Genomic DNA, 72,089 nt, shown 5'->3' on the forward strand with positions numbered 1-72,089 from the left:
CTCAAGAGGTTGATGAAAAGGATGAGACACAGTTGTCAATCACTGAGGTAGTGGTTAGGTCAACAAGTCAGGAGGATGAGCAGAGTGAGGAAGTGGAAGAGGAGGTGGTGGACGATGAAGTCACTGACCCAACCTGGGAAGGTGGAAAGCCAAGTGAGGACAGCAGTACAGAGGGGGAGGGATCTGCTGCACTGCAACAGGCTAGAAGAGGCAGTGGGGTGTCAAAAGGGAGAAGGCGGGCCACACCAAACAGGCCCGCAACTGTTCCCCGGAGCACACCCTTGTGGAAATCTTCCTTGCCAAGGGGTAGGTGTTCCGCAGTCTGACGCTTTTTTGAGGAAAGTGCAGACGACAAAAGAATTGTAATTTGCAACCTGTGCCATACAAAAATGAGCAGGGGCGTGAACACTAGCAACCTTACCACCACCAGCATGATCCGCCACATGGCATCAAAGCACCGTAATAGGTGGGCCGAACGCCTGGGTCCACAATCTGTGTCTGTGGGTCATACCACTGCCTCCTCTTCCCCTGTGTTACATGCTGGCCAAGCCCCTGTCAAAGGTGCATGCCCGGATGCCTCCCGCCCTGCACCTGGACCTTTGCAAGCACCATCAGCGTCCACATCCACTTCCGTGTCCCAGCGCAGCGTACAAATGTCCTTACCCCAGGCAATTGAACGCAAGCCCAAATACCCAGCCACCCACCCACAGGCCATAGCACTAAATGCGCAGCTTTCCAAATTACTGGCCCTGGAAAGTTGCCATTTAGGCTTGTGGACACTGAGGCTTTCCGCAGCCTCATGTCGGCGGCCATTCCGCTTTACACAGTCCCAAGCTGCCACTATTTTTTAAGGTGTGCCGTGCCCGCCTTACACCAACATGTGTAACATCCCACGTGCCGTGACCAATGCAGTTACTGGGAAGGTCCACTTAACCACGGACACATGGATAAGTGCATTTGGCCATGGACGCTACATTTCCCTGCAGGCACACTGGGTGAATGTTGTGGAGGCCGGGAGCGAGTCGCACCCTGGGATGGCACAGGTGCTACCGACACCAAGGATTCCGCCAGCACCTATGTTAGTGGCTCCAACCCCCACTTCTCCTACTTCTCCACTTCCACCTCCGAATTATCCGCGTGCAACACCAGTCAACGCTGCAGCAGCACTTGAAATTGCCAGCTCACCTCCGACGTTCCACATGTTGCCCAGGCTTTGTGAGCAGCAGAGGGCAGTAGTTAAATACCAGCTGCAACATGGTTGTCGCCTTTCCAGTCAGCTTCCGCTATTCACAAGCGAGGAGTTGGCATGGATGTCTGACCTCTGTGAGGTTTTAAGAAACTTTGAGGAATCAACACAGATGGTGAGCGGCGATAACGCTATTATCAGCGTAACCATTCCACTTCTGTGTCTACTCAAACGCTCGCAGCTCACAATTAAGGACGACGCTTTGCATGTGGAAGAGGTGGAAATGGGGGAAGACATTACACAGGGTGATAGCCAGACCACCCTCAGTTCGGCTTCTGATCGCGAATTGGACGATGAAGAGGAGGAGAAGGAGTAGCAGGAGATGGTTGCCTCCGTTACAGAGGGGAGTACCCATGGAAGTTTAATTTCATCTGTTCAGCGTGGGTGGGTAGAAGAGGAGGAGGAGGATGAGGAGATAGAGAGTGAGCCTCCTGATGGCGACAGCGAAAGTCTTGCCTGTCCGCCTTTCCAGCGACCCACGCGTTATACGCATTTTAGACATTACGGATTAGTGGTTGTTCACTCTTCTCGACCCCTGCTACAAAGAGAACTTCTCATCTCTCATTCCTCTGGTGGAGAGGACTAGCAAAATGGTGCAATACCAGAAGATCCTTGCTGAAAAATTGCTCCAAAAATTTTCATCTGGCAACGCTGGTGGCAGAGTCCGTACTTCCTTGGTCAACCAAGGAGGGGAGACAAGGGGAACACACAGCAGTTCCAACAGAGGCAGGGCAACAATCTCCAAAGCCTGGGACAGTTTCATGACACCCCGCAAGCACCCTCACCCTGATGCACGGCCTAGTCTCAAAAGGAGGGAAAAATTTTGGAAGATGGTGAAGGAGTACATAGCAGACCGTGTCACCGTCCTCAATGATCCCTCAGTGCCTTACAACTACTGGGTGTCCAAGCTAGACACGTGGCACGAACTGGCGCTCTACGCCTTGGAGGCCCTGCCACCAGCGTTTTGTCTGAGCGGGTATTTAGTGCTGCTGGTGGCATTATAACAAATAAGCGTATCCGCCTGTGAACTGAAAATGCTGGATTGGATTGACCATGACTTCTCGATTCCACCATAGGAAAGCTGAAGGCACTTTAAATGTGTTGTTTATAATTTACTGAATACACTGTATTCCCATGCACCCCTTCCACCACAAACAATGGTATATCGTTGAATCTTCCTTTTCTCATCCTCCACCCCCTCCTCTTCCATCATATCAACATGCTTATTCGTCGCATATAATGCCCTCGCATATATGCCCTACGGATATAATGTTTTACAGGGTCAGCTCAGCTGCAGGCTCTCGCATATACTTTTTTAGAGGGTCAGCTCACCAGCAGGCCCTCGCATATAATGTTTTACAGGGTCAGCTCACCAGCAGGCCCGCACCTAAAATCTTTTACAGGGTCAATTCACCAACAGGCCCTCGCATATATGTTTTACATGGTCAGCTCACCAGCAGGCCCTCGCATATAATGTTTTACAGGGTCAGCTTACCAGCAGGGCCGCAACTAAAATCTTTTTCAGGGTCAGCTCACCAGCAAGCCTTTGCATATGTTTTACAGGGTCAGCTTACCAGCAGTCCCTCGCATATAATATTTTACAGGGTCAGATCACCAGCAGGCCCTCGTATATAATATTTTACAGGGTCAGCTCACCAGCAGGCTCGCACCTAAAATCTTTTACATGGTCAGCTCACCAGCAGGCCCTCCCATATAATGTTTTACAGGGTCAGCTCACCAGCAGGGCCGCAACTAAAATCTTTTACAGGGTCAGATCACCAGCAGGCCCGCGTCTAAAATCTTTTACAGGGTCATCTCACCAGCAGGCCCTCGCATATAATGTTTTACAGGGTCAGCTCACCAGCAGGCCCGCACCTAAAATCTTTTACAGGGTCAGCTCACCAGCAGGCCCTCGCCTACAATCTTTTACAGGGTCAGCTCACCTGCAGGCCCACGTATATAATGTTTTACAGGGTCAACTAACTAGTTATCATGGAGGAGTCTAGTTCGGTATTGGAATTAACCAGACAAATCACTCCACCAACTGAGAACGTCCATGCACCACCACCCACAGGATCGAGAAAGAGCTATCAATCTGTCAATCCTTTCCGTGTTCGAGCCGGGTAAGGTTTCCCGTGTTGAGTCAAATTAAGCCGCAGGCTCCACTCCTTGTGGTGCCCTTCCGTCAATTCCTTTAAGTTTCAGCTTTGCAACCATACTCCCCCCGGAAGCTGCTCGGTGGATCATAGGAATAACACAGCCAGATCGCCGCTCGTCATCGTTTATGGTCGGAACTACGGCGGTATCTGATCGTCTTCGAATCTCCAAATTTCATTTTTGATAAATGAAATCATTCTTGGCAAATGCTTTCGCTTTGGTTCATCTTGCACCGGTCCAAGAATTTCACCTCTAGTAGCGCAATACGACCGTCCCTCTTAATTATGGCCCCAGTTCCAAAAAAACAACAATAGAACCGTAGTCCTATTCCATTATTCCTAGCTGAAGTATTCAGGCGACCTGGCCTGCTTTGAACACCGTAAATTTTTTCAATGGTCAGCTAAGCAGCAGGCACTCTCCCATAATTTTTTAAATGGTCAGCTCAGCAGCAGGCCCTCAACCATAATGTTTTAGAGAGTCAGCTCAGCAGCAGGCCCTCACATATAATTTTTGGGAGGGTCAGATCACCTGCACGCCCTCGCATATAATTTTTTAGAGGGTCAGCTCACCAGCAGGCCCTCACCTACAATCTTTTACAGGGTTAGCTCACCTGCAGGCCCTCACCTACAATCTTTTACAGGGTCAGCTCAGCTGCAGGCTCTCGCATATAATGTTTTAGAGGGTCAGCTCACCTGCAGGCCCTCACCTAAAATCTTTTAGAGGGTCAGCTCACCTGCAGCACCTCACCTAATTATACCTAATAGGCTATTTGCGCGCATGCTGCCTTGCTTGGAAGTGGTAGCCGTAGCTGTTTCTCAGGCTCCCCTTCCGGAATCAAACTCTGATTCCTTGTTACCCGTAGTCACTGTGGTTGGCGCTGAAAATAACATCGAAAGTTGATAGGGCGGACAGCCAAATGGATCGTCGCCGTCACGGGGACGTGCGATCGGGCCCAGGTTATCTAGAGTCACCAAAGCGGCCGCAGGCCCTCGCCCATAATGTTTTAAATGGTCAGATCAGCAGTCCCTTGCTCCAAATGTTTTTGAGTGTCACCAGCAGGCCATCAATCATAATTTTTCAAGGTTGTGTATGATGCCCTTCTTTTATGTGTAACAAAGGGTGTATTGTAGTGCAGGTTCCTTGTAATTTTTAGCAGCCCTTTCACTTAGTGCATAGGCTTTATGAGTGTAGGAGTCCCACTAGCTGAACAATTTTATCACAATGTGAATGAGGCCCTCCTTTATGTGATATACAGGTTGTATCGGAGAGCCTCTTCCTTGTAATTTTTGGCAGCCCTTGCACTTTATATACAAGAAAATATACAGGAAAGAATGTTTCCTAACAATTTTTCCTCTAAAATCGATTTTATCTTTGGTTTTGTGCGTATTATTGTCAGTCTGTAAAAGTGGCGTACTACTCAGACAACATCGTTCCCAGCAGCGACCTGGGAGTCCAAGATGCATCCAAACATTCTCCCCATGCTGATCCCGTACCATTTCGGTGGTGTTTCCATCAATTTCTTACCTTTTCCTATTAACTAGGCACCCTCCACTCTTCAGAACAGGGGATGCCTGGTTTAATGCTCAGGTTCTCCCACTGACATCCATTATACTCGGGTGCTCGGTAGAGCACCCGAGCATCCCGATGCGTTCGGCCCAATTCCCCGAGCAGCCGAGCACTATGGTGCTCGATCAACACTAGTACAGAGTCAAGACTTAATACACATAGACATTCCATCTGACCTGATGCTGTGCAGACATAATTTCACAGTGCAGGGCGGCAAGAAAGGCCTAGCTGCAGAGTGGAGGAGCTGTCCAGAGCTGGAGATGTGATTTGTTTTTTTTTTTTTTTTTTGTCTGATCTGAGGCCTGCATAGATCTGAGTGGGGGAAGTCCGACCTGAGGTCTGCAGGGATCTGAGTGGGTGGGTCTGATCTGAGGTCTGCAGGGATCTGGGGGTATGATCTGAGGTCTGCAGGGATCTGGGAGTCTGATCTGAGGTCTGCAGGGATCTGAGTGGAGGGTCTGATCTGAGGTCTGCAGGGATATGGGGGGTTTAATCTGAGGTCTGCAGGATCTGTGTGGAAGGGGGGTCTGATCTGAGGTCTGCAGGGATCTGAGTAAGGGAATCTGATCTGATGTCTGCAGGGATCTGAGGTCAGGGATCTGTGGGAGGGATGGCACATGAATTTTGGGGTCTGATTTGAGGTCTGCCGGTATCTGAGTGAAGGAAAATACATGAGTTTTGGGGTCTGATCTGAGGTCTGCAGGGATCTGAGTGGGGGGGAGGCACATGAATATTAGGGTCTGATCTAAGTGGGGGAAACATGAATATTGGGTTCCTGAGATGAGGTCTATAGGGATCTGAGGGAAGGGGGATTAAGGGACCATTTGAATTTTGGGGTCTGAGCCTGGGGTCTGTTTGAATTTGTGGTCTGCATAAACTTTAGGGTGTGGGCTGGGGTTTGATGCCTAAAGTTTGCTTCAGGGCCTATATTTTCTAGTTCTCTAGCTGCGTCCTTTGGCTCTTCTATTTTGGCAATACAGTATTTTGGGTCATTGGCAGCACTATCAGTACAGTTATATAGGCACACGGGGCAGCAACACGCACAGTATTGGAAGAAGCTAGAGGATTGCAGTGTTAAAGGGGTAGCTAACTCCTGGGCCCTAATATAAAATCTGTAACAATCCCCATCTACCATGTGCCATTTATTAATCCTGGTGTCTTATATAACAGGGGGGGCTGCACACCCCTGGCCAAAGATGTCTTCACATGATGATCCCGACCAAATGGAGAATAAAAGGAAAGTGAACAACTGAAATCACTGGATTTACATTTGGTATACCCATGACTGCTTCTTATAAAATGTGTTTAAATCTCTTTAATATAAAGTAGAGTCACTTTAAATTGATTCGGGGTGGGGGTGTGGGGGGGTACTATCGCAATTTGTCTGCTCTGCCTAGGGCACCAAAATACCTTGTCCCAGCCCTGCTCATTAGTACAGCTTTAGAGCACAGGGGGCCAGGCACCAAGGAGCCATGAATATGCTTTTAACTCCCCGCAGGTGCCAGAGCTACCTATGTCCTCATCGCATACAGCATCAGGATGTAGTGCTGCGATGGCAACCATCCTGCCCCAAGTGTCTCATTTTTTGAAAACTAAAATATGGTCACTCTAATTTATGATAAAATAATTGCTTTATCTGTATTATATCCTGTATAATCCCTTGTACAGGCAACTATCTGGTTAACCTTTGTTTACCATTCAGGTTGTCAGTGTGATGGATGTAGGTCCGTGCCCTGTTTAGTTAGCTAGTCTAGTCTGAGGAGAGCTGCAGAACAGACATATGTGATAGAAGCTCTCAGACAAGGCCTCATTCCAGAGAACTGCTGTCTCTGAGACTTCAATTTATCAAAGAAGAGCTCTAACACTAAAGTACAGGGTGGGCCATTTATATGGATACACCTTAATAAAATGGGAATGGTTGGTGATATTAACTTCCTGTTTGTGGCACATTAGTGTATGTGAGGGGGGAAACTTTTCAAGATGGGTGGTGACCATGGCGGCTATTTTGAAGTCGGCCATTTTGAATCCAACTTTTGTTTTTTAAATAGGTAGAGGGTCATGTGACACATCAAACTTATTAGGAATTTCACAAGAAAAACAATGGTGTGCTTGGTTTTAACGTAGCTTTATTTTTTCATGAGTTATTTACAAGTTTCTGACCACTTATAAAATGTGTTCAATGTGCTGCCCATTGTGTTGGATTGTCAATGCAACCCTCTTCTCCCACTCTTCACACACTGATAGCAACACCGCAGGAGAAATGCTAGCACAGGCTTCCAGTATCCGTAGTTTCAGGTGCTGCACATCTCGTATCTTCACAGCATAGACAATTGCCTTCAGATGACCCCAAAGATAAAAGTCTAAGGGGGTCAGATCGGGAGACCTTGAGGGCCATTTAATTGGCCCACGACGACCAATCCACTTTCCAGGAAACTGTTCATCATGGAATGCTCGGACCTGACACCCATAATGTGGTGGTGCACCATCTTGCTGGAAAAACTCAGGGAACGTGCCAGCTTCAGTGCATAAAGAGGGAAACACATCATCATGTAGCAATTTTGCATATCCAGTGACTCCCTTAGACTTTTATCTTTGGGGTCATCTGAAGGCAATTGTCTATGCTGTGAAGATACGAGATGTGCAGCACCTGAAGCTATGGATACTGGAAGCCTGTGCTAGCATTTCTCCTGCGGTGTTGCTATCAGTGTGTGAAGAGTGGAAGAAGAGGGTTGCATTGACAATCCAACACAATGGACAGCACATTGAACACATTTTATAAGTGGTCAGAAACTTGTAAATAACTCATGAAAGAATAAAGTTACGTTAAAACCAAGCACACCATTGTTTTTCTTGTGAAATTCCCAATAAGTTTGATGTGTCACATGACTCTCTTCCTATTGAAAAAACTAAAGTTGGATTCAAAATGGCCGACATTAAAATGGCCGCCATGGTCACCACCCATCTTGAAAAGTTTCCCCCCTCACAAACAGGAAGTTAATATCACCAAACATTCCCATTTTATTAAGGTGTATCCATATAAATGGCCCACCCTGTAGTTCTGAAAGAAAGAGTGCAGACATCTTGAGAAGGTCTAGAACCTGCAAGGTTGTGCAAGATAACACCAACACGCACAGTAAGCATACCTCCCAACTGTCCCAGATCCAGTAAGACAGTCCCGGATTTCACTGGCTGCCCTGCGGTCCCAGAACAGCTGAGGAATGTCCCGCTGTCAGCGTTCTGTAAGGGTGAAGCACGGAGCTATTCGCTGTAAATACACATCTAGTCCTATACTGTTGCGCTGCTGTGAAGGAGGATCACAGGACAATACCCATCTGACACCGCTCCTCCTATACAGACCAGCAGCGTGATGTGTGACAATACATTGTGCTTCTGTTGTGGAGCAGCGTCACCTGAGCTGTGATGATCATCGGAGGAACTAGGTCAGTATTTACTGTTTTATTTTTTTTACCTCCTGTGAAGAGGGCACATAACTGGGCAAAACTACTATGAGGGGGCACATATCTGGACATAACTACAGTGAGGAGGCACATCTCAACCAGCCACCCTGCCACAGTATGCCCAATAATAGTACCAGCCAGCATGCTCATATACAGTGGGGAAAATAAGTATTTGATACACTGGTGATTTTGCATGTTTTTCCACCTACAAAGAATGGAGAGGTCTGTCATTTTTATCATAGGTACACTTCAACTGAAAAGAAAAATCCAGCACTTTCAATGTTGATTTCAAGCCGTAACTTCTTTATTCCAGTGGATACAAATATTACAGCCGTTCACATCACATGCGGTAAAAACACGCGGTCTTGTGTCAGTCGACGTTTTTATTCATGACTTCATGAAAAGTGAAAGTGCTAAGTTTGAAAAGCGTCGACTGACACAAGACCGCGTGTTTTTACTGCATGTAATGTGAACGGCTGTAATATTTGTATCCACCGGAATAAAGAAGTTACGGCTTGAAATCAACATTGAAAGTGCTGGATTTTTCATTTCTTCTGGTATATGCTACATATAAGGTCTCACCTTACAATCCGTGCACAGGAGGAGCCCGATGGCTGATCATTTGCAAAGCAGGTGAGCTGGGTCCTCTCTCTTTCGTACACTTCAACTGTGAGACACAGAATCTAAAAACAATCCAGAAAATCACATTGTAGGATTTTATAATAATTTATTTGCATTTTATTGCATGAAATAAGTATTTGATCACCCACCAACCTGCATGAATTCTGGCTCTCACAGACCTGTTAGTTTTTCTTTAAGAAACCCTCCTACTCGGCACTCCTTATCTGTATTAATTGCACGTCAATCACACTCCAACCTCTCCATCATGGCCAAGACCAAAGAGCTGTCTAAGGATACAAGGGACAAAATTGTAGACATGCACAAGACTGGGATGGGCTACAGGACAATAGGCAAGCAGCTTTGTGAGAAGGCAACAACTGTTGGCGCAATTATTAGAAGATCTTTCTCGGTCTGAGGGCTCCATGCAAGATCTCACCTCGTGTGGTAAGGATGTGTCACCGCCAGCTCTCTGAGAAGCTCTGGCAGACGTTCTTCTGTACCTCTTGCATGATGTTCTTTGTTTTGGTTTCACTTTGTCATCTCTTTTCCTTCTCCCAGCTGTCATCTATTTACATTGATTGCCTCCCTTTATATTCCCTCCCATACTGCCTCCCTTTGCGGTTTATACTACTTCCTGGATTGTGTTCACTGCTAGAGGCTGCAACTGCTGGTTCCTCAGATAAGTCTTTTTCCTTTATTTGTGTTTCCGTGCTGGCTTGATTCTAGGTGACCCTGACTCCCTCCATATTAAGTGCAGGGAGCCGGTGGTCGTGTCCCCTCACTATTATAGGGTTTTCAGGTGTCACACAGTCTAGGCACGAGGGCATGCAATCATCTATCATAAAGATCTTTGCATGGGCATAGCAGTCAGGGAGAGCTCTAGGGGTTTTATAGAACTCACCCATATGTTCCTTAGTTTGGGATCAAGTCAGTCGGATGTTTATTTAAAACTTCCGGTTTTCTGCAACACCATCCGTGACAGGATGATTCTGGGAAAGGTCAGGATTTAGCCCAGGGTAGGACCTTGTCAATGCCCTGAAAAGAGCTGGGACCACAGTAACAAACTACACCGTCATGGATTAAAATCCTGAAGGGCACGCAAGGTCCCCCTGTTCACGCCAGCACATGTCCAGGCCCATTTGAAGTTCGCCAATGATCATCTGGATGATCCAGAGGAAGCATGGGAAAAGGTCACGTGGTCAGATGAGACCAAAATAGACCTTTTTGATATCAACTCCACTCGCCGTGTTTGGAGGAAGAAGAAGGATGAGTACAACTCCAAGAACACCGTCCCAACCGTGAAGCATGCGGGTGGAAACTGCACCGTATTGAAGGGAGGATAAATGGGGCCATGTATCACGAGATTTCAGCCAACGACCTCCTTCCCTCAGTAAACTTGAAAGATCTGGAGAAGATCTGTATGAAAGAGCGGACCAAAATCCCTGCTGCAGTGTGTGCAAACTTGGTCAAGAACTACTGGTGCAGTGTCCTGAAACATACTGTGATTGTGTTTCATGTAAATTGTGCTTGTATATAGGTTCCACTAAAGTTGCATAGGGAGGGGGAGGTTCGAACAAGCCCCCCAGGGCTGACTACGCCCTGCACACAGTACAGAGGAGAAGTAGAAGGAGGTCAAGTGTGTGTGTGATGTCTGAGGACAAAGGTGCACCTCAGCAGCTATCTTGGAGAGTTACAAAAACTCCAAAGTTAGTTCCATGTACCAGCCCATAGAAGGGAAAGATTACAGAAGAACCAGGCAACTCAGAGAGGGAGTGAAAATATTGGAAAAGGAAGGTAACTGTTGTTTATCAGGCTCTAGTCTCCTTTGCATTAGGTAGAGAGATTCTAATCTACAAGCTGCCCACCATAACCAAGGACATAAAAAAGGCCATCTGTCAGCGATATTTGTGGTCACGTGTTTCTTCCTACTACCCGGCCAGGCCGCCTCTCATTCATCCTGTATTAGTTTGTCACGTGACCCATGACGTAGCAGTCACGTGGAGCAGGAATCCCGGTCCGGGGGGGGGGACGCTCGCAGGAGGACGATGCGAGCATCCTCCTCTCCAAGGAAATGAGTCACGTGATCGCAGAAACAGCGATCACGTGACCTGAAGATTAAACCAGCACGATAATTTTTTTTAATTTTTTTTATAATGGAATGGTTGTGTTTTTCAAATATAGCACAACACAGTAGATTTGTATAAACACCCCTTATCCTCTTCCCCATATGTTTTTTTACTTTTAATGTGTTTTAAGCTTGAACCCCAATATGCTAATGGAGGAGGCTGCAACTCCCATTGGGCTGATCAGGTGTCCCTTTTTGGCGGTTTTTAAGATATAAATCAATAATAAATCAGGCTGGCTCACAGTATTTTTGCATACACAAAATTTATTATCCCAATAAAAATATCATTAAAATGTTAAAATGTTGAAACATAACCTTATTCCATATCAGCATATATACATATAGATAAATATAATGTGGAGCTCACGCATACATCTATATAACTGGAGTACTCCAATAAATGTGACCTCTTTGCTTTTAAATGTTATCAAAAAAATTGACTACTAAAAATAATCGTATAGCTTTGTGCGATTTTACCAGTAGTTGGAACCTAGATGGTTCGAAGAAATGTCCTTGTTGCGATTTTAAATGATGCAAAATTCGCGCTCAAACAGCGCTTCCAGATGGTGGATACCTCGCTTTCGGCCCATGCTGGTTCACTGCCGCCTCGTTCGCAGTGATCCCTCGTGTCGATCTATGTGGCGTCCCAGGGATTCGCTGATCAAAATAGGATATGCAGGTCACTGTTGTGTGACGTAACCAGTATAGCAGAATCCGATTGGTTTAATCGATATAACGGAATTCAATGTGACCCAGCTTTCTGTGCGTTTCTTCCAATACTGCAAAAAGGACTTTGCGATTATTTTATCAAATTTATTTTATCGAGGGTGGTGAGTCCAATACTGGCACTAAGGGACATCAGGTCAAAATACCACCACAGTCGATCTGTCTATGTCGGCATGTTCTATGCATCGTATTGATTCTGCTGCATGAATTGAACCCTATACCAATCGAACTCTGCTTCATCGGCTTCCGTTATATCGATTAAACCAATCGGATTCTGCTATACTGGTTACGTCACACAACAGTGAACTGCGTATCCTATTTTGATCAGCGAATCCTTTCCCAGATAGGTGAAAATTGATAACATTTGACAGCAAAGAGGTCACATTTATTGGAGTACTCCAGTTATATAGATGTATGCGTGAGCTCCGCATTATATTTATCTATATGTATATATGCTGATATGGAATAAGGTTATGTTTCAACATTTTAACATTTTATTGATATTTTTATTGGGATAATAAATTTTGTGTATGCAAAAATACTGTGAGCCAGCCTGATTTATTATTGATTTATTTCTCCTTGATCAGCTGGTAACTGATAGGCTGGGCTCCAGTACCGTATTTTTTGCCCCATAAGACGCACTTTTTCTCCCCCCAAAATGGGGGGAAAATGCCCCTGGGTCTTATGGGGCGAATGCTTGCAGTTTTACATCGCAAGCTGCGATATACGAGCGAGCAGGGACTCGGGGAGGGACTGGGAGGAGGAGCTGGGGGCCGGCAATAGCGGCGGGGCAGTGCAGTCAGTGTAGTATAGCCCCGCCCCGCCGCTGCGGTATACTAATATAAGATGTTTTATTCAATTAATAGTTATTAAACATGCCCCCTCACTCCTAATAGTACCCTACATCCTAACAGCTTCTGTAGAATGCAGGCAGGCAGGCCGGGCGGGCGGCAGCATAACTCCCTGATGTCATGTGCCTGCGCCGCCTACTTTATGAATGAAGCAGGCAAGTGACGTCATTGAGGGACGCGCCGGCTGCCCGGCCTGCCTGCCGGCATTGTACAGAAGCTGTTAGGATGTAGGGTACTATTAGGAGTTGGGGGGCATGTTTAATAACTATTAATTGAATAAGACATCTTATATTAGTATACCGGAGTGGCGGGGGATCTGTGGATGACATTTTTATGGGGGACATCTGTGGATGGCACAGTTATGGGCTGGGGGGGTCTGTGGATGGCACAGTTATGGGGTGGGGGGGTCTTTGGATGGCACATATGTAACAGTGCCACCCACAGATCCCCCCCTGTAACAGTGCCACCCACAGATCCCCCCCTGTAACAGTGCCACCCACAGATCCCCCCCTGTAACAGTGCCACCCACAGATCCCCCCCTGTAACAGTGCCACCCACAGATCCCCCCCTGTAACAGTGTCCGTCATCCACAGATCCCCCCCATAATAGTGTCAGTCATCCACAGATCCCCCCCATAACAGTGTCCGTCATCCACAGATCCCCCCATAACAGTGTCCGTCATCCACAGATCCCCCCATAACAGTGTCAGTCATCCACAGATCCCCTCATAACAGTGTTCGTTATCCACAGATCCCCCATAACAGTGTCCGTCATCCACAGATCCCCCCATAACAGTGTCAGTCATCCACAGATCCCGCCCATAACAGTGTCCATCATCCACAGATCTCCAGTAATAGTGCCATTCACAGACCACCATTAGTTCCAAACCCACAGCACACCTTTTGGTTAAAAATATTTTTTTTCTTATTTTCCTCCCCAAAAACCTAGGTGCGTCTTATGGGCCGAAAAATACGGTAGTTTGCTGGTGGAACTTCTCTAGAATATATTTATTGGTTTTTAAGATATAAATAGTTGCAATAAGCGTCTATTGTCCCTACCAGCCTGTTAACCTGAAGAAGGGAACCTTGGTATCCGCGAAACGCACAGTTTTTACCTGATGTGCACTACCGGAATAAAAGAAAATTGCTCATCTGAACTAAACTGTCTGGACCAGTGTCGTTTTGCGCCCTTGTGTGATCCTGCTATATTTCTATCTGTCAGAATATAGTATTCCTAGGGAGGATACAGAAGTATATGATTATACAGTACAGAAGACATAGTACATCCCTCCAGCCTGGAGAAACAAGGGAGAAAGATTGATTGTCATAGAAAACTGCCCCTTATGCAACTTCTGGGAACTAATCTGAATCACTGTAAAAACCGCCTTGCGGTAAATGACTTTTGCATACATTTATGACCTTTGGATAAGCTTCAGTAAAGTACTGGGAGTTTGTTAAGAAACTTTTCATGCAATAAAATGCAAATTAATTATTTAAAAATCATACAATGTGATTTTATGGATTTTCTTTTAGATTCTGTCTCTCACAGTTGAAGTGTACCTACGATAAAAATTACAGACCTCTCCATGCTTTGTAGGTGGGAAAACTACCAAAATTACCAGTGTATCAAATACTTATTTTCCCCACTGTATGTACCAGCCAATGCATCCTCTGCAGTTCAACGAGCCACAGCACCCCAATTACAAATCCAGTAAGCCCACTTAAACTAGGGTACTCAGGAGGTATGTGTCTCTGTGCAGTTGTTTTTGTTGCCAGACAAATTGCTTCATGATTGGTAGAATTACATATAACCAGCTTGTCATTCATTCGGCCAACATCTTTATTTCCTGCTTCTTCTATACACATGCATGCAGAGCCAAGCGTGTACATGTGTCCTGAACAGGGAGACATGAGAAAACCACTGCCAGAAGCCACTTTTCTCCCCGAGAACAAAAAGATCGGGCAGTTGAAATACAACAGTCCGATCCTTATCTTCCCAGCAGGATCATACACAGATCTCATAGGGCTCCATAGCAAAACAGTATGGGCCCCCTACTCCTAGTTTCCCACTGTACACACGTCAATCACTCCCAGGCAATGCAGAATATGCGAAACAAATGTCTGATGAAGTTACGTTATTTTTTTTATTAAGTGGAAGAAATTTTTATTTTAATTGAATACAAACTGTAATAAAAAAAAGTTGCCTTTGGCCACCATATTCCGCACTTATTGCTTTATAAATTCATAGGGTTCATGTACAACACAAAAGTAACTGGGTAATATACAACTGAAACACTAGGAGTCAGCGCCCTGCTCGTAAGAGCTTACAATCTATGAGGAGTTGGGGGTGACACATAAGGTAGTTGATTGTGATAAGTAGGATTTGAGCCATTATTAAACTGAAAGGAGTGGTGCCGGCCGATCTGCTTCGGGTTTGGGACTGCTAGAGGTTCGAGTTCAGGCCTGAGGAGTTGGTGGGGGAGAGGTTTAGTCGGGGAAAAGTCATTTTAGGTAGATTGATAAGCTTGCCTGAAAAGGTGTGTTTTTAAGGCACTTTTGAAGGTGGAGAAGTTGTGAATTGACCAACCTTTATGTCGAAAAAGTGGAACAGGTGCTTCAAACATATGGCGCTCATTCTGAGCACCATATTTCTCAATGTATGTGAACCAGAAAACTAGCAAAAATACACAGATAAATCTCTTGTTTCTCTTATGATGCCTGCAGCCACCACTAGAGGGAGCTCATAGGAATTAATACAACTACCATGGAAGGTGTAATAATCTCTTTGCATTGAGCTCCCCTAGTAGCAGCTGTGTGAAAATGCAATGGTTTAACATGAAGAGAAGAGCAAGCTCTGTGTGGGTCCCCCCTCCCCCCAGGACGCCATAGCAGTTACGTGGTCTGCCTCTATTGCAGGTACGCTACTGATTCCCAGACATCTGCATTGGGAAAGAGACAGGAGGCCTCCATATCAGGTCATTGGCTGGTCCCCAGGTGTCTGCCTATTATATTGCCACAAGGTGGGTGGCTCCACCATTAACCTAATTATTGATACCCACCTCTTTATCTTGGCTGTCACCTTTATCTCTATTTGTAGATTATTGCCATTTAGCAATTAGTTTTGAGTAGGGTGACTACTTTCATAACCCCAAAAGGAGGACACCACCCCCGAGGGTGACAATATAACACACATAATGGCAATCGTAATCTATATACAGTAATAGAGTAATGAGCGAGCACTCATACACTTGGCAACCAAATTGACATGTGCAGAAAATATTTATTAAATCCCCATAAAATACAAGTAATAAAATTTATAAGAACAATGTAGCAATAATATACAACATTACAGTCACATATATTGTGGTAGATATGATCAACACTATATTCATATGACTCAATAGTGTCGATAAATTCAATAATATATATCACACCAAGAAACTTCAAGTATATGCCGTTATTTGGGAAAGAGGGGGTATTATCTTCTAGCGCTCTATCCCAATTTGGGAAACTGAATGTCACTGAAAATGCTGTAGGTGTATTCACTGGGAGTGCAATATGTTCATAAAGTGTCCACAGGAATCCTGATAATGTGAAAAGTCTCTTAGAGCATATCCTTTTATGGTCGATATGAGCTTTGGATTGAAGAAAACTTTAAATCGATATTTGGCTTACCGTCTAGCGTCTGCTGTCTCCCTATTGCTTCAATGGAGCTTTAAATATTTGCCGGCTTATTCAGTCGCTCCATACAGCAAGCTGGTTTAAATTTCGCGGGAGTTCCAAAGATCGCAGGAGTTGCCACTCTGTTCCGCAATTTCCTTTGGTGCAGCTTTCGACGATAAGAATAGTTAATCCTTTACTGTAGAGATTTTCTTCTGTATGGCCATACAGTATTATCGGAGGCTTTTCAATGCAGGTACATCACTTGTTTCACCATACGCGTTACGGGTAGATTCACTCTCCCTTCCTCAGTGGTCAAGTGTCTGCCTGCTCTGCCTCCATTTTTATCCATTCCTTTGATTGCTTCCCAAATCTCGGACACCTGTTGTTCATGCTACTCCCAGTTTGCAAGGGAATCCTCCCACATAATCAAGGGATAATTCTATACAGCCTTGATTTAGGAAAAAAAAAAAAAAAAAAAAAAATTTTTTTTTTCTTTTCTTTTCCTCTTGCAGTTTCCATGCGTTTTTTATGCGTTTTTTTGGGGACACATGCGTTTTTTGGCCCAGATGTCCCAATTGGTGTGATATATCATTATGTGAAATATAAACTTGATATCTGATTGCCAACACTTATAAAATTACTTTTTATAATAAAATATTATTAAACAAATTTTCAAGATTAAAATATCAATATAAGAATATAAAACAATAAATAATAAATGTGAGGAATCTTGAAAGTTTCATAGGAATCCTAGAGTTTGATACAATTATTCGGATTTGATACAATTATTCGAATAATTGTATCAAACTCTAGGATTCCGATGAAACTTTCAAGATTCCTCACATTTATTATTTATTGTTTTATATTCTTATATTGATATTTTAATCTTGAAAATTTGTTTAATAATATTTTATTATAAAAAGTAATTTTATAAGTGTTGGCAATCAGATATCAAGTTTATATTTCACATAATGATATATCACACCAATTGGGACATCTGGGCCAAAAAACGCATGTGTCCCAAAAAAACGCATAAAAAACGCATGGAAACTGCAAGAGGAAAAGAAAAAAAAAAAAGAAAAAAAAAATTTTTTTTTTTTTTTTTTTAAATCAAGGCTGTATAGAATTATCCCTTGATTATGTGGGAGGATTCCCTTGCAAACTGGGAGTAGCATGAACAACAGGTGTCCGAGATTTGGGAAGCAATCAAAGGAATGGATAAAAATGGAGGCAGAGCAGGCAGACACTTGACCACTGAGGAAGGGAGAGTGAATCTACCCATAACGCGTATGGTGAAACAAGTGATGTACCTGCATTGAAAAGCCTCCGATAATACTGTATGGCCATACAGAAGAAAATCTCTACAGTAAAGGATTAACTATTCTTATCGTTGAAAGCTGCACCAAAGGAAATTGCGGAACAGAGTGGCAACTCCCGCGATCTTTGGAACTCCCGCGAAATTTAAACCAGCTTGCTGTATGGAGCGACTGAATAAGCCGGCAAATATTTAAAGCTCCATTGAAGCAATAGGGAGAAAGCAGACGCTAGACGGTAAGCCAAATATCGATTTAAAGTTTTCTTCAATCCAAAGCTCATATCAACCATAAAAGGATATGCTATAAGAGACTTTTCACATTATCAGGATTCCTGTGGACACTTTATGAACATATTGCACTCCCAGTGAATACACCTACAGCATTTTCAGTGACATTCAGTTTCCCAAATTGGGATAGAGCGCTAGAAGATAATACCCCCTCTTTCCCAAATAACGGCATATACTTGAAGTTTCTTGGTGTGATATATATTATTGAATTTATCGACACTATTGAGTCATATGAATATAGTGTTGATCATATCTACCACAATATATGTGACTGTAATGTTGTATATTATTGCTACATTGTTCTTATAAATTTTATTACTTGTATTTTATGGGGATTTAATAAATATTTTCTGCACATGTCAATTTGGTTGCCAAGTGTATGAGTGCTCGCTCATTACTCTATTACTACATTTGCCTTTAAGAGAGGGTGGGGTGATTCCCTCTATATGAGCTTGCAGCACCATACCTTAACTACTTGCTAGTGAGCCACCACAACCTACCACTATTTTTTGTACGCACTATTCACCCCTGTGTGTGAGCTCCTTTACAGTAGATTATGGACATTTGGCACCACATTGAAAGCAAAAAGGCGAAAGCAGAAAATTTTAAATTTGATGATATGCAGGATGATGTTTTTAGTAGCGATAAAGCTATGGCAGATGTCTTTAGAGAATTAGAGGGACTGCTACAGAAACAACTCAGACAGTATTGGGAGATAAGGTCCCTACAGCAGTATATAGAGCATGGTAAAATTCCTAAGGGGTTAATTTTGAATAAAACCCCAGCACAAGATCTCCTGGATGAGGAGTTTGAGGTGGAATGGAACAGATTACAATTTTCCTGTTCCATTTCACTCATGCAACTCATAATAAAAAGGAGAACAGCACTATTGGAAGTGCTGAATCAAAAAATTGGAAAATTAAAAGACCACCTTGAAAAATTCTCTAGAAATAGTGAATTTGAAATGTGGCAACAAAGACTCTGTAGTGGATTAGATAAAATTGAGAGTGAGATCATTAATAAAAAAAACTAAAAAACACCAGAATACACAGAGAAATCACCAGGGTGAATGATCTGGGGAACAAATTCCCTTATCACAGAATGAGATCCCAAAAGGGAAGAAAAGGGAAGGGGATAGGGATCGGCAGGGCTTATCAGACAGCTACTCAATCTCTGTGACTAACAGATATGAGGAGCTGTCTGATCGGCATTTTTTAGATCATACCCCAGCACATCACAGAGCACGAATACGGCACAGAGAAAGGACACCTCCCAATCACAGTTTAGAATCACCGACACATCACTACAATTTAAGACCCAAGAGCACTTATCAATACCAGAACACAGGGAAGGGACAACATCACATATCACAGAGACAGGATCACCATGCACCCCAAAAGATGAACCACATAGAACAAGTAAGATACCAACACTCAAGACACAGAGGAGGGTCAGAAAGACAAGACGAAGTAAGAGGAAGAGACACATATCACAAAAGACATCACTAGCAACGGATCTCAGCGCAATAATTAACTTAAGTTCAACCACCCTGACTAAAACCCAAAATAATCTGTTAGAGAAAGGTCTGAAGTTTGCCCCCACCAATAAGATGGATAAATTCTCTACGTATATAGGAGTACAAAAACTAATAAGGAATATCTGCCTCAAAAAATATTTTATCAAAAATCCAATTGTGAGGAATGAGAAAGTGATAGTTGAAAAAAACGTAAAAAAGACCAAAAAACCCTAACAAAAACCTCCTAAAAAATAAATCAAATATGTTCCCAAGGAGTGAAATTAGCAAAGAAATAGGAGCCTTTCAGAAGTGTGTAGAGGAAGATATTTGCAAACTAAAGGCTAGACCAAGAGCCACAAACAATCTGACCAGAGGAGAGTTTGAGGCATTGAAACTACTACAAAAAAACCACTCCATCACTATACGCCCCGCGGATAAGGGAGGTGCGGTAGTGGTGATGGACACAATTAATTATAATAGGGAATGTCTCCGACAACTCTCAGATGGGGAGACCTATCAAAAATTGGGGGGAGACCCCCTTGAGAGATTTGAGTTGGAGCTCAGGAGATACAGTATGGACGGATTGGATAATGGTACGATATCACAGCAGGAACTGGATTTCATTTTGGGCACACAGAGGAGGCTACCATGCTTCTACTGTCTGCCCAAAGTGCACAAAAATCCGAATGATCCCCCAGGACGCCCTATCGTCTCAGGGATTGGATCTATCACATCCAACCTGTCCAAATATATAGACGTACAGTTACAGCCAATAGTCAAGAAAACCAATTCCTATATTAAAGATACGACCCAAATCATACAGATTCTGGAAAACTTAGATGTCCAGACTGGATGGATTATGGGTACACTTGATGTTCAGTCACTTTATACTGTGATTGAACATCAGCAAGGAATTGATGCTGTAAAAATGCAATTAATAAGAGATGGCTCGTATGGAGCAATAAAAAAAGAGTTTATAACGAAAGGAATAGAGTATATCCTGAGCCACAACTACTTCTTTTTTGAGGGGGAATTCTTCCTGCAGAAGCGGGGTACCGCCATGGGGACCAGATTCGCCCCCAGCTATGCTAATTTATCCTTGGCCGAGTGGGAATATAACCACATCAAGCCAAGGCTGGGGACGGATCTGGCCCTGTGGCGCCGTTATATAGATGATGTGATCTTCATCTGGAAAAAGAGTAAAGAAGAATTGGAAAAAATCCTAGAAACAATCAATATTAATAATTTAAATCTGGTCTTTACCTCAAACATAAAGGAGAGCACCGAATTCTTGGATTTATTAATCACACAATCTGATAATAAATATATATGTGAGACATTTTGTAAATCCACAGCTAGAAATAGTTATATCGATTTTTCTAGCTGTCACCTGCCGAAATGGCTGACAAATGTTCCCTCTGGTCAGTTCCGTAGGATTAAGCGGAACTGCACAGAGGGACATACTTTTGAGATGGAAGCCATTGAGATGAAAAGACAATTTATTGAGAAGGAATATCCTGAAAACTTAGTGGAGGAGTCACTCAACCAAATTAGGAAATTAGATAGAAGAGAGTTCTTTAATAAGGAGGACAATAAAGATAAAAATGAGATGGATAATGAGGAAGATAAAACACTAAATAAAGAAGCCATTAGAGTTGTTCTTCCATTTAATGAGAATTATAGGAAGATTCAGAAAATTATTAAAACCCATTGGCACCATGTGTTGAATGACAAAATTGTAGGACACTTACTCCCGACTGTTCCGACGATTACCTTCACTAGGGCACCCAATCTAGGTATCAAGGTGGCCCCTACCGTAAAACCGTGGAAACAGAATAAGTTGAGTTTTTCAGGAACTTGGCTGAGTTTGAAGGGTTTTTATAAATGTGGAAGGTGTATGGGTTGTAGAATGAATAAAAAACCCCGCCTGACGACTAATGTCCCCTCGACTCAGAACAACTATAATTGGGAGATAGAAGATTGTCTTACATGTGACTCCAGTGGAGTTATCTACCTTCTCCAGTGCCCCTGTAACAGACAATATATAGGACGTACCAAGAGGCCATTCAAAAAAAGAGTGGCCGAACATATTGCCAACATCAGGAAGGGGTACGATAAACATTCCCTATCTAAACATTATAAAGAGATGCATAATCAGGATCCATCAAGTCTGGTGTTTACGGCACTGGAGAAGGTGGAGAAACACTGGAGAGGCGGTGATTTTATTAGACAAATGTCTAGGATAGAATCCAGACGCATTTATGAATTTGGATCTCTACAACCGAAAGGCCTTAATTCGGAGTTGGAAATTTTTGGATTTATGTAGGTGGGATGTCTCGAGGCCGACGGCACGTCGCATGCTAGGCCGTCTATCGGCGCTGCGACGTGTCCTTGGCTCCGAGATACCCACCCTTCTTTCTCTATCAAATCCGAATAATTGTATCAAACTCTAGGATTCCTATGAAACTTTCAAGATTCCTCACATTTATTATTTATTGTTTTATATTCTTATATTGATATTTTAATCTTGAAAATTTGTTTAATAATATTTTATTATAAAAAGTAATTTTATAAGTGTTGGCAATCAGATATCAAGTTTATATTTCACATAATGATATATCACACCAATTGGGACATCTGGGCCAAAAAACGCATGTGTCCCCAAAAAAACGCATAAAAAACGCATGGAAACTGCAAGAGCTGTATAGAATTATCCCTTGATTATGTGGGAGGATTCCCTTGCAAACTGGGAGTAGCATGAACAACAGGTGTCCGAGATTTGGGAAGCAATCAAAGGAATAGATAAAAATGGAGGCAGAGCAGGCAGACACTTGACCACTGAGGAAGGGAGAGTGAATCTACCCATAACGCGTATGGTGAAACAAGTGATGTACCTGCATTGAAAAGCCTCCGATAATACTGTATGGCCATACAGAAGAAAATCTCTACAGTAAAGGATTAACTATTCTTATCGTCGAAAGCTGCACCAAAGGAAATTGCGGAACAGAGTGGCAACTCCTGCGATCTTTGGAACTCCCGCGAAATTTAAACCAGCTTGCTGTATGGAGGGACTGAATAAGCCGGCAAATATTTAAAGCTCCATTGAAGCAATAGGGAGAAAGCAGACGCTAGACGGTAAGCCAAATATCGATTTAAAGTATTCTTCAATCCAAAGCTCATATCGACCATAAAAGGATATGCTATAAGAGACTTTTCACATTATCAGGATTCCTGTGGACACTTTATGAACATATTGCACTCCCAGTGAATACACCTACAGCATTTTCAGTGACATTCAGTTTCCCAAATTGGGATAGAGCGCTAGAAGATAATACCCCCTCTTTCCCAAATAACGGCATATACTTGAAGTTTCTTGGTGTGATATATATTATTGAATTTATCGACACTATTGAGTCATATGAATATAGTGTTGATCATATCTACCACAATATATGTGACTGTAATGTTGTATATTATTGCTACATTGTTCTTATAAATTTTATTACTTGTATTTTATGGGGATTTAATAAATATTTTCTGCACATGTCAATTTGGTTGCCAAGTTGTCACGGCTGTATGTGGGCAACAATAGTAATACACAGTACAGAGCTACTGACTGGACCCAGAACTAGGGAGGATAACGGGTGACCCCTGTCCGACCCTCAACGCTCTCCCTATTCTGCTAAAGCACATGCCCGGATCCAAATGGCGGAAAGAGGCATGCCCACGTGCCTAAGACTAATGACCACTGTAACCCCTACAATAGTGGAAGGGGCACGGCCACCAGTGCCCTACTCAGTATATGGAGGGAACCGTGGCCACCTCAGATCCAGTCAGAAAATAAACAGGAACACAACAATGTCTGCACACTTAGCTGACGGTGTTGCAGCCGCAGAGAAGATGGATCCAAGGACAGGCTGGCAATATCCGGAGTGCTAGCTGCAGCAGAACACAGGTCCAGTGAACTGATAGCTACAAGTGAAGAAACTAAAGCCAGAGCTACAACTGAAGTGAGAACTATAATCCACATCCTATCATAGGAGGAGGGGTGATATAAAGAGAGGAAAATCAAACACATGAAGGACAGCTGTGGTGAAAGAAACCAAAAGTAAACAGAGTAGTGAGAACTCCTCCCAGCTCTAGTAGTGACATCATCACAGGGGTGGAGAAACAGAGCTGTGAGAACGTCCCAAAGCTCTGGTAGTGACAGTACCCCCCCCTCTACGGGTGGACTCCGGACACCCAGGACCCACCTTCTCAGGATGAGCCCTATGAAATGCCCTGATGAGGCGAGTGGCTTTAATGTCCGACACCGGAACCCACATCCTCTCCTCAGGACCATAACCCTTCCAATGAACGAGGTACTGAAGAGAACCGCGGACCATGCGAGAGTCCACAATTCTGGAAACCTCAAACTCCAGATTGCCATCAACCAAAATCGGAGGAGGAGGCAAAGAGGAGGGTACCGTGGGCTGGACATATGGTTTTAAGAGAGATCTGTGAAATACATTATGTATCTTCCAAACCCGTGGAAGATCAAGACGGAAGGCAACAGGATTGATGACTGACAAGATTTTATAAGGCCCAATAAACTTGGGACCCAATTTCCAGGAGGGAACCTTCAACTTAATGTTTCTAGTAGACAACCACACCAGATCACCCACATTCAGGTCCGGACCAGGCACACGTCTCTTATCAGCCACACGCTTATACCTCTCACTCATCTTTTTAAGATTACCCTGAATCTTTTGCCAAATGGTAGACAAAGACGAGGAAAATCTCTCCTCCTCAGGTAAACCAGAAAGAGCCCCTCCCGAGAATGTCCCAAACTGTGGATGGAACCCATATGCACCAAAGAATGGTGACTTATCAGAAGATTCCTGACGACGGTTGTTCAGAGCAAACTCAGCAAGAGGGAGAAATGAACACCAATCCTCCTGGTTCTCTGAAACAAAACAGCGCAAATATGTCTCCAGATTCTGATTGAGGCGCTCAGTCTGACCATTCGACTGCGGATGAAAAGCAGAAGAGAAGGACAGCCGAACCCCCAGGCGAGAACAGAAAGCCTTCCAGAACCTGGACACAAACTGCGTGCCTCTATCGGAAACAATATCAGAGGGAATGCCGTGCAATTTAACAATATGGTCGACAAAAGCTTGCGCCAACGTTTTAGCATTAGGTAAACCAGGGAAAGGTACGAAATGAGCCATCTTGCTAAAACGGTCCACCACCACCAGGATCACCGACTTCCCCGAGGAACGAGGAAGATCCGTGATAAAGTCCATGGACAGGTGTGTCCAAGGACGGGAAGGAATGGGTAACGGGAGAAGGGAACCTGAAGGCCGTGAACGAGGGACCTTAGCGCGAGCGCACGTCTCACAAGCAGCCACAAAACCCTCCACCGACTTACGAAGAGCCGGCCACCAAAATCTCCGAGCAATGAGATCCACCGTGGCTCTACTCCCGGGGTGACCAGCAAGAACCGTATCATGATGCTCCTTAAAGAGTTTGTGACGTAGCTCAGGAGGCACGAACAACTTCCCAGAAGGACAACGGGCAGGTGTCTCAGTCTGGGCAGCCTGGACCTCGGCCTCCAAATCGGAATATAGAGCAGAAACAACTACCCCCTCCGCCAAAATGGGACCCGGGTCCTCGGAGTTTCCTCCTCCCGGAAAACAGCGAGAGAGAGCATCAGCCTTCACATTTTTTATCCCAGGTCGGAATGTAACAACAAAATTGAATCTGGAGAAGAACAGAGACCATCTGGCCTGTCTCGGATTCATACGCCTGGCCGACTCCAAGTATGCCAGATTCTTATGGTCGGTAAAAACGGTGATAGGGTGCCTGGCCCCCTCCAACCAATGGCGCCATTCCTCGAAAGCCAACTTGATGGCCAACAACTCCCTATCGCCCACATCATAGTTTCTCTCTGCCGGGGAGAGTTTTTTAGAGAAAAAGGCACAGGGTCGCCACTTGGCAGGGGAAGGGCCCTGGGACAAAACCGCACCCACACCCACCTCGGAAGCATCCACCTCAACAATAAAAGGTAAGGAAACATCGGGATGCACCAAGACGGGAGCAGACGCAAAATTCTCTTTAATCTTAGAAAAGGCTGCAAGCGCCTCCTCCGACCAAGAGGAAAAATCCGCCCCCTTTTTTGTCATGTCAGTGAGGGGTTTGACAACAGAGGAATAATTCAAAATGAACTTTCTGTAATAGTTCGCAAAACCCAGAAAGCGCATCAATGCCTTCTGATTCTCAGGAAGCTCCCACTCAAGTACAGCACGGACCTTCTCGGGATCCATGCGAAAACCAGAAGCAGAGAGGAGAAAACCCAGAAATTGAATCTCCGATACCATAAAAAGACATTTCTCCAGCTTGGCGTACAATTTATTTTCCCGCAGAATCTGCAGAACCTGAAAAAGATGATCCTGATGGGTCTGAACATCAGGGGAAAAAATCAAAATATCATCAAGATACACCAATACAAATTTCCCCATTAAATGATAGAAAATACTATTAACAAAATGCTGAAAGACGGCCGGAGCATTCATCAGGCCGAAAGGCATAACGAGATTCTCGAAATGCCCGTCAGGGGTATTAAAGGCCGTTTTCCATTCATCCCCCTCTCTGACCCTGACCAGGTTGTACGCGCCTCTCAAATCCAATTTGGAAAACACCTTGGCCCCAACAATTTGATTGAAGAGGTCCGGGATCAGAGGAAGGGGATAGGGATCGCGAATCGTGATACGGTTCAGCTCCCTAAAATCTAGGCAAGGTCTCAGAGAGCCATCTTTCTTTTTAACAAAAAAAAAACCCGCGGCCACAGGTGACTTTGAGGGACGAATATGCCCCTTTTCGAGACTCTCGGAGATGTAAGTTCGCATAGCGATTCTTTCCGGTTGTGAGAGATTGTAGAGGCGTGCTTTTGGCAGCTTGGCGCTGGGAATGAGGTTAATGGGACAGTCAAACTCCCGGTGAGGAGGTAGCTCCTGAACACCGCTCTCGGAAAACACGTCCGAGAAATCAGAGAGAAATGATGGCACCGTTTTAGTAGACACCTCTGCAAAAGTCGCTGTGAGACAATTCTCTCTACAAAAGTCACTCCACTCATTTATTTGCCTTCCTTGCCAATCAATAGTGGGGTTATGTCTAGTGAGCCAGGGTAACCCCAAAACTAGAGGAGACGGCAATCCGTTAAGGACAAAACAAGATATATCCTCCACATGAGTGTCACCTACAGCTAGCCGGATATTGTGAACAATGCCTTTCAGAGATCTCTGTGAGAGTGGAGCAGAGTCAATAGCAAAAACAGGTATATCTTTATCTAATGTGCAAACCTGAAAACCATGCATGGCTACAAATTGAGTGTCAATAAGATTGACGGCTGCTCCACTATCGACAAAAATCTCACAAGAAATGACTTTGCTCTCTAGCGCCACCCTGGCAGACAGGAGAAAACGGGAACTGCAGGTCAGAGGAAAAGCATCAAATCCTACATCAACTTTGCCCAAAGTAGCAGATGAAGCAGAACTTGATGATTTACCTTTTGAGATTTTTCTCTTATTATCGCTCTTAGTACGGTTCAAGAATCTCCTAGATGGACAAACATTTGCCAAATGACCTATGCCCCCACAACAAAAACAGACCATACTCTGAGGACTAAATCCTCTTTTATCAGGGGCAAGTCGAGCTAGCTGCATGGGTTCCTCCTCAGAGGGGAGCGAGACAGGATGAGGCCCCTGCACACTGAATGAGTCCGCACCACTTCCCCTAGACTGACAATGGCTGGACAGAGAGGTCTCGTTTCTTTCTCTTAGACGCCTGTCAAGGCGTACCGCCAATGACATGGCAGACTCTAAGGACGTTGGTCTCTCATGGAAAGCAAACGCATCTTTTAATCTCTCCGAGAGACCATGACAGAACTGACTCCGGAGTGCAGCATCATTCCAACCCGAATCAGCTGCCCATCTCCGAAATTCAGAACAATAAAGCTCCGCAGACCGTTTGTTCTGGCATAAAACACGTAGGTTAGATTCGGCCAGAGCAACACGATCCGGGTCATCATAAATCTGCCCCAGGGCCACAAAAAATCCCTCCACGGATCGAAGGGAGGGATCCCCTGATGGCAGCGAAAAAGCCCAAGTCTGAGCATTACCCCTGAGCAGGGAGATGACAATCCTCACCCTCTGCTCTTGATTACCAGAAGAGTGAGGACACAAGCAAAAATGGAGTTTGCATGCCTCTCTGAAACGAACAAAATTCTCACTGCCCCCGGAGAACGTCTCCGGAAGTGAGACCTTTGGCTCGCAACAGACTCCATGAGCCGGAGCAGGGCCCAATGCTTGAAGCTGAGTCATAGTTTGACGGAGATCCGCTACTTCCAAAGAAAGACCCTGCATGCGGTCAACCAGGCCAGAAAGCGGATCCATGTCAAAAAAGGACGGTTTTGGTGGATTATAATGTCACGGCTGTATGTGGGCAACAATAGTAATACACAGTACAGAGCTACTGACTGGACCCAGAACTAGGGAGGATAACGGGTGACCCCTGTCCGACCCTCAACGCTCTCCCTATTCTGCTAAAGCACATGCCCGGATCCAAATGGCGGAAAGAGGCATGCCCACGTGCCTAAGACTAATGACCACTGTAACCCCTACAATAGTGGAAGGGGCACGGCCACCAGTGCCCTACTCAGTATATGGAGGGAACCGTGGCCACCTCAGATCCAGTCAGAAAATAAACAGGAACACAACAATGTCTGCACACTTAGCTGACGGTGTTGCAGCCGCAGAGAAGATGGATCCAAGGACAGGCTGGCAATATCCGGAGTGCTAGCTGCAGCAGAACACAGGTCCAGTGAACTGATAGCTACAAGTGAAGAAACTAAAGCCAGAGCTACAACTGAAGTGAGAACTATAATCCACATCCTATCATAGGAGGAGGGGTGATATAAAGAGAGGAAAATCAAACACATGAAGGACAGCTGTGGTGAAAGAAACCAAAAGTAAACAGAGTAGTGAGAACTCCTCCCAGCTCTAGTAGTGACATCATCACAGGGGTGGAGAAACAGAGCTGTGAGAACGTCCCAAAGCTCTGGTAGTGACACAAGTGTATGAGTGCTCGCTCATTACTCTATTAATACATTTGCCTTTAAGAGAGGGTGGGGTGATTCCCTCTATATGAGCTTGCAGCACCATACCTTAACTACTTGCTAGTGAGCCACCACAACCTACCACTATTTTTTGTAATCTATATACAGTAACAGTGTCAGAGGACATTACAGGGAGGATGTATAAGAGGAGGGGACTACAACTCCTAGCATGTCCAGGCTGATAATTTGGGATATCTTAGGACAGGAGGGGGTAGAAGAGGAGATAACTACAACAACCAGCATGTCCAGGAAGGTATTATGGGATATCAGAGGACATTTTAGGGAGGGAGTATAAGAGGAGAGGACTTTAACTCTCAGGATGTCTAAGCCGTTATTATGAGATGTTAGAGGATATTTCCAGAAGTGGTTTATAAAAAAGAGGACTACAACTCCCAGCAACTCCAGGCCGTTATTATGGTATAACAGAGGATATTACAAGGAGGTGGTATAAGAGGAGAGGACTACATTTCCAGCATGCCCAGGCAGGTATTATGGGATATCAGAGGACATTTCAGGGAGGGGGTATATGAGTATAGGACTACAACTCCCAGTATGTTAAGGCTGTTATTATGTGATATCAGTGGACATTACAGGCATCAGATATAAGAGGAGAGAACTACAACTCCCAACATGCCCAGGCGGGTATTATGGGATATTATAGGACAATTCAGAGTGGAAGTATCAGAGGAGAGGACTATAACTCCCAGCATGTCCAGGCCATTATTATGGGATATCAGAGGACAATTTAGAGAGGAGTATAAGAGAAGAGGACTTCAACTTTCAAAGTTTCTCGGGCTCACCATTCCTCTACTGCTGAACTCCGCCCCAGCTGCACTGATTAAATGGCAGATACATCATCACAGGTCCTTGCAACATCTCTCCACTGCTGAGATCCAGCCCCTTCTGCTATGATCACATGATGGTGAGATCATCACAGGTCCTTCAGCTCTTGAAACACAGATAATACAAATTGAACCAGTATGTAGGTGCACGAACACAGAACTGGCACCTAGTTGATATATGGAGTGTTTGTTCAACACTCAAATGAAAATCAAGTCAAAGTCTTGAAACATGTAGAAAAATGTAAAATCAGTTTTGCTTATGAATTTCTGGTGGACAACCACCCTTAGTCATAGCTATCACTAAGGGTGGTTGTCCACCAGAAACGCATAAGTGAAATTGATTTAAAAATGTTCTATATCCATCAGGTCTTGCTCTGTAGCATATTTTAGTGCCCACCTAGCGCCCCCCACCCTTCCTCCTTGAGAATGACAGACATTTTAGGTAACTTATAAATCCCGTCTGGACAATTTTTTAGTTCACAGAAGACATGTCCAGGAAATAGAGAACATATAGTCACCCTAGCCAGTGTTGTGTACTTTCTGTATCCCAGTTGGGGCAACATTGGGATGCAAGTTTAAAGGGATCAGGGGCAGATTCGAGGACAGAGTCGTCCTTGTCAGGGCAGATGCTCTATATTAACCTGTAGAGGACCCGTGCCATACATGTACGGCGCAGATGTCCGTGACTTAAGTACCAGCGCCGTACATGTACGGCACTGTGATCGGGCGGGTGCAGGAGATGCGCCCCCGCCCGATACGTGGCAGGGGTTCGGCAGTCACTGATAGCCGTACCCCTGCTGCATGCGCCGGCTTCAGTGAAATCACTGATGCCAGCGCATTAACCCTTGATGCGATGTCCTTCCTTAGGCATCGTGGCTGCCTTCCGGGAGAGCCTGTGAGATCCAGCCCCCTGGATCTCACAGGCAGGAAGGCTGTAAGTGTATTACAGTGTGTAATACACTTACAGCCAATGCATGACAATACAAAAAACAATAAAAAAAAATAAAAAAACTATCGCTCAGAATATGGAGACACTAAAACATAGTTTTTTGGGTTTCAAAAATGCTGTTATCATGTAAAGCTTAAGTAAATAAAATATACGTATTAGGTACTGGCGCATCCGTAACAATCTGCTCTATAAAAATACCACATGACCTAACCCCTCAGATGACTGCCGTAAAAAAAAAAAATGGTGTAAAAAAAGCCAATTTTTGTCACCTTACATCACAAAAATAGCAAGCGATCAAAAAGTCATATGCACCCCAAAATAGTGCCAATCAAACCGTCATCTCATTCCGCAAAAATCATACCCTACCTAAGACAATCATCCAAAAACTGAAAAAACTATGGTTCTCAGAATATGGAGACACTAAAACATGATTTATTTTTTGTTTAAAAAATGATACTATTGTGTAAAACTTACATAAATTTTAAAAAAGTAGACATATTAGGTATCGCCGCGTCCCTAATAACCTGCTCTATAAAAATATCACATGAACTAACCCCTCAGTTGAATACCGTAAAAAAAAAACGGTGTAAAAAAGCCATTATTTATCATCTTACATCACAAAAAGTCTAATAGCAAGCGATCAAAAAGTCATACACACCCCAAAATAGTGCCAATCAAATCGTCATCTCATCCCGCAAAAATCATACCCTATCTAAGACAATTGCTCAAAAACTGAAAAAACTATGGCTCTCAGACTATGGAGACACTAAAACATGATTTTTTTGTTTAAAAAATTTAATCATTGTGTAAAACTTACATCAAAAAGTAGACATATTAGGTATCGCTGCGTCCGTAATAACCTGCTCTATAAAAATATCACATGACCTAACCCCTCAGATGAATACCGTAAAAGAAAAAAAACGGTGTCAAAAAAGCCATTTTTTGTCACCTTACATCACAAAAAGTGTAATAGCAAGCGATCAAAAAGTCATATGCACCCTATAATAGTACCACTCAAACCATCATCTCATCCCGAAAAAAATTAGCCCCTACACAACACAGTCACCCCAAAAATAAATAAAACTACGCCTTTCAGAATGTGGAGACACTAAAAAAAAAAAAAAAAAAAATTCTTGTTACAGGGACTGAAAACAAACAACCTAAAAAAGTTGTCATATTTGGTATTGTCGCGTCCGTAACAACCTGCTCTATAAAAATACCACATGATCTAACCTGTCAGATGAATGTTGTAAAAAGCAAAAAAAAAAAACGGTGCCAAAACAGCTATTTCTTGTTACCTTGCCTCACAAAAATGGTAATATAGAGCAATCAAAAATCATATGTACCCTAAAATAGTACCTACAAAACTGCCACCTTATCCCGTAGTTTTCAAAATGGGGTCACTTTTTTGGAGTTTCTACTCTAGGGGCGCATCAGGGGGGCTTCAAATGGGACATGGTGTCAAAAAAACAGTCCAGCAAAATCTGCCTTCAAAAAACCGTATGGCGTTCCTTTCCTTCTGTGCAATGCCGTGTGCCTGTACAGCAGTTTACGACCACATATGGGGTGTTTCTGGAAACTACAGAATCAGGGCCGTAAACATTGAGTTTTATTTGGCTGTTAACCATTCCTTTGTAACTGGAAAAAATGGATTAAAATGGAAAATCTGCCAAAAAAGTGAAATTCTTAAATTTTATCTCTATTTTCCATTAATTCTTGTGGAACACCTAAAGGGTTTACAAAGTTTGTAAAATCAGTTTTGTATACCTTGAGGGGTGTAGTTTCTAAAATATCATCACTTTTTTGGAGTTTCTACTCTAGGGGTACATAAGGGGTCTTCAAATATGACATGTCAGCTTAGAATTATCCCAGTGAAATCTGCTTTCCAAAAACCATATTGCGTTTCTTTCCTTTTGCGCAATACCGTGTGCCCATACAGCAGTTTACGACCACATATGGGGTGTTTCTGTAAACTACCAAAAAAGTGAAATTTTGAAATTGTATCTCTATTTTCCATTAATTCTTGTGGAACACTTAAAGGGTTAGCAAAGTTTGTAAAATCAGTTTTGAATACCTCAAGGGGTGTAGTTTCTAAAATTGAGTCATTTTTGGGGGGTTTCTATTATGTAAGCCTCATAAAGTAACTTCAGACCTGAACTTTTCTGAAAAATTTCAAGATTTGCTTCTAAACTTCTACGCCTTCCAACGTCCCCCAAAAATAAAATGGCATTCACAAAATGATCCAAACATGAAGTAAACATATGGGGAATGTAAAGTAATAACTATTTTGGAGGTGTTACTATCTATTATAAAAGTAGAGAAATAGAAATTTTGAAATTTGCTAATTTTTACAAATTTTTTGTATATTTGCAATTTTTTTTATAAATAAAAATACATTTTTTGACTCAATTTTATCACTGTCACGAAGTACAATATGTGATAAGAAAACAATCTTAGAATGGCCTGGATAAGTAAAAGCGTTTTAAAGTTATCACCACATAAAGTGACATATGTCAGATTTGCAAGAAATGGCCTGGTCCTTAAAGGGCTTCTGTCACCCCACTAAACATTTTTTTTTTTTTTTTTTTGGTTACTTATAATGCCTATAATGCGATTTATGCATACATACTGTAATTAATCATTTTCGTTCAGCAGATTCTGTTAAAAACGTACTTTTAAAATATGCAAATTACCTTGCTACCAGCAAGTAGGGCGTCTACTTGCTGGTAGCAGCCGCATCCTCCTATCCTAAAGACGCCCCGTCCGCATGCTGATTGACAGGGCCAGCGGACGGGATCTTTCTCTGCTGGCCCTGTTTGCATTCAAAATCTGGCGCCTGCGCCGTACCTGTCTTCAGTCGGCGCAGGCGCACTGAGAGGAGGACGCTCGGTCGCTCCTTCCTCAATACGCCTGCGCCGGGTGTAGATGTGATGTCATCGGCGCAGGCGCATTGAGGATGGAGCGACCGAGCGAGCGTCCGCCTCTCAGTGCGCCTGCGCCGACTGAAGACAGGTACGGCGCAGGCGCCAGATTTTGAATGCAAACAGGGCCAGCAGAGAGAGATCCTGTCCGCTGGCCCTGTCAATCAGCATGCGGAGGGGGCGTCTTTAGGATAGGAGGATGCGGCTGCTACCAGCAAGTAGCCGCCCTACTTGCTGGTAGCAAGGTAATTTGCATATTTTAAAAGTACATTTTTAACAGAATCTGCTGAACGAAAATAATTAATTACAGTATGTATGCATAAATCACAGTATAGGGATTATAAGTAACCAAAAAAAATAAAAATGTTTAGTGGGGTGACAGAAGCCCTTTAAGGTGAAAAATGGCAGGGTCCTGAAGGGGTTAATAGGGCATCTAGGTTGTGAATAGGGCAGTTATTAGGTTACCTCATATGTGTTGTGCTGATCATTCTATTACTTTCCCCGTTGCCTCACTGATGATTTGATTGTACAGGGTGGGCCATTTATATGAATACACCTTAATAAAATGGGAATGGTTGGTGATATTAACTTCCTGTTTGTGGCACATTAGTATATGTGAGGGGGGGACTTTTCAAGATGGGTGGTGACCATGGCGGCCATTTTGAAGTCAGACATTTTGAATCCAACTTTTGTTTTTTCAATAGGAAGAGGGTCGTGTGACACATCAAACTTATTGGGAATTTCACACGGAAAACAATGGTGTGCTTGTTTTTAACGTAACTTTATTCTTTCATTAGTTATTTACAAGTTTCTCTTTGTTTACAGCCATTGACATGTTGCCGAGGTTAACACGTGAGGAGGGAATAGAAATTGTGTTGATGTCTGGTGAACGCAGTAACCGGGTCATTGCAGCAGATTTCAATGCAAGACACCCTACGAGACCACCCATCTCCCATGCTACAGTTAGCAAACTGCTTGCTAAGTTTTGTGAAACTGGTTCAGTGTTAGATTTGCCAAAATGTGGACGCATGAAATCTGTCTCTAATGAAGAAACATTAGGGGCTGTCCTAGCTTCATTCAGCAAGAGCCCACAGCGTAGCACTCGCCGCATGTCACTGGAGAGTGGCATTAGTCGAACATCCCTTCGGGGGATATTAGCTACTCACAAATGGCACCCTTACAAACTCCAGCTACTGCAGCATCTCAACGAGGATGACCCAGATCGGCACATGAATTTGCAGAATGGGCAAAACAAGAATTGGAACAGGACCCTCAGTTTACGCAGAAGATTTTGTTCAGTGATGAGGCAAACTTTTATGTGAATGGTGAAGTTAACAAACAAAACCACCGCTATTGGTCTGACACTAACGCACATTGGATAGACCCCTCCAAGACTGTTGGAACAAAAAAATTGATGGTATGGTGTGGTATATGGGGTACAAAGATAGTGGGGCCATTCTTCATCAATGGAAACCTCAAGGCCACTGGATATGCAAAATTGCTACATGATGATGTATTTCCCTCTTTATGCACTGAAGCTGGCACGTTCCCTAAGTTTTTCCAGCAAGATGGTGCACCACCACATTATGGGTGTCAGGTCCGTGCATTCCTAGATGAACAGTTTCCTGGAAAGTGGATTGGTCATCGTGGGCCAGTTGAATGGCCCCCAAGGTCTCACGATCTGACCCCCTTAGACTTTTATCTTTGGGGTCATCTGAAGGCAATTGTCTATGCTGTGAAGATTCAAGATGTGCAGCACCTGAAACTACGGATACTGGAAGCCTGTGCTAGCATTTCTCCTGCCGTGTTGCTATCAGTGTGTGAACAGTGGAAGAAGAGGGTTGCATTGACAATCCAACACAATGGGCAGCACATTGAACACATTTTATAAGTGGTCAGAAACTTGTAAATAACTCATGAAAGAATAAAGTTACGTTAAAACCAAGCACACCATTGTTTTTCTTGTGAAATTCCCAATAAGTTTGATGTGTCACATGACCCTCTTCCTATTGAAAAAAACAAAAGTTGGATTCAAAATGGCCGACTTCAAAATGGCCGCCATGGTCACCACGCATCTTGAAAAGTTTCCCCCCTCACATATACTAATGTGCCACAAACAGAAAGTTAATATCACCAACCATTCCCATTTTATTAAGGTGTGTCCATATAAATGGCCCACCCTGTACTTTTGGTACCATGGACAATAATTGTGTTTGGTTATCACAATTGCTTATCTTTTATTATTCTTCCTTAATTTCAGTAATATGTTTCTGTGATAATGATCCTTGTAAAGCACTGCGGAATATGTTGGCGCTATATAAGCAAGTAAATTAAAATAAATAAATAAATACATTTCATTGGCCACAATGGGGTCAATGAATTGTCTTCTGGATTGCTCGTAAGAACGATCCCACCAGCAATGTTACAGACTAACTGGCCAATCAGCAAGTCAGCTTTTATAAAACTGTCTCCCTGTGGACTTGAACTTTCAGTCGAATGTGAACCTAACAGCTCACATTTTCGGCAGACAGAAATCTGTTAAGAACAATTGTAAACTATTTTTAGAGTTAATTTTCAAATGATGGTTGACCGAAATGATTGATGACTTGTATCTCCTATGTAGGCATCTAGATTCACATCTCATGTCTCTTTATCAGTTAGATATGCCATTTAGATGAATACATCTACTGCTCACATCTCATGTCTTTATCAGTTAGATGTGCCATCTAGATGAATACATCCACTGCTCACATCTCATGTGTCTTTATCAGTTAGATATGCCACTTAGAAGAATACAGCTACTGCCCATATCTCATGTCTCTTTATCAGTTAGATATGTTATCTCGAAAAATGCATTTACTGCTCACATCTCGTGTCTTTATCAGTTAGATGTGCCATCTAGAAAAATGCATCTACTGCCCGCATCTCATGTCTCTTTATCAGTTAAATACGTATGTTCTCTAGAAGAATGCATCTACAGCTCACACCTCATGTCTCTTTATCAGTAAGATATGCAATCTAGAAGAATATATCAAAGAGTCACATTCCATGTGGACAGCATTAGTTTTAATGCCTCAGGTTCCCTGTAACAAGAAGTGCAGACATCCCAGGTAAATCTTCTGTGCATGCAGTGCACCGTCCATGAGGTGAGGTGAGCACTTTTCCTCTAGCATTGCCCCTTCTTGACTGCAGGGTGTGGCAATTTGCCGGGAAGCTGCCAAGCCTGTATTCAGCAGAAGGAGTCCTTCAGCAAAGACCTCTACTCAGCTCCAGCAGTAAGCCGCGGAAAGAAATGTGGCAGATTAGAGATTTCCCTTAAGAGACCAGGACTGTAGGGCATCTCTACAGACTACTAGTAGACTTCTGTTCAGCTCCTGCACAGGAAAGGCACGAAGATCTCTCTTCTGCTGCTGTGCAATAAGCAGAAGAGAGCACAACAAGGTATCACCCTAATTAACCGCTCCCCTGCCCTAGACCAGCAAAAAAATAAGGTGCCTATTAACCATCTGCCTGTCCTAGACCACCAAAGCTCTCAGAAACTTGTCTCATTAACCCACTCATTGTCCTAAACCACCAGTAATCTCTCAATAAATCCTTTCATGGACTAACAAGGATATGCACAGTGGCGTACGTCTAAGGGCACTGTCACACTAACGTTTTTCTTTTCTGACATTGAATTCCATCCTAAGGGCTCAATACCGGAAAAAAAACTGATCAGTTTTATCCTAATGCATTCTGAATGGAGAGCATTCCATTCAGTATGCATCAGGATGCATCAGTTCAGTCCCTCTTACGTTTTTTGGGCAGCATGATGCATTTTTCTCTCCGGCCAAAAATCCTGAACACTTGCCGGAATTAATTTCCATTGAAATGTATTAATGCCGGATCCGGTATTAGGTGTTTCCCGAAAAACCGGATCCGGTTACCCGATCTGCGCATGCGCAGACCTTTAAAAATGAGAGAAAAATTATACTGGATCCGGATCTGGATGACAACCGGAAAGACGGATCCGGTATTGCAATGCATTTGTCAGATGGATCCGCATCCGGATCTGTCTCACAAAAGCATCCGCTTGCTTCCGGATCCGGCATGCAGTTCCGGCGACAGAACTGCTTGCCGGAATCCTCTGCCACAAGTGTGAAAGTAGCCTAATAAAGGCAGACCACGCAGCTGCTTTGGGGTCGGTGAGGTGGGCCAAGGGACCTGCCCATGCAGGAAAGCCCCGTCCCCAAGTACACTTGCATAGCTAGTTGTGAAAACCTAGCTAGCTGTGCAGAAGGACCTGCGATGATGTGATTAGCATGTGATCAGGACAGCCATACAGAGTAGCAGTAGTTTTACAGCTGAGGGACCTGTGATGATGTCACTGTCACGAGACCAGGGCAGGGAGATGGAGCTCAGAGGTGGAGAGGAAAATGTAGTGAAACTACATGGGGAGGAACTTCTATGTGTCAGCGGTGACACTGGGATAGCCCATAAGATCCTAATACTGGGAGCTGTAGTTTTGTCCTACTGTATACCCCTTCATGTAATGTTTACAGATGCCCTACCATAACAGTCTGGGGCACATTCTGGGAGTTGTAGTTGTCACGCAGTGGCGTACCCATCATATAGGCAGACCACGCAGCTGCTATGGGGCCCATGGCATGGGGGGGCCCGGAGCTCATGGAAGGCCCCGCCCCCTACATCTGCAGACAGTTTATCGGGCATTGAGGAAACACGCCCACTTGTCCTCCATTCAGTCCTGGCCAGGTCCTGCTTGCTTCCTCTATGCTCAGGGCCCCCCTCCGAACCCCCCCCCCCCCCATTCTGTACACAATTGAGCACTCTGCTGATGTCCCGACCCTCCGTGTCAGGCTCAAGCAGACAGAACTTCACCGGCCACGCCTACATCCATGAAGCCATGCCCCCGTCCCATGAAGCCACGCCCCCATGGCAAGTCGCAAAAAAAAATACTGCAGCAGGAAAGAATCTGAGGTAGGACACTAGCTGTCTGCCACCTCCCTCTAGCCTGCTGTTACCTATTATCTCCCTCTTGGCACCCACTGAACCTCTCTTGTATGCCCCTCTACTACTCTCCCCACAGAATAGCTGCAAACCTGCAAACATCTGTGGCCTCCCAGCCACTATCATCTCCTATGTTCCCTGAAGTCCCCAGAGACTCCTTGGCACCTTCTGTGACCCAGAGAACCTGTACCAGTTTCTGTGCCCCCTTCTCATAACAGAGCCCCTGCCACCTTTTGTATTCCTTGTCACCACCACCCACTCACAAAGCCCATGGAACCCTCTGTCCTTCTCCAATCTGTGTCTGTCCATCCATCAGTAACTGAGCCCCTATCACCTATTGGACTTGATGTGCCCAATCCCTTAGCACAAAGCCCTTGTCAACTTCTGCCCCCTGATCTATCAGTCCATGCCACCTGCTTCTATCCCCTTTCATATAAAAGAACCCATGCCAGCTGCTGCTCCCCTCGCTCTAATAACAGATCTCCATCAGCTTTTGTCTTTTATGTTCACTCTGTTCTGTCAGAATACTATTCCTTATCAGAATGCTATACCCTCGTCACTTCTGGTGATGTGGCCGCACCGGAAGTGACGAGAATCAGCTGGAGGAGGGGGTGTGCGGCGCTGCGCAAGCGCAGATCCATGGGTAAGTCAAGATTATAGCAGCGCCGCGAGAGAAGCGCCCACTTAATGCGCAAAACCGGACGGGACACACTGCGCCTGGAGCCACGGCTGGGTAGGAGATGGTGCACACGTGCGGCTATATACTCCGGTCCAAATCTACCTACCCCTGAGTGTGCACGCGTGGTGTAATCCTGATGTGTGTGGCCGACGGGAGTATATAGCCGCACATGCACACCCTCTCCTACCCAGCCGTGGCTCCGAGCGCAGGAGCAGTGTGTCCTGGACGGTTTCACGCATGCGCATTAAGTGGTACCTGATAAGGTATAGTATTCTGACAGAACACACTCCCTTCATAGAGCCTCTAGCAGCTTCTAATCTCCCACCCACTGCAGTGTCCCTGACATCTGCCACCTCTAACAGTCCCTAGTGGCACTGACTCTGTGGCAATTATGGGACAAAAAATTGCTAATAGCTGCCCTGTCCCACTGTGTGCAGGATATGGTGGCTTTATCCGTGCACATTGTACTGTATAAGGGTCCATACAGATGTCTGTTGAATGGGTCCGGATCTGTGCGGAACGGGTGCGGACCCATTCATTTTCAAATCCGCATTTCCTCTCTACTGCCCCGAACTTCCGGTCCGCGGCTCCGGAAAAAAAAAGAATAGGAATGATCTATTAAGTGCCGGTGATGTGCACTTGAATGGACCCTTAACAGGATTATTTATCTGTATAGCATATTATATTATTATTTGTGCATAGTGTATGGGAGAAACACTATATGGTGGAGTTACTGGTGTATGCAAGGTTAAACAACATTATTGGTGTGTAACGTGTAATAGATCATATTTTTTGTGTATAACGTATGATGTTCACGCTTTTATTTCTTGCACGTTATGACAGCAATATCAACTTATACTCAAGTCATTATTCATGATAAATGGCTATTTTTTCTCATGGTAAACTAAGCATCAGTAGCAAGGAGTTAAAGGGGTTATTCAAACCCTATAATGCCCCCCAAAATGCCAGGGCACCTCATACAGGTAATACTTTGCCCGCTCCCGACACCCGCGTCACTGATGCCCACATGGCCACCACTGCATCTGCAGTAAGCCGGATTGGGACAGATGCACACTGGCGCAATATTAATAGTTTTTAGTTCGTGACGCCAATTGCAGCTTGCGCAGGTACTGTAACAGGGCCCTTTAAGATGTTATAGCTCACGTACCAAGTTAGGAATGCCAGAGGGGGATATTATCTCCATGTTGGTAGATATTGTGGTGTCAACGGTGTCTCCTACCTTAGTACGGCTGAACTCCTGTATCCTGGCTCACATGCAATAAAATGAGTGCTGTAAATAGGAATGATGGAATTCCACACTGATAATAGGGTCCAACTTGTCTTTACTTGATGTTATAAGTGGCAGCTTTAGATCCATACAATGATACAGCAATAGTCTTGGGGTCCCAGCAGGTATTGGCAATATGTGGCCGGAATTATATCTATATATATTCTGCATCTGAACATACCCCTCTAGATCTGGCAGGTATCTGTCTTCTGCTCTGTCTTGGGTTCTGCTTGGTTTGGGCCTGACTAGCTATGGAGGTACTTATCTTCTCCTTGTATTTGGAATCTGTACTTACAGGACTGCTCGCAGGGAATGGTGGTTTTGTCCTGGAGATCTAGAAGTTCTGCAGTTGCTGCTTTCTTTGTCCTCCAGCTGAGGTAAGGAACTCAGGCTGGGAATGTTGCTTTAGGCCTCAGGTTAGGCCTGAATCCTTTGTTGGGATCCCTGTTTCTGGGAGCTCCTATTCAAGCAGCCTGCCCCAACAGGGGGTGGCTGGTACACTGCTTAGAACCTTCTGTCCTCCCTCTGAAGTAAGAGTGGGAACATTCCACTCCTCCTCAGATGGGGGAAGCTAGGCTGGAATGGTCTATTCCAGTTAAGGTATACTAACTTTCCTACAGACTATCTGCTACATACTGCTGCCACCTGCTGGTGCACATGGAAATTACAGCAAATATATAAAATACAGATAAATACAATCGCAGATTACATAGGATATTAACACATCCACATCTTAACATCATGAAGCTGGGTGACAGAGTTTCGTGACATACTCTGGGATGTTACACATCCCCCTGTCGCATGAATGAAAACATCCAAAGACGTGGGGGGCAGTCACAATCAGGCCACAATGGGAACGAGCCTCCTTAGCATCACGGGTGACGCTAGGGAGGCTCATTTCCTTCACGGCCTGCTATTAGCTGCACCCCCCCCTTGAGCATAAGTATTACCTGTATGCGGTGGCCAACAATTTTGGGGGGCATAATAGGGGATACCAGAGTTTTTTTTTCATTTTTTCATTTTTATTTTTCTTCCCTATCTTCCTTGAGCCATGACTTTTTTATTTTTCCGGTCACATAACCATATGAGGGCTTATTTCTTGCGGGACAAGTTGTACTTTCTAATGCCACCATTTAATATGGCATACAATGTAGTGGGAAGCGGGCAAAAAATTCCAAATGGGGTGGAATTGGAAAAAAAAACTGAATTCCTCCACCATTTTACGGGTTTTGTTCCTACGGGGTTCCCTTTGTGGCGAAACTGACCTGTGCCTTTTATTCTCTGGGTCAGTAGGAATACAATGGGGGTGTGGCAGGGGGGAGCCAGGGTAGGTAGTGGGATGGGCCAGGGGTGGGTAGTGGGCGGAGTTAGGGGGCCCAATTCAGATTCTTGCTATGGGGCCCAATGATTTCTATGTACGCCCCCTGTTGTCACGTCTTATACCCTCTCCCTGCATTTCAACTTGTGTTCCAAAATAACAGCCTGGACATGCTGGGAGTTGTAGTTCTGACCTCTTTTACTCCTCAATGTATTGCACACTAATTTTCACCTGTTTTACAGCAAACTGTTTTGGCAGAGAACAACCTGCTGGAGATCTCTGGATATGGCATTGCTAGAGGTTTCAGAGGGCCTGCCCACCCCATTGTACTAAGAGAGCTCTAGCAGGCTGTACACTGCCATAACAGCTTGCTGGCACTATTGTGTGAAACAGGCCTAAACTGGTAATTATGAGACTTGTAGTTCTCTTATCACTATTATGATGTTCTGCAGCAGCTGAGGTGTATATTAACCCCTTAATAACCAATGAAGTACTGTGTACGTCATGATGTGGTGTTAGTTACCTCATCTTGATGTACACAGTACGTCATGAGATCAAAGTGTCACCGCAAATACACTTGCGGTGACATCGGCATGTAAACGGGTGTCACGGATAGCAGAGCTGTCAGGGCACCTGGCGGGGGACCAATCAGCATGGTCCCTGCCTTTGAATCGCTGCGATTGGTCAGTCAGATTTGACTGATCAATCGCTGTGCTCAGCAGTGCAGCTCCGATCTCCTCAGTGAGTGTTGAGGAGATCGGGGCTGTGCTGCTGTGTTGATCACCCCCCCCCCCCCCCCCACAAACACACACACACATTCAGGATGGCTGATCGGGACCCCCACCCCTCCCCGCCCCCACAATCTTTAAGGATGGGGGAGCGGGACCCCCACCCCCACAATGTTCCAATGTAGGGACCGCTGTATGGAAGGGGTTAACAGGGAGGAAGCTCCCTCCCCCATCGGGCGCTGCGCTGCTGTGGCAGCATCCCGATTGATCATAACAGAGGGAGGGAGCTCCCTCCTTCCCCGCTCCCATTGGGCCGCCGCGCTGCTGTGGCAGCATCCCGATGGTTACCATGGCAATTGGATGCCTTACATAGGCCAGAGGCAGGAGCCTGATCAGGCTTACTGTGAATAGAAATACACTGCAGTACACCATACAGTGTACTGCAGTGTATTGTAGAGCCATCAGCCCCACTGGATCTTCAAGAACCAAGTGGGTCTGAGTCAAAAAAGTGTAAAAAAAAAAAGAAAGAAAAGAAAAAATTCTAACATTTTTCCATATAAGCACATTTATAATTGGGTAAAAATGAAAATAAAATACCCTAAACATGTTTGGTATCGCCGCTTCCGTAACAACCAGCTCTATAAAAATATCACATGACCTAACCCCTCAGGTGAAATAAAAACAGTGCCAAAAACACATTTTTTGTCACCTACCATCACAAAAAGTGCAACTCCAAGAGATCAAAAAGGCGTATGCCCCAAAAATAGTACCAATAAAACCGTCACCTCATCCCACAAAAAATTAGACCCTACCTAAGACAATTGGCCAAAAATTTAAAAAGCTATTGCTCTCAGACTATGGAGACACTAAAACTTTTTTTGGGGTTCAAAAATGCTATTATTGTGTAAAACTTAAATAAATAAGAAAAAGTATACATATTCGGTATTGCCACGTCCGTAACGACCTGCTGTATAAAAATATTACATGACCTAACCTCTCAGGTGAACGCCGTAAAAATAAATAAATAAAAACTGTGTCAAGATTATAAATTTTTTGGTCACCTTTCATCAAAAAGTATAATAATGAATGATCAAGAAATCATATGCACTCAAAAATGGTACCAGAAAAAACATAAACTCTTCCTGCAAAAAATGAGCCCCTGCACAAGACGATATGCAGAAAAATAAAAAAATATGGTGTTCAGAAAATGGAGACACAAAAACATAGACATATTTGATATCATCGCATCCGTAAAAAACCTGCTGTATAGAAATAGCACATGATCTAACCTGTCAGATGAACGTTGTAAAAAGCAAAAAATAAAAACTGTGCCAAAACATCCATTCTTTGGTTACCTTGCCTCACAAAAAACATAATACAGTATAGAGCGAATAAAAATCATGTACCCCAAAATAGTACCAATAAAACTGTCACCTTATCCCGTAGTTTCCAAAATGTGGTAACTTTTTGATTGTTTCTACTGTAGGGTGCATCTGGGGGGCTTCAAATGGGACATGGTGTCTAAATACCAGTCCAGCAAAATCTGCCTTCCAAAAACCATACAGCGCTCCTTTTCTTCTGTGCCCTGCCATGCGCCCATACAGCAGTTTACCAGTTTTTCTGTAAACCGCAGAATCAGAGTAATAAATATTTACTTTTGTTTAAACTAATGGAAAATCTGACAAAAAAAAATTGAAATTTAATCTCCATTTTCCTTTAATTCTTGTGGAATACCTAAAGGGTTAACAAAGTTTTTAAAAATCAGTTTTGAGTAGCTTGACGAGTGTAGTTTCGAATATGGGATCATTTATTGGGGGTTTCCACTATGTAAGCCCCACAAAGTGACTTCAGACCTGACCTGGTCCTTAAAAAGTGGGTTTTGGAAATTTTCTTCAAAATTTTAAGAATTGCTGCTAAAATTCTAAGCCTTCTAACTTCCCAATAAAAAAAAAAGGACATTTACAAAATGATGCCAACATAAAGCGGACATATGCGGAATGTTAAGTAATAAATATTTTATGAGATATCACTTTCTGTTTTAAAAGCAGAGAAATTGAAATTTTGAAAAATTGAGAATGTTTCAAAATTTTTGGTAAATTTGGGATTTTTTCATAAATAAAGGTGAAATATATTGACTCAAATTTATGACTGTCATAAAGTGCAATGTGTCACGAGAAAACATTCTCAGAATGGCTTGGATAAGTAAAAGTGTTCCAAAGTTATGACCACATAAAGTGATAAATGTCAGATATAATAAGCCTGGTCACGAAGGTGCAAAATGGCCTGGTCATTAAGAGGTTAAGCATTGTTTACTAGTTACAATCACTGTGCTGCTCTGTCATAAGAGCACGACAACAAAAATCACGATAGTGCCGGATCTGGCGTATCCAGGCATGGGATCCCAATTCAGATTCTTGCTATGGGGCCCAATGGTTTCTATGTATGCCCCTGGATATGCTGTATTAATCCCTTACTGCCCTAAATCACAATGGACCAATCAGTTAACCTCTTCTCTCGCCCTAGACCACTGGAGTTCTACCAAATAACCCCCGACTTTCCCCCATTAACCCTCCAGTGTCCATTGAACCCCTCATCACCATAGACCACCAAGGGTATGATGATTTAGTTCTTTATCACCAGGGGCAGACTGAGAACTTAAAGTGGCAATTGAAAAAATACGAAAAGTGGCTCTGTATTGTAGTTGGGTCCAAATTAATGGAAGGCAGGGCCAGCAATACCATATTGTGGCACATTATACCACCTAACAGAGCCAAATACCACAGTCCATCATAAAATACTGCCAGCAGAACAAAATACAGGCCCAAAAACTTCCACTGGGCCGGCCCCCTGGGCATCGGCCCAACAGGAAATTTCCCTGTAAGGTCTATGGCCAATCCGCCGCTGTTTATCACACTAGGCCATTAGGGGTGTGGTCATTTAAAGGGTTTTACAGGTTTTTATTACTGATGACCTATTCTCTGGATAGGTCATCAGAATCTGATTGGTGGGGGTCCGACACCCGGGACTCCCACTGATCAGCTGTTTTGAGAAGGCAGCGGCCCTCTAGTGAGAGCCGCTGCCTTGTCCTTGCTCACCAAGCACAGCGCTGTACATTGTATAGTGGTTGTGCTTGAATGGGGCCGAGTTGCTCCTAGGCCATGTAACTGATGAACGTGTCGTCACTCAGCCTAGGAACAGCATAGAGAAGGCCACAGAGCTACTGCCAGCGCCACTCCCTTCTCCAACAACTGATCAGTGGGGGTCCCAGGTGTTGGACCCCCACCGATCAGATACTCATGACCTATCCTGAGGATAGTTCACCAATATAAAAATCTCAGAAAACCCCTTTAAGTTTCTCATTACCATAGACAAGTGTTTCTGAAACCCATGGTACTCCGTTCCTTCACACGTTTGTGCAACGCTCCTATCCACAGGGGAGAAGTGAGGAGTTTTGACTGCAGTGATGAGGGTGGTTGTAATCCTCATGGTGGCAAACCCTGCTCCAGCGCCCCCACTTAATACCCCACAGTGGTATTACCATTGCTACACCCTGCTACTGTCTCTAATGGGCTAACCATAATATCATCTGTGTATTTATTCCAGGTCCTCTTACACTGTGCATTAATTGTTCAGCTATATAACTGTTATTTGTTTTATTACAGGTTATATGCCTGGTTTACCAGCAGGTGGCAGCATATATAGCAGAGAGATCTTTAGATAGAATGGAACTTCCATTCTCCCCCTTTTGGGCAGAAGTGGGCCAATCCCGTTTCCTATCAAGGGAGGGGCTGCATAAAGTTTTCACTCATTCTGGGTGCAGTCTAGTCTAGAGTTGGAAGGAGAGGAGAATCACCCTGACTCCTTACAGATTAACCGACAGAGTGTCACGAGGGGGGTCAACAGCCAAAGGCACCCCAATCTAAAGGTACCAGAACAGCCCTAAAGTCCAGTGACCAGACTAAAGCCGAGTTTAGCACAGCAGAGAGATAAAGCAGAATATTTAAGTTCGCATGCCAGTTTATGCCAAAACCTGCTGAAAACAAGAGAAACACCACTTGTGACTGTTTAGCTATACAAAGCTGTCCTCCCAAAATGACCAAAGGCATTCAATTTCTTACTCAGTATCTCTGCAATGCCCAACTTTGGGGTGCAGTGTGGCAGGAACCAGAAGCAATATACCCAAACCATGTGCAGTGAAGTCAACAGCCTTAAACCTTCACTGTCCTTTTAATGGTCCTAAACCCTATATAGAAGTATGTTCTTCTCTCTCTCAGAGGTTGGCTCTTAGTACAGTTGCTTTCTGGCAGCCTTTCACTCACAGGGATGAGGTTTCCCTGGATAAGTTTTGTCCAATTTCTGTTTCAGCTACAGATTCTCTGGCTAACACACCAGCAACTACTAAACATGTCTTGTCTTCTTGCCAACAACTCACTAACCAGAAAGATGGGACCAGGAAACCATTCGGCAGCTGTCTCTAAAGATTGCCAGTTAACTATTTTCTTCCCATATCCAGCCTTTTGGAATACAAGTACATAATATAGCCACATTATCTATTTTACCACTGGAAGTACATATCCAGCATATATTAACTCTTTTCTCACAATAAACATTTTGACAACTTTAGCAGTGAACCACATTACAAAATAGCATTAACCTTTTTAGCAATGAACCACAGTGCTTTATACCAGGGGCATAGCTAAAGGCTCATGCGCCCTGGTGCAAGAGGTCAGCTGGGGCCCCCTCTTCCCTCTGCTTTGTGGCATGCCATGCCAAATTCTCAACCCCTTCTCTCCAGCCCTACTGTTAAAAACATATTTGGAAAATATTACATACAGCACTACAAAACATACAGGGTAATACAGTGCCACATACCTATTACATCCAGTGAAGTCTCCTCTCATCTTCTTCTTTCAGACCAGATCACCAAGATGATTTATTTTAGCCACATCTCGTCTCTGCAGAGTTTGACAAATAGACATCTTAGTTTCCTACTTTTCCATCATCCTCCCCACCTTCTTAACACCCCATCCTGCCACCCTCAATACTGCCGCCAATGTGCTCCCCAACACTATACTGCAGAAACAGCCCCCCTGAAAATACTGGTATCACACAGATAGTGCCCCCTTCAATAAAAAATTTTGTAACAATCTTTTTATTGATTTTACAGTTATATATGATACGAGTTACAAAAGATAAGGATTTTAACAATATTAGCATATTGTATAGAAAGAAAATACTCATACATTTTCAGCCTTTATGTCGTAGGTTATATCTATACGATTAGTTCACTGATAGTGTAGATTTTATTAACATTGTGGAATTATAACAATATTATATAGAATTAGATCGTTTTTAGGCATGTCATGCTCACAGAGTAGAGCACAATGATTTCCCATGTAATTGTCATATGTGATTCGTATCTTCTGGATTGCCAGTATTGCAAAGATTGAAATTATTGTTAAACTAGAGCTATAATGTAATAACAAATAATGTAATAACAAATAAACGTGCAGGTTTCTCTCTCAGATACTCAAAATTGAGATCGGTAAAAAGTGCTATCCATCCAACTATTGCATCTATATTGGAAGGAAGGAATTTTATTTTGAACGCGGGCAATTACTCTCTTGTATGAACAGGTGATATTGACTGTTCGCAAAACTTCTTGTATATGTGGGGTGTCTCTGGATTTCCAGTGTCTGGTAATTACCAGTTTGGTAGCCATGACCATATGCGCTATTATAGATCTATGCTCAACTGGATAGTCATTTAGGCCAATAAGGAGTAGTTCTAGTTGTGGAGATATATTTATTTGGTACCCCAGAATAGAGTTTAACATTGTCCTTGTGGCGGACCAGAGAGGTCTAATTGCATCGCATTCCCATAGAGTGTGTAGCAAGGTACCTTTCCTTTCACATTGTCTCCAACACCTATCTGAAGTGTTTGGATTTATTAAATGTAGCCTACTAGGTGTGTAGTACCATTTCAGATAAGTTTTAATCAAAGCTTCTCTGTGGGTGACACTGCAGAAATATTTTTAGATATTAGAGAATAGATTATGCCACTCAGGCAGTTCAATTTCTAGCTGTAGGTCTTCCTTCCACCTCTCCATATACGTATTTATGGACATGTTTTGTGTTTCTGCTAGCTCATTATAGAATATCGAGATTCCTCTAGCTTTCCTAAATAACTTGGAAGTCAAGGTCATGTTTTGTGAGTTTTTCTTATCAGATATTTTATGTTTGACTGTGAACTCCCTTACATTACCCTTCAATAATTTTTGGCACACAGTGCCCTACAAAATAACTGCACCCAGCAAATAGTGTCCCTGACACTGACAGTGCTGTAAACATAATGTCTCCGAAAAATAATTGTGCTAAGTTGATACTGTGCCAGGGTGCCCTCCACAGTAATAGTGCTCCTCAAAGTCCCACCAATAGAAAACGTTATTGGCCAGAGTGTATAGTGTTAACAATGCCCCCGATAGTAATAATGCCCTGTAGTCCCCCAGTAATTCTCTTTATAATGTGTACCAGTAAAAAAAAAGCCCACTAATGTGTGCCAATACAAAAAATACCCCCTTATAATGTGCACCATTACAAAAATAACCCCTTACAATGTGCGCCAGTACAAAAAATACCCCCTTACAATATTGCGACAGTACATAAAATACCCATTTACCTTTCAGATCAGACCCCATATTAGATCCTCAGATCAGACCCCCATATCACACTTCAAATCAGACCCCCATATTTGACCTCAAATCAGACCCTCATATCAAACTTCAGATCAGACCCCTATATCAGATTCTCAGATCAGACCCCCATATCACACCTCAGATCAGACCCCCAAATCACACCTCAAATCAGACCCCCATATTAGATCTCAAATCAGATCATCATATCAGACCCCCATATCACACATAAGATCAGACCCCCATATTCTCAGATCAAACCCCATATCAGATCCTGTAATCAGACCCCAATATCAGATCACCAGACCCCCATATCAAAACCTCAGATCAGACCCCCATATCAGATCCTCAGACTCCCATATCAGACCTTAGATCAGACCCCCATATCCGATCCTCAGATCAGACCCCCAAATCACACCTCATATCAGACCCCTAAATCACACCTCAAATCAGACCCCCATATTAGACCTCAAATCACACCATCATATCAGACCTCATATCAGACCCACATATCACACATCAGATCAGACCCCCATATTGTCAAATCAAACCACCATATCAGATCCTGTAATCAGACCCCAATATCAAATCCTCAGACCCCCATATCAGAACCTCAGATCAGACCTTCATATCAGATCCTCAGACCTCCATATCAGACCTCAGATAAGAGCCAGACACACATATCAGACCTCAGATCAGCCCCAAAATAAATAAATAAACTTACCTCTCCTGCTCCACCGCTCCTCTCCAGGTCCGGTGTCCTCTCCTGCAGCCCCTGCTTGCTGGTCTTCTCTGGCCTGCACTGCACTGTCACCTGACTGCGTACAGCGTCAGGTCATAGTACGCACTGTACATCCTGATGCTGTACGCAGCCAGAACACCGCAGCACGGCCCCGGAGATAACCAGGAGGAATGGTGAGTACTTCACTCCCTGCTCCTCCTTTTTTCTAGCGAGCGCATATAAAATGAAAGCTACCGTAATTGGCAGTGCGCTTCTGGAAAGGGGTGCCCCGTGGTCGCAAATGTGACCGCTGTGGCCCCTATATATATATAACGCCACTGCATTATACCCTTAATCCTATTAGCAGTGAACTACTGGGTCACTGCATGTGCACCACAGATCCAAAGCCTGAGCCCCAAATGTCAAGCAACACTGTATACTTAGAAGATAGGCTATCAAGTGCACCCCAGCCATTATTCCAGGAGCATCGTTCCACCATCTCTTTTCTGAAGTGAACTGGCAGTAAATAAAGAAAATGGCTCCAGGGCCTGCTCAGGAAGCTCCAGAGATTCTCTCTTGGTAAGGCCTCATGCACACAGCCGTTGTGTGCCCATGGCTGTATTGCAGCCTGCATATGGCGGGTCCACAATACACGGGCACCGGCCTGTGTGCACTCCGCATCACGTATGCGGACCCATTTAGTCACGGAGATGCGGAACGGTAGCATGGATCGGAATCCCACAGAAGCACTACGGAGTGCTTCCGTAGTGTTTCTGGCTGTGCCTCCGCAGAAAAAATAGAACAAGTTGAATGTGGCTCATCCATCCCGGCCGCCATTGCGGTCCCCAATGCATGGAACGGACACACAACGGCCATGTGAATGAGGCCTAAGGGTTCATGTACATGACCGTATGTATTTTGCTGTCCGCAAAACACAGATCTGCAAAAAATACAGATGATGTCTGTGTGGCATCCATATTGCATCCGTTTTTTTTACGGATCCATTGTAACAATTCCTATTCTTGTCTGAAAAACGGACAAGAATTGGACATGTTTTATCTTTTTGGCGGAATGGACATGCTGATATACGGAAACGGAATGCACACAGAGTCATTTCTGTTACTGGTTGAAGTGAATGGTTCCGCAAAAAAAAACACTACAGGCACGGGAGGCACAGGGAAAAAAATTGTGTGCATGAGCCCTATCTCATGTCTGTGTGTGCATATATTTATATATCTCTGTATGTTTAGTTGTGGGGACATGTGTGGCTAGATATATGTATGGATTTTAGCAGTAACTGAGACTGAGTGATCAGTGCAATCAGAAATCAGATTAATGACCCAGAGTGCAGCATAACATCAAGTAAATAAAATTTCAGTGGATCAGTTTCTGTGTGAATCCACATTAGAATGGGGAAATTGAGTGATGTTAGAAACTTCAAAAAAGGTATGATCATCAATGCCAGTGTTTAAAAAATGCCAACTCTTCTTGTGTAAAAGTGTCAAGAGCATACTGAGCATGGTGTGACAGAGGAAAAACATCCAGCGAAAGAGGATCCTGTGGGCATAAACAACTCGTCGAGGTTTAGAGGAGGATGTGCAACAGGCGGCCTCCCCCTGGGGCCCTCTCTATAACATGCGTCCCTGGTGTAGGAAATGTTGAGTGGTATGTTGCAGCCTAAAATGTCTCTTTATGTGTGTCACGGTGCTCCTACCTGGATATGACTGGACCCCAGGCTTTGGCTCCGAAGCAATAAATAGGGGGAATACAGGTAATCGAGGGGTTTGAAGAAATAACTTGAGTCCACACCTTGAGATGTAGTTCAATGGCAGCTTTACTTTGAATAAATGTTTTTTCAAATAGTTTACAGGCTTTGTCTTGGTTCCAGCAGGCTTTAGCATTAAACTGGTAGGCAAACTCAACTCTGCTATATCGTTCTCTCACTCTGCTGTACTGACAAGCTGACTTGGTAGCTTGGGTTCTTCTTTATGCTGCACTTCACTTTAGTCAGACTTATCTTCAGCCAAGAAATAGGTTAGAATCCTGGCAGCTCCAACATGGAGTCTCAACCAACACAAACCAGAACTGCCCTGCCTCCTTCTGGTAGCAAGCAGGACTGGCCCTCTTCTGACCAAACGGGGGAGAATGGAATGGTGAGTTCCATTCTATGTAACAATAGCTCTGCCGTGTTTTCTGCCACCTGCTGCTGAACCAGGCACATTAAATGAACAGTTACGTAACATTATTATAAATGCACAGTGTTGAGGGACCTGGAAATAAATGCATAAGATGACATTAGGTTAGCACATTAGAGATAGTAGCAGGGTGCAGAAGTAGTAATGCCACTCTGTGGCGTTACAGATGTCAAAAAACATTCTGATAAACACGTGGTTCACACTCAGCGAGCTCTTAAAGAGGTGAAGTAGAGGGCCAGTTCAGCATAAGGAGGGGCACCATTTCTTCCCATGGGGCACACTCTGATTCTGGGGCTCCTGCCTGATGGTAACTGAGATGCCCTGAATGTTAGATGTTTGGATGAGTGCAAGACAGGACATGTTTTAGGAGTCAGAAAATCAGGCCAGATTAAACAGAATAAACAACTATTTACTTTAGTGCAAAATGGGAGTTGTAGTACATCCAATTATAGCAAAACACAATTCCAACTGTACACAGTGTGATTGTTCCCCAAATAACAGTGTATGGATTCAGGCAAGGATTGAAACAATGGCCCTTTTGGCACACTATCTTGCGGACCACAAAACACTGAAATAGCCATACGGTAATGTGAAAGAGGCCTAAGGCCCCTTTCACACGGGCGAGTTTTCCGCACGGGTGCAATGCGTGAGTTGAACGCATTGCACCCACACTGAATCCGGACCCATTTATTTCTATGGTGCTGTGCACATGAGCGGTGATTTTTACGCATCACTTGTGCGTTGCGTGAAAATCGCAGCAAGCTCTATTTTGTGCGTTTTTCACGCAACGCAGGCCCCATAGAAGTGAATGGGGCTGCGTGAAAATCACAAGCATCCACAAGCAAGTGCGGATGCGGTGCGATTTTCACGCACGGTTGCTAGGAGACGATCAGGATGGGGACCCGATCATTATTATTTTCCCTTATAACATGGTTATAAGGGAAAATAATAGCATTCTGAATACAGAATGCTAAGTAAAATAGGACTGGAGGGGTTAAAATAAAAATAAAAAATAATTTAACTCACCTTAATCTACTTGTTCGCGCAGCCGGCATCTCTTCTGTCTTCATCTGTGAAGAAAAGGACCTTTGATGACGTCACTACGCTCATCACATGATCCATCACCAAAATAAAATGAAATAAAGTGGCCAAATGGGAGGAAATACTCAAAAACCCCAAACACTGTGGCGTGTTTATAACCGGGGGAGCAATTCCTCTGCAAAAATGCATACAATGGAGGATGTCGGCAGCGGACCACATGCACCACAAAAGCATCCTACACGAGATGGGATAATGTGTGGATGCAAATATAAAAATACATAAATCACTGCGAAAGGTGCACCCCAATGATATGCAACTGACAACACTGGCTAATCCCTCAAGCTGATAAGAACTGAGACTTTAGCCAATGTATCCCTTTCAGGAACACATTGGAGCCCTTTTGCACCACCGTCAAGGTATCTCAGTGTGGCATGGGTTCCTACCACTAGACTACCTACAGTGTGTGAACACGGAGTGTGTTGTCAGTTGCATATCATTGCGGTGCGCCTTTCGTATATATTTTTATTGTTGCTTTAATTGATACATTGTTTTGTAATACAGTCTAATTGATTTAATAAAAATACCATATACTGTACAAATCAACTGTAAGCTAGCCATGGGGACTGCCGCTCCGTCCCCATTGACTATAATGGGGATGGGGGACGGAGCTCTGGCGCAGCACGGCAGTGCACGGTGAGAGGCCGCCGGACTAAAAAGTCGGACATGCAGTACTTTTAGTCCGGCGGCCTCTCGCCGTGCACTGCCGTGCTGCACCGGACCTCCGCCCCCCGTCCCCATTATAGTCAATGGGGACGGAGCGGCAGTCCGGCGGCACGGCGATATAGCGACAGGACGGATCCGACAGGGTGAACAGCCTGTCGGATCCGTCCTGCCGCTAGTGTGAAAGTAGCCTAATACCTGTGGATGGATGTTTCAACAGTTGGACTTACCAAAGCAATGTGGCCAATCAAGTTCATCCGTTCATGGCAGCTGCTTACCCTGAGGCAGAAGGACACTTTCAGCAGCACGGTAACCATGCCTCAAGGCCTGGTTCCAGGATCATGACAACAGGTTTTCCTTGCTGCAATCCTATTGAGCATCTCTGGAGTTAGAACGGGTTGTTCAGAGGACATCAACTCCTCCATCTAAATTTCTGCGGCTGCGAGAAGCTACCCTGTCCACATGGGCCAATATTTCTGCGGAACAATTTCAGCATCTATTGGACTCTATGGCATGATGAATTGCTGCTGTCCTGCAGGCCAAATGAAGGCCAAATGAAGTCTAATGCACCACTACATGGATGTCTCTAATAAAGTGACCATGTACATTGTTACATTGTTTCTCTGGACGCCAATCCACTGCACCGCAATTCCACGATAAGGTAGTGCCGACCTGTTATTTATTGTAATAAAGTGACCATTCAGTGTATTAAAAGTTTCTTATCACCGCTTCTACTATTGATTTATGAGGGGAAAAAATTGAAACTGCTGCAATGTTGTCTTGGGCCATTAAGCAAGCACTGAGTGGGAATATTAAACACTGTCTAAAGCTGTTTATTGGGAACTGTAGAGATGTCAGGGGCGTACTGTAGCTATAGGGATTGCAGAGGTAGAAGTTGCTACCGGGCCCAGGAGACTGAGGAGGCCCAAAAACTCTTGTGCTACATAAGAAGACACTGATATTATATAAAGTGCATGCTGGGAGGGTCTGGTATAGATTTTGCACTGGGGTCCAAAATGTTCAAGTTATTCCTCTGGCTAGAGGGAAGGAATTAGGTCAAGAATGGTGCGGTTTCAATTTTTGTCTCAGGCAGCATGAAGGCTATGTGCTGCCCTGCCCCTGGCCCCAAAGTACTGAGGGAAGGGGGGCCCAAGCTGAACTCTAGCACCAGGGCCCATGAGCCTTTAGGTACGCCCCTGATAGTTGTTATAACTCAGAATTGTATGAGATCATTGGGATAACAAGTAGCATACCTCCCAAGTGTCCCTCTTTTGGAGGGACAGTCCCTCTTTTTGACCAATGTCCCTCTGTCCCTCTTTGCTCCTTAAATGTCCTTCTTTTCGATCTGAGGTATAGTTTTGTATTTTTATTTTTATTTTTTTCAGATCCATTTTTTTTACACAATAGCGCAAAAAATATTGAAGTATATAAATATGCAGGAAAAGTGGACCTTTCAAACAATAAACCATTAGTGTCCCTCTTTGACTGTCCAAAAAGTTGGGTGGTATGAAGTAGGCATTGTGTGACGGTATTAACTGTGGTAAAAGCTACATTCTTCACTTCAGAGGTGAACCAACATATTGATTCCTCAACATCATAAACTTTCCCTTCTTCTTCCTTCCTTTGTTTTTTACATAATTATTGTTTCAAATTTCTTTGACTAATGGACCCTTAGCATAAAAAGCTTTAAAAACACTGTCATGGACCAACCTGTGCCCATTAACCCCTTCACAAACATAGACCACCAAAGATGTGACATGATGAACATACTGTATATATATTCTCTGTTTCAATCATTGTTTTTTGGGGGGATCTTTTCACTGCTTCTCTCATGCAGCCTTACGTCTATGCTCACTCCTGTGTACAAATAACTGGAGTGTCAGTGGTATGGGGCTATAATGACATGCTGTACAACGGTCGGGGCGTCATCCGTGCACTGATTTAGCGCTGCTACATATACGCCGTTTGGGGTGACCACAGCACAGAACTAATATTTACAGTGCTTTGACAAATGAGTTTGTAAAGATCTTCCCTGGTCCTGGACGAGTGCTCCATGTACAATGGCGGCTGTCTCTTAATAAACCCACAGAGATAGAATCTACATCCATCATGTTAATTGAGATCAGAAAGGTCAAGAATAATGACCACATCAAACAATTTACCCAGCAACTTCCACATTCAGTGCGCGAACTGCAAGACGTGTCCCAGCCAGAATCCCCCTGTACTGTACGGCACTATTACTAAGAGCCCCTCTGTAGTATACAGCACAGAATATCACTAAGAGCCCCCCTATACTGTACAGCACTGAGTATCTCTAAGAGCCCCCGTACATCACTAAGTATCTCTAAGAGCCTCCATTTACTGTACAGAATATTTCAAAAAGCCCCCTGTACTGTACAGCACTGAGTATGACTAAGAGCCCCCTTTACTATACAGCACTGTCACTAAAAGCCCCCTGTACAGTACTGCACTATCACTAAGAGTCCCCACATTGTACAGAGCTGTGTATCATTAAGGGCTCCACTGTACTGTATACTGAGTATCTCCCACCGATCAGCTAGTGATGGCGTATCCTGAGGGTAGGCCATCACTTCCTAAAGTGGAGGGTGGAGAAAGAGAGGTGGAACAAAGGGCTTAAAAGGGGGAGGATCAGAAGGGATAAAAGCTATTTTGTATCATTATAGACATTAAAAAGTACAGCCATTGCAGTTCAGGGGTTAATATATGATGAGTAAGTAGTTAATATTGCTATATTATGTACGTGTATTCCAAAACACTGTATATGTGAAGAAAATGGTTAAATGGCAGCCTTTAGAGATAGTTGCCAGGTGGTGGGCTGGTCCCATCTTTCCGGTTAGTGACTTGTTGGCAAGAAGAAGAGAGAAGACATGCTTAGTAGTTGTTGATATGTAAACCAGATAAGCTGTAGTTGAAGAAAACACAGGTGAAGCCTTATCCAGTGAGACACCATTCCTGTGAGGGAGGTGCTGTCAGAAAAGCACCTACCCAGAAGTGTACAGTCATGGCCAAAAGTTTTGAGAATGACACAAATATTAGTTTTCACAAAGTTTCACAAAACTGCTTTTAGATCTTTGTTTCAGTTGTTTCTGTGATGTAGTGAAATATAATTACACGCACTTCATACGTTTCAAAGGCTTTTATCGACAATTACATGACATTTATGCAAAGAGTCAGTATTTGCAGTGTTGGCCCTTCTTTTTCAGGACCTCTGCAATTCGACTGGGCATGCTCTCAATCAACTTCTGGGCCAATTCCTGACTGATAGCAACCCATTCTTTCATAATCACTTCTTGGAGTTTGTCAGAATAAGTGGGTTTTTGTTTGTCCACCCGACTCTTGAGGATTGACCACAAGTTCTCAATGGGATTAAGATCTGGGGAGTTTCCAGGCCATGGACCCAAAATGTCAACGTTTTGGTCCCCGAGCCACTTAGTTATCACTTTTGCTGGAAAATGCATTGTTCTTCACCAAACTGTTGTTGGATTGTTGGAAGAAGTTGCTGTTGGATGGTGTTTTGGTACCATTCTTTATTCATGGCTGTGTTTTTGGGCAAAATTGTGAGTGAGCCCACTCCCTTGGTTGAGAAGTAACCCCACACATGAATGGTCTCAGGATGCTTTACTGTTGGCATGACACAGGACCTATGGTAGCGCTCACCTTTTCTTCTCCGGACAAGACTTTTTCCAGATGCCCCAAACAATCGGAAAGAGGCTTCATCGGAGAATATGACTTTGCCCCAGTCCTCAGCAGTCCATTCACCATACTTTCTGCAGAAGATCAATCTGTCCCTGATGTTTTTTTTGGAGAGAAGTGGCTTCTTTGCTGCCCTTCTTGACATCAGGCCACCTTCCAAAAGTCTTCGCCTCACTGTGCGTGCAGATGCGCTCACACCTGCCTGCTGCCATTCCTGAGCAAGCTCTGCACTGGTGGCACTCCGATCCCGCAGCTAAATCCTCTTTAGGAGACGATCCTGGCGCTTGCTGGACTTTCTTGGACACCCTGAAGCCTTCTTAACAAGAATTGAACCTCTTTCCTTGAAGTTCTTGATGATCCTATAAAGTTGATTGAGGTGCAATCTTAGTAGCCACAATATCCTTGCCTGTGAAGCCATTTTTATGCAACGCAATGATGGCTGCACGTGTTTCTTTGCAGGTCACCATGGTTAACAATGGAAGAACAATGATTTCAAGCATCATCCTCCTTTTAACATGTCAAGTCTGCCATTTTAAACTAATCAGCCTGACATAATGATCTCCAGCCTTGTGCTCGTCAACCTTCTCACCTGAGTTAACAAGACGATTACTGAAATGATCTCAGCAGGTCCTTTAATGACAGCAATGAAATGCAGTAGAAAGGTTTTTTTGGGATTAAGTTAATTTTCATGGCAAAGAAGGACTATGCAATTCATCTGATCACTCTTCATAACATTCTGGAGTATATGCAAATTGCTATTATAAAAACTTAAGCAGCAACTTTTCCAATTTCCAATATTTATGTAATTCTCAAAACTTTTGGCCACGACTGTAGTATCCACATGCAGTCGCTGCTCTTGAAGCTGAACGAGCGCTTCTACGCTCGCACGACTGCTCTGAGAGGCAGCGTATTCATACGATTGACAGGGCCGGGCTAGATGTTAATGCAGTGTTCCACTCTGTGCTAGAAGTGGGCCACTAAACCTTTTATAATGTTATGTCATGCTAATCTCTATTTTGTCTGTAATAGCTGCAAATTCCTCACAGCAGTCTGGTAACTGCATTACACCTATTCACCATTAGGTGGTGCTATAGCATCAAATATATATATAGAACAGGGCCAGACACAGGAAGTCAGATGAGAGGTTAGTGGAGGAGAGGAGAGAAGTAAAGCATGTAGCCGCTGATGTGTGCCCCCTGGGCACTCTCCAGTAGGGCAATATAGAGTGGGAATCAATGCCAAGGTTACTGGTTCCTTTATGTAGTTCCACTGTCCAGCCAGTGACGAAGTGGACTTTTGTGTGTTAAGGCAATCTGTCCAAAGAATGGAGAAGAAGACTGATGCCTGCCGCTAGGGGGACCGCCCTGTTGGTTGCAAAGTTCTGATCATCTGGCATCACGAACAGGATCAATTCCTTTGCTCCTTGCGTAAACAGGATCCAAATTCCCTGTGCCTTATGCAAAAAGGATCAAAATCATCTGTACCTTGTGTGGACAGCATAAATTGCCTATAAGGCCTTATGAGAGACTTTACATGTGTTTTAACCCATTACTAACAGTGGAATAGAAATGTTTTATTGCCTAAAAGAAGGGTTTATTTGGATTGCAAACTGCATGGGGATATCGTGCAAGACCCCTACTACAAAGTTTCATTGTCAGAAGTTGAAAAATCTAATATATTTGTGTCACTACCACTGCTTGCTTTCATTGAATGGACTCTTGATTAGTGCAAAATTTTCTTGTTATTATTGCTCCGCCATCACTGTGAAAACGCTCACCTAGCGGCGAGAAAATTATTTTTCAGAGCGGGAAAAATAAGCGACACCCCTTTCCAGAAAGGGAAAACAATTTCCGCTGTTCACCATAGGCTTTGCATTATGTCTCCAAATTTCTGCACCGCCCCCTAATGCAAGTGAATTTAGGGTAGGGCCTGTGAAATGGGAAAGCGACAGTTTTTCCCTTAGAGAAGACGCACCCTACTGCGCTCCTGAGATGAAGGCAAGTTACAATATGGCCGCCCAAGACAGCGCTACAGACAGGGTTATGCCTCGCCCAGAAGCAGCTTCAACACCTGCTGCTGAGGCTATACGCTGAAGTTATGGCTGAGACAGTATCTGCTAACTTACCATCGATGTGGCCTCGGCCTCCCGAAAGTATACTGGACATTGAATCATGCGAAATTGTTCTGTGGGGGGACCTGGTTTACCAATGGGCTAAAGAAATGGGCCTTTTGTTTGCTTTATTCAGAAAGGGGTAATCCTAAAACATAACATTTAATAATAATGCAGATAAAATATGAAAGAGTCCTAAATATAGTGTGCAAAGACAAACATTGGGATAGAGGGTGATGGACCCCCAATTGACGCAATGGTAATTATCCCAAATGAAAAACATACAAAAGATATATATGTAAAGTGTGCGGCGGCACTAGTAACCAGCAGGTCCTACCAGTACCATGGGACGGACACCAGATCATTCACCACCAGAAGTATTCGTTGAATGCCTATCCACAGATGATGTTCAAATAGACCAAAATTCTGACAGTGATACACGGCTGTGCATGGTCCCTGTTCAAGCCCTATGGCTGACTAGCCGTATAACCCTGATACTAGATAATGAGTAGCAGCCTGACCACAGGGCACTCGTCCTAACAAGGACGACCCCGTCCGGAACCTGTCCCTAAGATCTAAAATGCTATATGTCCCTAAAGATCCACAAAACACTCCCTACACGCATGTTTCACTGCCAGGACAACAAAAGCAGTTCATCAGGGGAGATGGAGAGAAATATTAGGGATCAATCTTTAGATGAATGATTAATCCCGGACCATGAGCTTGACGCGATAAGTCAGCTGGCAAAGAGGTATACCAAGATGATGGAATCCTCAAGGGGCAATCTCCAGGTTAAGAAGTAATGAGTGGTGCAGCATATGCTTGCTGCCAGAGAGAATCAGTCAGTTCAGGGCGAGGCAGGGTAGCGCCACCAATATGCTTCACACCAGTTGTGAATGTCACTGGTGCCTCAGCCAGAGCCATAACTCCTGTGTTCATTAACCTTGTCACCACTGTCATCCCCGACCCAGGAACTGTGCATGTGTACTCCGGGATCTCTGAGGAGGAAAACTAAGCCCACCTGGAGCTGCACCAGTGATACACCACACCTGTTTCTCCAGTGAATTTCAGACCAAGGCCTGGTTTCTGTACTACTACCTGGAGAATGGCAGCCCCAACAGCTACACCACAGGCCGTTCCAGTGGCTGCCTCCAGACTAACCTTCCAGCGTCCAGCAAGTTAATCGCTGAGGACGGCTTATCTTAAAGTAGGGGGGAATGCCGTGTCCCACTCCGTGCTAGAAGTTGACCCCTAAACCTTTTATAATGTTATGTCATGCTGATGTCTATTTTGTCAGTAATAGCTGCAAATTCCTCACAGCAGGCTGGTAACTGCATTACACCTATTCACCATTAGGTGGTGCCATAGCATCATATATATAGAACAGGTCAGTCACAGGAAGTTAGATGAGAGGTTAGTGGAAGAGAAGAGAGAAGTGTAGCATGTAGCTGCCGATGTTTGCCCCCTGGGCACTGTCACGAATGTAGTAGGGGAGAACACCAAAAGACACTAGGCCTCACCGCTAGGGAAGGAAAAGGGTCACCACCTATAAAACCCTGCTCCTGGCCCTAACTCCTATCCGTATGGGCACCTCTCGATGGTAGAGATACCCATACACGGGAACCTAGAAAACCGTGGTGACCCTTGGATGCCCTAAAGATAATAACAGGGCAGAGACCACCCAATCCTTCCCTGGTGAAGGAACTAGCGTCTCACTGAGGCCTAGTAAACAACCGGGGGGAAGGGGAGGAATACAAAACACAACAAGCGGAACACTTAACTTCTGAGGATGATGGATGAACAGGACTTCAACACGAACCACACTCCAGCTCTTCCAAAACTAAATGAACCTATCCCAAGCAAGGAGTGATTGATAAAGTTAGACTAAATGGGGCGAGGTAAAGGTCACATGATCCCCACCTGAACAGGAGGTGTGGACATACCAGCAACACACAGACAAAGTGAAACCAAAAGAGGCTGTCAGATCACTAATGCGTAGATAATCTTTCAGACTGTCACCGCCAGTTCTGTGAGAAGGTCTGGCAGACGTCCTTCTCTACCTCTTGCATGACGTTCTTTGTTTTGGTTTCACTTTGTCATCTCCTTTCCTTCTCCCAGGTGTCACCTATTTAGACTAATCGTCTCCCTTTATATTCCCTCCCATACTGCCTCACTTTGCGGTTTATACTACTTCCTGGATGAAGTGTTCACTGCTGGAGGCTGCTGCTGCTGTTTGCTCAGATAAGTCTTTTCATTTATTGTGTTTCCTTGCTGGCTTGATTCTAGGTGAGCCTGACTCCGTCCGTATTAAGTGCAGGGAGCCGGTGGTCGTGTCCCCTCACTATTATAGGGTTTTCAGGTGTCACACAGTCTTAGGTACGTGGGCATGCAATCGTCTACCATTGAGACCCTTGCATGGGCATAGCAGTCAGGGAGAGCTCTTAGGGTTTTATAGGGCTCACCTATATGCTCCTTAGTTTGGGATCAAGTCAGTCGGACGTTTATTCAGAAGTTCCAGCTATCTGCAACATCATCCGTGACATTATAAACCGCCATAACCGTCTTTAGCATGGATCCGGTTTCAGCCTTGATTGACCGCATGCAAGGTCTTTCGCTGGAGATAGCAGAACTCCGTAAAACTGTGTCTCAGTTTTAGGTGACCGGTTCTGCTGGCGTTCATGGAGTTTGTTCCGAGCCTAAGATCTCGCTTCCGGATACGTTCTCCGGGGGTAGTGAGAATTTTGTTCGGTTTAGAGAGGCTTGCAAACTCCATTTTCGCCTACTTCCCCATTCCTCTGGTGATGAGGAGCAGAGGGTGGGGATCATCATCTCGCTGCTTAGGGATAACGCTCAGTCTTGGGCCTTTACGCTGCCGGTGGGGGAACGGCCCCTCCGATCGGTGGATAAATTTTTTGTAGTCCTGGGGCAGATATATGATGACCCGGATCGTATTGCTCTACCCCCTGACGAAGGCACACCGAAACGAGCGTTGGGGTAACGCCATCCTTGCTGGTTGACACACGGCACTTGTCCTGGTAGGTTCTCTCTTATAGTCCTTATATGCTGTTAGGCTGTATGGGCAGAAGTGGGTGATTATTTCTGGATCCTCTTTCTGGACCGGCAGTTATTATTCTGTTCACTTGCGGCTCCCCATATATACATTGTGGTATTACATATGACCTACCTTTGTGATATTTATTATTCATTACTTATTTATACATCAACTTATTTATTACTTATTTATACATTAATTTATGATAACATTGCCTGTAGCCTGTGTCCCTTCAGGATGGTGTTTTTCTCTGCCCACTTGGCTTTTAATGATTATGTCCTTGATATATATCATGTTTTGTAACTAATAAAGTATTTATGATATTTGATAGTACATAGTCAGCTTCGTTTCTTCTATAGGTTTTGCATATTTCATGGGAACTGGTACTCGTGATTGCTTACAGGTTGATCCTCTTACTGTTGCCGCAACATGGATTGTATATGCTAATTTTAGCTTAAGCATGAGGATCCCTTTTGGTTTTTCTGTTTTTGAATCTAAACTGCGTCTTTTATGCCAGGGTAAACAGTCCGCAGAGATATATTGTTCTGAATTTCGGAGATGGGCAGCTGATACTGGTTGGAATGATGCTGCACTCCGAAGTCAATTTTGCCATGGTCTTTCGGAAAGATTGAAAGATGCATTTGCTTTTCATGAGAGACAAGCCTCGTTAGAATCTGCCATGTCTTGTTAAGAAAAAAGATGGTTCGTTAAGACCTTGTCTGGATTTCAGGGAGCTGAACCGTATCACAATTCGTGACCCATATCCGCTTCCTATGATCCCAGACCTGTTTAACCAGATTGTTGGGGCTAAAGTTTTTTCTAATTTGGAGTTAAGAGGGGCATACAACCTAGTCAGGGTCAGGGAAGGGGACGAATGGAAGACGGCCTTCAATACCCCTGAGGGTCATTTCGAGAATTTGGTTATGCACTTTGGTTTGATGAATGCTCCGGCCGTCTTCCAACATTTTGTGAACAGCATTTTTTATCATTTAAAGGGTTTCTTCCACCAGAAATACTGTTATGTAGCTGACTGACATTAGCGATCCGCTAATGTCAGCACTACATAACAGTATGTTATTTTTACATTTCTCCCTGCAGCCGTTTTTGTAAAAAAAAGCACTTTTATTATATGCTAATGAGCCTCTAGGTGCTATGTGGGCGTAAAATCAACACCTAGAGGCTCCGTCCACTCACGCTTTATCCCGCCCAGGTCCAGTGTTCTGCCCGCCCAGCTCCTCTTGATTGATGCCACTGTTCCCTGCATCGTTGGCGAAATACCGGGCCTGCGCCGTTCACTTCTGTCTTCGGCGCAGGCGCAGTGAGTGAAGGCCGCTCTCCTGATGCCAGCTTCCTCACTGTGACGTAGTCGGCGCAGGTGCAGGGAGTAATCCGGCACCAGGATCGCATCATTCACTCACTGTGCCTGCGCCGAAGACAGAAGTGAATGGCGCAGGCGCGGGATTTCGCCAACGATGCAGGGAACAGTGGCATCAATCAAGAGGAGCTGGGCGGGAAGAACACTGGACCTGGGCGGGATAAATCGTGAGTGGACGGAGCCTGTCGGTGCTGATTTTACGCCCACATAGCACCTAGAGGCTCATTAGCATATAATAAAAGTGCTTTTTTTTACAAAAACGGCTGCAGGGACTAATGTTATAAACATACTGTTATGTAGCGCTGACATTAGCGCATCGCTAATGTCAGTCAGCTACATAACAGTATTTCTGGTGGCAGAAACCCTTTAATGGGGAAATTTATTCTGGTGTATCTAGATGACATTTAGATTTTTTCTAGATACACCAGAGGTCCCTCTCCTGCCAAATGGCGACCGTGTGCCTTTTTCTCAAGGAAACTCTCCTCTGCAGAGAGAAATTACGATGTGGGAGATAGGGAGTTGTTGGCCATCAAATTAGCTTTTGAGGAATGGCGCCATTGGCTAGAGGGAGCCAGACACCCTATTACCGTGTTTACCGACCATAAGAATCTGGCCTACTTGGAATCGGCCAAGCGTCTGAACCCGAGACAGGCCAGATGGTCTTTGTTCTTTTCTAGGTTTAATTTTGTTGTCACGTTCCGCCCTGGGGTTAAAAATGTGAAGGCGGATGCCCTGTCACGTTGTTTTCCGGGAGGGGGGAACTTTGAAGACCCGGGTCCCATTTTGGCTGAAGGGGTGATCGTCTCTGCTCTTTATCCTGATTTGGAGGCAGAGGTTCAGGCAGCCCAGGCAGAGGCTCCTGATCTTTGTCCTCCTGGGAGGTTGTTTGTGCCTCTCGCTTTACAACACAAGGTTTTTAAGGAGCACCACGATACTGTCCTTGCTGGGCACCCGGGGAGTAGAGCCACAGTGGATCTCATTGCTCGGAGATTCTGGTGGCTGGCATTTCGTAAGACGGTTGAGGGTTTTGTGGCAGCCTGCGAGACCTGCGCTCGTGCCAAGGTCCCTCATTCACTGCCATCGGGTTCTCTCCTCCCGTTACCCATTCCTTCCCGTCCTTGGACGCATCTGTCCATGGACTTCATTACGGACCTGCCTCGTTCCTCGGGGAAGACTGTGATTCTGGTGGTAGTGGACCGTTTTAGCAAAATTACGCATTTCATTCCCTTTCCTGGGTTACCCAATGCTAAGACGTTGGCGCAAGCGTTTGTTGATCACATTGTTAAATTGCATGGCATTCCTTCAGACATCGTTTCTGATAGGGGCACGCAATTTGTTTCCAGATTCTGGAAGGCCTTCTGTTCTCGATTTGGGATTCGGTTGTCGTTCTCTTCTGCTTTTCACCCGCAGTCAAATGGTCAGACCGAACGCGTCAATCAGAATCTGGAGACATATCTGCGCTGTTTTGTGGCGGAGAATCAGGAGGATTGGTATTATTTTTGTCCCTTGCTGAGTTTGCTTTAAATAACTGTCGCCAGGAGTCCTCTGATAAGTCACCATTTTTTGGTGCATATGGATTTCATCCGCAGTTTGGGACATTCTCTGGAGAGGGGTCTTCTGGTTTACCTGACGAGGAGAGATTTTCTTTGTCTTTGTCATTTATTTGGCAAAAGATTCAGGGTAATCTGAAGAGGATGAGTGAGAGATATAAGCTTGTGGCGGATAAGAGATGTGTGCCTGGTCCGAAACTGAATGTGGGTGATCTGGTGTGGTTGTCTACAAAGAATATCAAACTGAAGGTTCCCTCCTGGAAGTTGGGTCCTAAGTTTATTGGGCCCTACAAGATCTTGTCCGTCATCAATCCCGTTGCCTTCCGTCTTGATCTTCCTCAGACTTGGAAGATCCATAATGTTTTTCACAGGTCCCTATTAAAACCTTATGTCCAACCCACTGTACTCTCCTCTTTTCCTCCTCCTCCGATTGTTGTTGATGGTAATCTTGAATTTCAGGTCTCTAGGATTGTGGATTCTTGCATTATCCGCGGTTCTCTCCAGTACCTCGTTCATTGGGAGGGTTATGGTCCTGAGGAGAGGATGTGGGTCCCAGTGGCGGACATTAAGGCCACTCGTCTCATCAGGGCTTTACATAGGTCTCATCCTGAGAAGGTGGGCTCTGAGTGTCCGGAGTCCACCCGTAGAGGGAGGGGTACTGTCATTGCCAATTCTGTGAGAAGGTCTGGCAGACGTCCTTCTCTACCTCTTGCATGACATTCTTTGTTTTGGTTTCACTTTGTCATCTCCTTTCCTTCTCCCAGGTGTCACCTATTTAGACTAATCGTCTCCCTTTATATTCCCTCCCATACTTCCTCACTTTGCGGTTTATACTATTTCCTAGATGAAGTGTTCACTGCTGGAGGCTGCTGCTGCTGTTTGCTCAGATAAGTCTTTTCATTTATTGTGTTTCCTTGCTGGCTTGATTCTAGGTGACCCTGACTCCGTCCATATTAAGTGCAGGGATCCGGTGGTCGTGTCCCCTCATTATTATAGGGTTTTCAGGTGTCACACAGTCTTAGGTACGTGGGCATGCAATCATCTACCATTGAGACCCTTGCATGGGCATAGCAGTCAGGGAGAGCTCTTAGGGTTTAATAGGGCTCACCTATATGCTCCTTAGTTTGGGATCAAGCCAGTCAGACGTTTATTCATAATTTCCAGCTATCTGCAACATCATCCGTGACACAGACCTTCTGAGACCAGTGCCCCCCTTCTACGGGTGACCTCCGGGCACCCAGGACCGACCTTATCAGAATGAGCTCTGTGGAATGCTCTCACCAGACGACTAGCATTAACATCGGTCGCCGGAACCCACATCCTCTCCTCTGGTCCATACCCTCTCCAATGAACAAGATACTAGAGGGATCTCCGGAGAACTCGGGAGTCCACAATCCTGCTGATCTGAAATTCTAAATTGCCGTCCACCATGACAGGAGCGGGAGGTAAAGAGGATGGCTCAACAGGTTCGACACATTTCTTTAGCAACGATTTATGAAATACGTTATGGATTTTCAATGCCTGAGGAAGTTCAAGACGGAAGGCTACAGGGTTAACAATGGCAGTGATCTTATATGAACCAATAAATCTTGGGCCCAACTTCCAAGAAGGTACCTTAAGTTTAATGTTTCTTGTAGACAACCACACAGAATCACCCACTCTCAGGTCCGGACCACTCATACGTCTCCTGTCAGCCACACGCTTATTTATACCTGTTGCCCATCTTTTTCAGGTTATTTTGGATTTTCCGCCAAATAGGAGACAAAGAAGAGGAAAATCGTTCCTCCACAGGAATGCCGGAATTTTGAGCACCAGAATATGCACCAAACTGTGGATGGAACCCATATGCCCCAAAAAAACGGCGACTTATCAGTGGATTCCTGTCTACGGTTATTTATAGCAAACTCAGCTAACGACAAAAATGAAGACCACTCTTCCTGATTCTCTGAAATAAAACATCTCAAGTAAGTCTCCAGATTCTGATTAGTGACTCCGTCTGTCCGTTCGACTGATGATGAATAGCCGATAAGAAGGACAATTGTACACCCAGACAAGTACAGAACGCTTTCCAGAGTCCCTCTATCGGACACCAAATCAGAGGGAATGCCATGTAGTTTCACGATGTTGTCGACAAACACCTGTGCAAGAGTTTTAGCATTGGGTAGACTAGGTAATGCGATAAAGTGTGCCATTTTACTAAACGATCTACAACCACCAGAATCACGGTTCTTCCAGAAGAATTCGGTAAATCCGTGATAAAATCCATGGATAAATGGGTCCAAGGTCTGGACGGGATGGGCAATGGAAGCAGAGATCCGGAAGGCCGAGTATGTGTTACCTTAGCACGTGCACAGGTACCACAGGCTGACACATAGTCCTCAACACACTTACGCAACCCCGGCCACCAGAATCTACAAGAGATGAGATCGACAGTCGATCTGCTCCCAGTGTGCCCAGCAAGCACCGTACAGTGATGTTCCTCAAACACCTTGTGACGTAATTCGGAGGGAACAAACAATTTCCCCGGAGGACAAGAGTCCGGAGCATCCTCCTGTGCCTCCAACACCCTGGCCTCGAGATCAGGATAAAGAGCGGATATGACTACCCCTTCAGATAAAATGGGACTAGGGTCATTAGACTCACTGCCCCCAGGAAAGCTACGCGACAAAGCGATCCGCCTTGACGTTCTTAACCCCAGACCATCTGGCCTGCCTTGGGTTCAGTCGCTTAGCCGACTTCAGGTAGGCCAGATTCTTGTGATCCGTAATTACCGTAATAGGGTGAATTGCTCCTTCCAACCAATGTCGCCATTCCTCGAACGCCAACTTAATGGCCAGCAATTCCCTATTTCCCACATCATAATTCCTTTCAGCAGTAGAGAGTTTTTTTTAGAGAAAAATGCACATGGGCGCCATTTACTAGGTGAAGGACCCTGCGACAAGATTGCTCCTACCCCTACCTCGGAGTCACGTCCGGTTGCACCAGAATAGGGGCCGAAGCAAAACATTCTTTCACAGCAGAAAAGGCCTGTAATGCCACATCAGACCAGACAGAAATATCCACACCCTTCCTAGTTATGTCTGTTAAAGGTTTAACCACCGATAAACAGTTCAAGATAAATTTACGGTAGTAGTTGGTAAACCCCCAAAACCGCATAAGCGCTTTCAGATTTTTGAGTCGATCCCAGTCCAACACGGCACGGATCTTCTCGGGATCCATACGAAAACCTGAGGATGAGAGCTGGTAGCCCAAAACTTCCGGTACAGCAAATACACACTTTTCCATCTTAGCATACAACTTATTCTCTCTGTAACACCTGTCTCACATGATCCTGATGAGTCTCCATATTAGGCGAATAAATTAGTATGTCATCAAGGTATACAACGACAAACCTCCCCACCAGATGATGAAAGATGTGATTGACAAAGTGTTGAAAAACCGAAGGAGCATTTTATTTAACCCAAAGGGCATGACCAGGTTTTCAAAATGACCCTGAGGGGTATTAAATGCGGTCTTCCACTCATCCCCCTCCTTGATCCTTACCAGATTATATGCCCCCCTCAGATCCAATTTAGAGAACACCTTGGCATCGACAATCTGACTAAACAAATCCGGAATCAAAGGAAGGGGGTAAGGATCACGGACGTTAATACTATTGAGCTCACGGAAGTCCAGACATGGTCTCAGGGTAACATCTTTCTTCTTTACAAAGAAAAACCCAGCAGCCACTGGGGACTTGGATGGTCTGATATGTCCCTTTGCCAAACTCTTGGTAATATACTCTTGCATGGCCTTTCCTTCGGGTTCTGAAAGACTATACAACCGAGATTTGGGCAATTTAGATCTGGGAATAAGATTGACGGGACAGTCATACTCCTGATGCAGAGGCAACTCCTGATTACCACTCTCAGAGAAAACATCAGAAAATTCAGAAATGAACGAGGGTACAGTTTTAGTGGTAACCATAGAGAACGATGCATTAAGACAGTTGTCCATGCAAAAATCACTCCAATCGAGAATCTGTCTCGCTTGCCAGTCGATGTTAGGGTTATGTTTGCTTAACCATGGTAAGCCTAACACCAACGGAGCAGGCAGACCCTCCAATACATAACAGGAGATAGATTCCTGATGCAAATCACCCACTCTTAAATGAATGTCATTCACTACCTGCGACAAGCATTTTTGGGTGAGAGGTGCTGAGTCAATTGCAAAGACAGAAATACTTTTCTCTAATGCATTAGTAGTCAACCCCTGAATGCGTACAAACTGTCCATCAATCAAGTTAACTCCTGCCCCACTGTCGATAAATGCTTCGATTTTCACAGTTTTGGACTCTAGCGCCACCTCGGCAGACAGGAGAAAACGGGTACTACCAGTAAAAGACAAAAGTAGGTTTTCTTGCTCCCCATCCACACCACCAATAGTAATTTGAGGATTAAATGTTTTTTTCCTTTTTGTTTACACCTTGATGCTGCAAGTACGGTCAAATATTAAAAAAATTTCCCTTCTTGTCACTATAAAGCAGACTCTTTTCACATGACCCAAACTTTTGCCAGTAGTACCAGGAGTAGCCCCTACTAACTGCATAGGCTCCTCGCAAAACGCAACCACCAGTGTCTCTCCACCATAAGTGTCAAAGGAAGCAGTACCCTTATCGGACAGTACGTCCTGAAGGTGAGGACCCCTAGATCTCTCCCTCAGGCGTCTATCTAGACGTACAGCAAGGGACATAGCTGCTTCCAATGACACAGGATTTTCATGAAAAGCCAACGCGTCCTGCATTCTCTCAGAGAGACCCTGACAGAATTGGCTACGGAGAGCAGGATCGTTCCACTCAGTATCGGTAGCCCATCTCCTAAATTCAGAGCAATAGGTCTCCGCGGAACGTTCTCCCTGCCGCAAACTCCGTAACTTGGTCTCGGCCAGAGAGATCCTATCCGGGTCATCGTAGATGAGACCCAAGGCTCTAAAGAATTCATCTACCGACCGGAGGGACGGTGATCCGGTCGGCAGAGAAAAAGCACCAAGATTGGGCGTCCTCTTTAAGCAATGAAATAATCATACCCACACGTTGACACTCATCCCCAGAAGAGTATGGACGCAGCTTAAAGTATAATTTACATGACTCCCTGAACCGGATGAACTTGTCACTACCCCCGAAAAAGCTGTCCGGGAGAGCAACTTTCGGTTCAGGACAGGCCTGGGACCCACCACCGGAACCAGCAGCCTGTGGACTCTGAATCTGCAGCTCTTCCAAAACCTAATGAAGCTATCCCAAGCAAGGAGTGATGGGTAAAGTCAGACTAAATAGGGCGAGGTAAAGGTCACTTGATCCACACCTGAACAGGAGGTGTGGACATACCAGCAACACACAGATAAAATTAAACCAAAAGAGGCTGTCAGATCACTAATGCGTAGATAATCTTTCAGACCTTCTGAGACCTGTCACAGATGTGACAGGCACTCTCCAGTAGGGCAACATATAGAGAGAATCAAGGCCAAGGTTACAGGATCCTTTCTGTAGTTCCACTGTCCAGCCAGTGACGAAGTGGACTTTTGTGTGTTAAGGCAAACTGTCCAAAGAATGGAGCAGAAGACTGATACCTGCCGCTAGGGGGATCGCCCTGTTGGTTGCAAAGTTCTGATCAAGATCCAGGTACCAGAAGTATGTGTTATTGGAGGGAAGCCACAGCTAAAGAAAGTACTTTTCCCATAGCAGCCTAACCAAAGCCTGTTTAAACCAGCCCTACCGAGCCTGTTATTGTGATTTGCAGCTCAGCATTCTTTATTGTATACCAAAGCACTACTACTTGATTATAACTACCTCAAGGCAATTATTCGAGTAACGTTCCTGACTTTCTCCTTATTCGGCACTATCTCTTCTCTCATTGCAACTTATGGTGCTGGCGTCACGAACACCAGGGACCCTGCCTCCACGGCACCTTAAAAACCACACCACTAAGGGCATCTCAATCACCATCTGGCGGGAGTCCCTGGACAACAGATTGTGCCCCGAAGGAACTGGTGCTGTCCTTCCATTCACCGCATGCCAGTCCAGAGAGCTCTACAGAACTGTGAGTAAACTACTACTACCCCCATCAGCCCACCATAGCTCATATATTGCCCCTGCGACCCGGTTGCTGCATTACTCCTCACAGGTGAGGAGCTTCTGCTAATGAGACAAATCAAATCTTTAGAATCAATTTGCTCATCCCTATTTAAATTCCATACAAACATATGAAAACAATGTGTACATCTTAAACACAGTGTCACTGGCCAATGCTGTACTTTGGAACCATGCCTCACTTGATAATTGCCAGTGTGAAGTATTTCATATCCAAAACTGGTTCCTGAAGAACATCACAGGGTCCTGACAGCAGTAATCCAAAGGATAACAGGGAAAGAAAGGGATACGCTTTCCCTTTTATACTCTGTCAAAGCTACTATGTCCTAAATAACCTCCTACACAAAATGACTGTCCCAAAAAGGGCACCTCATCTGGA

This window comes from Bufo bufo, chromosome 1, assembly GCF_905171765.1.
Source record: "Bufo bufo chromosome 1, aBufBuf1.1, whole genome shotgun sequence".
Classification (NCBI taxonomy): Eukaryota; Metazoa; Chordata; class Amphibia; order Anura; family Bufonidae; genus Bufo; species Bufo bufo.